The sequence below is a fragment of the Pogona vitticeps genome, chromosome 2 (assembly GCF_051106095.1).
Source record: "Pogona vitticeps strain Pit_001003342236 chromosome 2, PviZW2.1, whole genome shotgun sequence".
NCBI lineage: Eukaryota > Metazoa > Chordata > Lepidosauria > Squamata > Agamidae > Pogona > Pogona vitticeps.
The window spans coordinates 255135866-255207954 of NC_135784.1; the positions used below are offsets into that span (position 1 = coordinate 255135866).

The 72089-nt window shown below is 39.8% G+C and overlaps 1 long non-coding RNA gene across 1 annotated transcript; it reads left to right on the top strand.

Annotated features, from left to right (window-relative positions):
• Positions 1-24057: 24057 nt before the first annotated feature.
• LOC144587000 (uncharacterized) lies at positions 24058-46764 on the top strand. Its single transcript, XR_013542120.1, has 2 exons — positions 24058-30671; positions 35229-46764. It is a non-coding gene; the product is annotated as an uncharacterized LOC144587000 (long non-coding RNA).
• Positions 46765-72089: the final 25325 nt, after the last annotated feature.

A 72089-nucleotide genomic window follows, 5' to 3' on the forward strand; every position in this document is an offset into this window, starting at 1 on the left:
GTCATCCTCCTTTGGACACATCTCAGTTTTGCCAATATTCTTAAATGTGATACTCTGGTCAGCATGTACAGGGACCTTTTTCTCTCCCGCACTCTCGTAGAATTGAATAGCTCCATTAGCTGGTTTAAAACATAAACATGACTCTATACAGACAAAAATGGAAAGAAGGTTGTGCCGAGAAGAATCGAATCTGTTAATTTTGGGTTTTTTACAATGTTTCAGTCTGAGGATTGCACTTGTGTTGAACTCAGAGAATTTTTCCAAGCTTAAATTTGACTGAGGGTGCTTTTAAAGGAGTAGTGCAGGGGACAATTGGCCTCATGCGTTAAGGGGCGCTCACATTTGGAGGTGCCCACCTCAATATTGTCATTGTTGCATTATTGCCATCAGTTTTTGTTCAAATTCTGTAAACCTAATGGAAACAAGCAAAAAACAACTCTGCTGCAGGTTGTAATGTCCTTTTCTCATATCAAGATGAGCAAAATGGTTTCAAACACAAGCAGCCACAGCTCCACACAAGCATAGACAGACTTCTATTTATTATCATATTTATAGCCCACTTATTTTCTCCCAGAATGGTGGTGGTCTGTAAAAGGTATCTAAGTTGGTCCCAGGCATTTCAAAGCAGGGGTCACATGACTTTAAAAAAGACATCCGCAGTCACAATTGATATAATGTGAAAGGGGAAGAACAGCCAGTGACTAAATAAAATTTGGGGTGTATTTTGAAAATATATGCAGGGGGTTTTTTTGTTTGTTTTTTCTTTCTTTTATGGAAGCATGGAAAGCTACTGATTTCTGACTGAAAATTTCATCCCATTCTGTGTTCTGTCTAGAAGGTGCAGCATTGGGTAAATCTGTTTAAAAAAAGAGAGAGAGAGAGAGACAAAAAAAAAACAACAACACAAAACCCTTAATGGAGCATTTTCACACACATCCCACCCTGGGCTCATTTAGAGCAGAAATATGTTTTGAAAGTGCTTTGCTGTGTTCTTTTGTTTTAAGCAGCTTGGGGAAAAAAAGATAAAGCCAGAGGCATCTATGTATATACATTCATGTGCATGCAAATGACAACAAGTGCTTGTTGCAGGCTTTTAGGTAAAAGGTACCATTACGGGCTTGCTTAAATATTCACAGTTGACCAATTTACTTCAAATGTGTATTTAGGGGCTCTTTCAAACATGGGCTGTTGACACAGTGGACAGTAATAGCTGCAGAATTTATCATATGCTTACTATTCGCTTAGAGACTTTCCAACATAAAAAGTTGTGTTTTAAAACTTTATTACTGTATGTGGCTTATGAGCAGCAGCTGCTCTGCTGGTGTGGGGCAGTGCTCAAATAACTGAGTATGCAATAAACGTTCCCCTCTCTCCTCACTTCTGCATTGAACAGAACCTCATGCAAAATGTGTTTTAAGTTGCAGTCAATGTCCAATTAACATCAGTAATGGTTACCTCTAAGTAGATATATATAGGCTGGTATGGCATGTGCATATGTTGCATTTCAGCTACAAAGCTGACTCAGGTGTTTTTCCTATGTCATATCAAGTTGCTTCCAACTTTTAGCATTATGAATGGTTGGCTTCTAGAGATGGGCATAAAATGAACCACTCACGAACCAGGCTGGTTTGGGGTTTGTTTTGTAGGCAGTTCAGAGAACCACGCTTTCACAAAACAGAAGAAAACGTGAAGCTTTTTTATTGTTGGTGTTTCATTTCACTTCATTCTTCACCAGAAAGCCTCTCCCACCTACCTTACTCACTCCAGGCCCCCTCTTCCCTTCCACTGATGCTGCCCAGCTGAGTAAGACCGTAACCTCTCTGGGGCCAATTTCATGCCCCAGGAAAGCTTAAGGATATTGTGGGAATAGCAGTTTTGCTGCCCATTGGGCTATAAACAGGGAACCCTCTGTGATGTCCACCCTCGTGCCCCTTTTCTTGTCCTTCAAGCCTCAGAGCACACAAAGGCAAACACTCTCTTCTTTTACACTTGCTGCCACCAGGTGATCTCTAAATCACCATTACTTCAGAAAGATTCAGGTCCACACTTCAAGTTCTTTAAAATAAAACTTTGGTTTATTGATTACAGAGATTGATTCATTGATATCTTCAGTTGCTAATCACTCCTCAGAATTTCCCAAACTACACACTCTATTACTCTGTCTGGCTTTTCTCTCCTGCCTGACTCTTCCATTTCTCTAACTGACTTAAACTGCCTCTCTGACTCCGCCTCTTATAGCATCTCTCTTGACTCCGCCTCTCAGCAACATGAATATTCATAAACCATTACATAATATAACACAAACCATAGATCTAATAAATGGAGAACAGTACACCCTCAAATACCCTATGCCTCCCAGAATGCACTGGGACAGGAAGTTGGCCCCCGACAGCCTACTGTCCTACCCAGCTGGGCAGTATGCCAACAGCAGAGGCCTGAAGTACGTAAAGTAGGTGCTGGGGCCCATGAAGGGGGAGGCTGTGTGGGAAACAAATGAAAGGGGGGGGGGCTTTCTGTGTAGCTCAGCCACTTCCAAGTGTCAGTTAAGAGGAACTCTGGGGTAAAGTTTCCATGCTCTACTGGAGTTCTTGATTTCAAAGGAAATGAAGGCAGTGTATGTGTACACTGGATTTTAGGAAATACAGTTTCAATAAACTCAGAACAATGACAGGTAAGGTCCCATGGCAGGAGATCCTAAGAGGAAAAGGAGTCCAAGATGGGTTAGCCTTTCTTATAAAGGAAATTCTAAAGGAACAACTAAAAAATTATTCCAGCAAGTAAAAAAAGGTGGAAGACAGCAAAAAAAGAGAGATTCATGCATAGGATTTCCAGACATCAGGTAAAAGGAGGACGTGTCCTCCTTTTTAGCCTATTGTCCTCCATCCGGAAGGCAAAAATAAAAACCTTTAAAATATCACATTTTTGTATATTTTATGTTATAATTTTGGCGGGGAGGGGGGAGAGGTGGCAGGACCCCCCTCCACCTGTCTTTTCCTGCCCCCATTACCTGCCACCAGTGCTGGAGCGCAGCCCTCGCCCCCTCCGGGATGACCGCCCAGCCAACATGGGGCCCAGAAAGGCAGCGCAAGCAGAGCACTGCCTGATGAGCCAGGCAGAAGCAAGCAGCACCCGAGCACATCGATGGGAAGGAAAGTGCCCGGACTGGGGGTATTCAAAGTCCCTTTTGGGGACTCCAACTCCCACACTCTCCAGCCTTGAACTTATGACCCTCAGGGGAGGGGAGGCTGCCTCATTCGGTTTTGCCCGGTGCTGCTTTCCCCCTGCCTGCGCTGGAGCCTTGTTTGGGTGTCCAGATTAGCAAGGTTGCCTCTGAGCCTGTGCAGAGTGTGAGTGGCCAGGGGATCCCGCAGTTGGGCTGGGGTGGGTTCGGGTACAATTAGCTGTTTAAATAATGTTTTTTGGTATTTTGAAAAAAAGCCTCAATTGAATTTATTTTTATTTTTTAACATGACTGTTTCATGGTCAGTTCACTAAGAGACATATATTGGTAGCTACTGTAATAAAATTGTATTGATTGCGGATTTAATCCGGAACAATTCAAATTAAACATTCAATACGTCCTCCTCTGTCCTCTTTTTTGTCTTTCTATGTCCTCCTTTTGGTACCCATGTATCTGGCAACCCTACTCATGCAGCCACAGAGGAAGAGTACAGAAAAGTAGCAAAGAATTGCAGGGACAACATTAGGAAGGCAAAGGCTGAGAAAGAGCTGAGGTTAGCAGGAGATGCTAAAAGAGGTACATGTGTAGCAAAAGACATAGAAAAGAAATAATGGCTCAGCTACTCAATGGGGATGGGAAAATTATAACAGATGACAAAGAAAAAAGAATTTACTACTTTCAGATTCTACTTTACAGTATCTTGGTCTTTTCCCAAAAGATAGTCTATGATCCTCCACACACATGTGAACTGCTTGTGGAGGAGACAGGATTGCAGCATGAGATTGATAAACAAATAATCAAGGAATACCTTATTGCTTTGAATAAGTAAAAGAAAGATTTTGGATAGAGGAGCAGGATCTTTTCTCAATCATGCCAAAGTGCAGGACACATAATATTGGGCTCAAGTTACAGGAAGCCAGATTTTGGTTGAATATCAGGAAAATTTCCTAACTGTTAAAGCTGTATAACAACAGAACCAGTTACTTTAAAGGTGTTGAGTGCTCCAACACTTGAGGCATTCAAGAGAAAATCAGACAACCATCTGCCTGATATTCTTTGATTTGGACTCCTGTATTAAGCATAGATTAGTACTTGATGGCCTTTCCAAATATATTACTCTGTGATTCTATGAAATGGCATGAAGCTAAGGTCCTCCAGTCATCTCTTATCTGGGGCCCTTTCTGTTGCCTGGAGTGGCTGAAGCATGCAAGAGGAGGACTACCACATCCCTGGGATCCTAGGAACTTTGTATCTGGATCACTTGCCAGAGACGGTTGAAACCCAGCTAATCAGAAGAAGGCTGATGGACAAGCAAATTGCAGGCTATCAGGTTACATGAGTAAGCAGGACAAAGCCTGTTTAGTAGAAGCTCCCCAGTTCCTTTCCAGCCAGTCCTCTCTGAGATTTTGCCTAACCTTCCTCTCCTTATAAGTAATCTATCCTATTGTTAAATCAGTTTTAATTGTATAATGCTTTTTAGAAGTGGGAGTAAGAGGTGCTCATGTGTCACTATATATATTTGTGCACTTCTTATCACTACTACTTTGGTTGCAGTGGAAGGCAGTTTGGGCAAAAGAAATGGATCAATGGTGAGGGAGATAAGCATTCAGGCTTATTCCAGACAAGAGATACCCCCACCTTTCAGGGATGAAGGAGTGGGGACTGGTAGGATTATGCCCAGCTTGAGAGGGTTGCTACAGTCCCTATAGAAGGTAGGGGTTCCCCCAGTGGTCTTATGCAAGTATGGTGGTGGTATACTCAACACTGATTGGCAATTCTTGGAAAAGGCAGGCAGGTCACCCAATGCTGGTATCTGCTTCTTATGCTATACCAATACTATTCTGCTATAATCAATCAAAGCTTGGGGCTTCCATTATACCACAGATCTAACATTCATTCAATAACATTGTGGTGCCATTAACAATGGTGCAGTCTATTGGCAGGCAGGGATCGCAGAATGGTTTCCCTTGCCTAGGTCCACAACTAGATTCCATTGATCATGTTGTCTTGGTAGAGATGAATAAAATTGCTCTCTTGGACTTGTAGACATTTCTAGACTATTTGACATAGTGAAATTATGTAAAATACCAAATGTTAGATACAAACTCAGATGTTAAATATAAATCAAATATTACATTCGGTGTTATGATGCATATCAAAATACTATCAAATATTAAATTAATATGCCACCTATCAGATACTATTAAGCATTCACTGTGAAATGCAGAATAGCAAATATCAATCAAGTGTGAAATATAAAAATCAAAGGTCAGCCTCTACCAAATATAGAAATCAATTAATTTAAATACTTGCCATCAAACTTTGCTGCATATCATTTTTAAAGAGTTATGAGACGGAACTTCATTTTGCAACTTGCTATATAAGAGGCTCTAGCTGCATCTTAAAGCCTGCTAAGAATATGTACTGTACTATTTTTCAGCAAATTCATTAAAAAATCAGGACTATTTGTGTTCCCATGGTAACCACAAGACAAAGCAAGACCCCTCTGATCACCCACAAGGGGGCGTTTCACCATGCAGAGATCCCCCCTGTGGTCAATCCAGCATTTACGGGATTAAAGATGGAAAAAACATTTTTAAAAATTATCATGTATCATAGGATGAAAGGGAAATTGATACTAATATATAATATCAAGAAGACTGAACTAGCACCAAAAGAGGAGATTTATAACTTAAACTCCCAATAAAACCCAAGACCTCTTCTGAACAGTCCAACTACTGAGCTGCTCAGGAAGATCTCTGAAGAAGGCGAAAACACTGTTGTGTGAATTGAGGGACTTTTCTCAGCATAGCATATTGTGTGGGCTTTGCCTTTTTTCTTTCTTTTGGGGAAAAAAATTAATTACTGTGTTAGGAATGAGTAGGGGACATGGACATGGAACTGGGTCAACAGGCCAAGTTCATGTGTCCCTTCAAGATCTTTCCAACTCATCAAAGTAGAGAAATTCCCCATTGCACTGGTTGTGGATATTATACTATAGGAGGCTTGTGGCTCTTCACATGTTCATATTTGACAGCTACGGTTGCAAGAAGGTTCAACAAACACTAAAGGCCGTAAATGGTAGCATATACACCGTTTAGCTTTAGGGATGGAATGATTTATTTCCTATTTGGTTGGCATGAGGAGAAAATCTGGGGTTCTAGGACCCAATTCCTCCCTTAGCGCATCCTCAGAGAGCCCCTTTTTATTCCTATCCAAGATGCAGTAGTGGTGGAAGCCAAACAAAATGAATTTCTACAAGGGAAAATGTAAACTTCTACATTTAGACAGGAAAAATTAGATGAAGGTGAGGAAACAGGTCTCAAGACAAGCAGTGCTGTAAGAGGAAACAGTTGCATTTTTGTGTATGAGGCAGATTTAATGCACAGCTGAGAACTCTGGCAGGGCTGAGTTCCATTTTTTCATACTGCTTGAAGACAGTAGATTAAAAGTATGACCAAAAATGATAAATCAGCTAATTACCATTTCCCCCCTGTTGTTGATTTTTTAAATTTTTAAATAATAATATTAATGTTTATGGTGATAGAATACATAATATACCAATATTTAACTAGCATACGTACGACACCAATATTGAACTGATATAGTTTTTTGGTTAAAACTTGTATCTCTTAATTAATGCCAATCAAAGACCATGTTTTGAATTTAATAATGCTGATGCCAATGTTAATGCTAATAACAGGCTTTGTAATTCTAGGAGAGGCCAGAGTTAAGATAAAGAATTTGAAAAATTAACAAAATACAGAGACCTGACAATAGATATAACTCTCTTTTCTCATTTCAGTGGTCCCCATAGTCATTGGGAAAAATGCGGTGGGATTTTATAACATACAGTATTATGATCAGCTGCAAATCTCTGAAATAACTCCATCAGAGCTGGAGAAAAGGCAATATTAGGAATAGCATACAATATGGCACTGATTTGTAATTGAGGCATAGGGTTTTGGTTAAAAATTGTATCTGTTATATAATACCAGTCTTTTATTTCCAAATAACAATGACAACAGCAGCAGCAGCAACAACATGTTGTAAAGTCAATTCTGACCTATAGTGACTCTTTTCAGGGTTTCCTAGTTAAGATTACTCACAAGTTGCTTACCATTGGGGGGGCAGGGATTGTATAGCTTGCCCAAGGCTGCAAAGACTGGTTTTTCTTCCAGATGCCCAGTAGGGAATCAAACTTACAGCCTATTGCTCTGCAGCCATATCCCAAACTCAATGAGCTAGCCGTGTAGCCACTTTTTAATAGACTGCAGTATTAATATTTCAAGGATTTCCAAATTTGATCAGTAGAAGCAGATACCTTGCCAGTAAAAGATTTTCAAACTTTAAAACCTTTTCCCTATAAACTATTATAAATTATATGAAAATCAAATTTATTCCTCCAGGCAAATTCATTAACTAATAATTCATTAAATAGAATTCATTCAACAGCTAAACTCCAGCAGTGCAACTTATGCCATGTAAAGTTGAGGCAGTTTTTTTTTTAAATTACAAATTTCTAACACATCCCCCTCCATTGAAGGTTCCAAAGCTGTGTTGCACTTCTCTTCATCATGGCAAAGCCACGGGGTGGGGGGGACATGGAATGGGAAGAAGTCTTTAATTTCAGAAAATCGCTGATGTGGGAAAAGCCATACTGGAGGTGGCACTTTAAGGAAATGAAAGACTTTGCCCTCATCCTTTGGCTCCCAACAGCTTCCATGGAACGGAAGAGATTCCACAGGAGCTTATGTGGAGAAGTTAGAAATGTTCTATTTCTGAAAGAATGCCAAACCTAGTGACACCATCAGCATTATGCAGCATAATTTATGAAATAGGATTTCAGCCCAAAAATTCTGTTGTTATGTGCCATCAAGTCAGAACGGACTTATTGTGACCCTAATAGGGCTTTCAAGTTAAGTGAGGTATTTAAAGAGTGGTTTTCCCAGTTTCACCCCCTCAGTGAGTTTCCACGGCAGAGCTAGGGAACTGAACACAGGTCTCCTAGTCCGTTGCTCTGTCCACTACACCACACTGAGTTCCCCCTAATTTCTACCTTTCTTTAAATATTTATTGACACCTACTTTATTAAGACAGTAGCAACAGAGAATCTGTGATTCTCAGATGACTGTCTCCCAGACTCAAGTATCTTAACTAACAATGAACACTTAAACTCTTAAATGATAAGTTTTAATCCTCTACAATTAACAATCACTGTTTAAGAAAGAGAAATGCTGGGGAAATACCTGTAAAGAGAGTGGTCACTGAAGATTTTCTATATAAATTCACACTGTCAAAAAAGCAGCACTTGCTTCCTTGTTGAAGTTGTTCTGTAGATTTTGTAACGTTTCCACTGAATTTCAGTGGCAAACCAAGTCTTTTCAAAACCGTTTTTCTGGGGAGCACTGGGTGACATCGGGAGTCACTGTGGAGCCATAAAAAACCACACTTTGGCTACACTTTGCCCATCCCTACTTTAAATACTGGATATCCATCTCCATACCCACGCAGTACCAGGGCTCACTTATTCCATGAGCCCTGTCAGCAGCGGCACACAATCTGGAGGGAAAAAAGTCCATATGGACTGACTGGCTGTGAGCTTTCTGGATGGCTCCGCAGCAGCTTTGAGCCTAAGAAAAGGTCCCCATGTGTTATGTCTGCTATCAGTAAAACCATTTGGTGCACACCTGTGCTAGGGCATTTTGCCACCTGTTTGGCTTTACAAAACTGTTACGGTAATTTACAAAACCATCACCAGCTCTGGGTTGGTTGACCTGGTTTATACTTAAATTATGAAACCATTTCACCAGATACTCCTCCTATCTATTTCCATAATCAGCTTGCCCAGGGACAGTTCCAATTTCCCCCTCACTTCCCTGCCACACCTCTATTATTATTATTATTATTATTATTACTATTACTATTACTATTATTGTTGTTGTTGTTGTTGTTGTTGTTGTTGTTGTTGTTGTTGTTGTTGTTTTTGTTGTTTTTGTTTGTTTTTGTTTGTTTTTGTTTGTTTTTGTTTTTGTTTGTTTTTGTTTGTTTGTTTGTTTGTTTAATTTATATCCTGCCCATTTAGACTGAAGTCTACTCTGGGCGGCTAATAACAGTATTAAAATAAAATAAAACAACAATATTACTACACTAGACTAGAGGATGGCGAAATCAGTTAGGTACATCACAAAGGTCTGCCATGTGACATCATTCTATGATCTCAGGACTCAGCTTTGAAATCTTAGGGAATGGCATGCTGCTGACCTGGCAATCCTATTTGTAAGCAGGCAGTCTCTAACTATAACCTCCATTTAAGACCATAAGGGTTAGCACCAGTACCTTAAGCAGAGTCTGTGAAGGTGAAATATTATTAGCATTATTAACTCCAGTCTTTGGGTACCCAATAGCAAACTTTGCAGCTGCATTTTTAAACAAAGCATGAATTGTTTTTAAAGGCAGTCCAATACTGTGATCCAATCTGGAAGTAAGTGGGGCATGGATAACATCCATCTTCTTTCAGAAAAGTTGCATCTGGCAAAACAGCTGGAAAACATAGACTCTCAGCAGAGCACGGCAGGTAGTCAAATTATTACTTATCATCTACCCAACATTTGCTGGTACCAGCCCTCCCTGTGTCCTTTCTAGATTTTCATTTGTATAAAATAGTGTGGATGGGTGTGAGTGTGCTTGGTACAACAGAAAAGCTTCTAAGACACTCCCACTTCCCACTTTGTTCCAAATGGCAGACATGTCCAAAGTGCATGTACCTGCTGCTCTAACCCAAGACTCCCCCTGGCTTTTTGGCACACCAGAAATCATGTACAAGCACAATGCACATGCAGATACCTTCATATTGAGATAGTGAGTCTTACTGTCCTTGGGGAATTCGAAGTGACTTCACAAATAAAAATCAATGTATCCCTTTCTCCCTTCCTGGAGACCTGGGGAAGCAGAGTGATTACCAGATACTGCCTGAGACCCAGACAGCCTACTCGTACATATGCCAGACAGATTGAAGAAATTTTTCAAAATGTAAAGAAAAGAGAAAAGAAGCATATATCCTTTGTTTAAATGAAAACAATCAATTTGGATTTTTGTTTCAGAGCCTAGTTCTGAATCTAACTCAGGGGAATTTGTCTATATTTAACCTCCATATACAGAAATTTCATGAGTGTCTCACAGTACAGAGACATGCGCCCACCAGAACAATCCCTCCTGCCTCCTAAGGCAAGAACGGATGCAGCGTTGCCTCCACTCACCTCCAGGATGCCATGCTTGCACCAACCATGAGAAGGGTATTGGTGGCACCTAGAAGAAGCAGCTCGTAGTAGTGGCCTGCTCAGATAGCCACGAGTGGATAGCAGTGGCAGCTCCAGCACTGCTGCCAGTATTCTGCCACCTGACTGCCTCACCCTGGAAAGTGGCAGCCCAGCCCATGATGTGTGATAATCTAACTAGGATGGCTTTCTGAAACTTTATGTCAATGAGACTCATTCATTTAGCTCTGTGTTTTAATCATCATTGGGGAGCTAAATCCATCATCCCCCCTTTCCTAACCCATTCTCCACTGGAAAGAATTGACATTACCAACCATCTGCTTTGGAGGCAGGGATATCACCTACAGTAATTGCATCTCATGATGGATGCCAGATAACAATCTCATGTGCCTTAACTCTCCATTTATGACCTGCCGTTTAGTTAACATTGGACTCCCTAATTTTACAGGTTGAGCTGTCCCTATAGTGATCCATGAATACACATTTAAACCATAAACTTTAAATGCCGTGCTTCTGTATTCTAATCTGGAGCAGTCTTAGATACAGCAGCTGGCAACGGGCTATACTTCACACAGCTTGCCAAGTAATTCAGTCACTGGTGTATTCAAAGGGGTGGAATTATTGCTGTACTCACAACAGAGTGCATGTTGTTGCTTGACTGCAAACTGATTGGTTTACTTGGCCAAGCCTATGTTTATTTTATTCCTACCTTTTATTATATTTATTTGACAGGCTCTTTTACCCAGCAAGAGGAAGAGACAGTGAACATCTATCACTTCATAGGCTTCGTTCCTACAAAGGGAGGGAGGAAATTTGTGAAATGGTATAAATATTCTGCTATGCTATACAGAAGCCAGGAACAGCAAACCATGACCTTCACTCAGCCATACCCCTGCATGCCTGGCTCAAAGATCCTGTGTGTTAGCTATTATGGTCTCCTATCCCTACCTTCCACCCCATGCTTTGCTGAGTTTATGGTTAAGAGCTTTGACAGCACCCCTTCGTTATTGGTTCTTTTGAAGGTTATAGACTGGACATGTAAGTATCCTAGGATGATCTGACCCCAAACCAAGTCATGAGGCCCTGCCCAAAACAAAACAAAGTGAAACAACCCCTGTGTTGAACTCTAGGAAATCACCTTCCAACTTCCAAAGCCATTCTAAACAGTCTAAAGTTTATGTACATATATCTTTATATTTATTTATATTAAAGTAGATACCTAGCCAGCAGAACCTCCAGGATGACTTTTGCTACAACGTTCTTTTTGTAATCTTCTCTCTCCTGTACATAGATCCTAAACTATCCATTCCCATGACTTATTTTTTACTGTCCTTCTTCTTTTTTCTTTTTGGCTAGTTTTTGCCAGCTCCATTCACTGTGCCTGAAGAGGAGGTTTTAATGTAGGGTGTTGTCTGCTTGTGGAGGGATGTGTTTTCATGAGAAGGATAGTAGTGAGGGTAGTCCGGGAGCAGCCATAAGAACTGTGCAGAGCAAGGGGAGATACAGTATAGTGGGAGACAGCAGTTCTGGCATCATGAAAGAGGGAAGGGTGAGAAAATATTGGTTGCCCATAAGCTGTCCCCAAATTTAAATACCGGTAGTTTGGATAGCCTGGGTGTCAGACCCCGAGGTCAAACGTGATGCGGCTAAATGCCAGATCAGCTAATGGAAAAACAACAGCCATCCAAGACTTTAGAGTACTGTTTTGTCCTCCATGCTATTTAACATCTACATGAAACTGCTTGGAGAGATTGTCTTGGGTTATGGGGTTTGGCGTCACCAGTATGGAAATGACACCCAGTTCTATCCCTCCTTTCCATCTAAATCTGAGGATGCTGTTTTGATTCTGTATCAGTGCTTGGGGTTAGGAATGGACTGGATGAGAGTGCATAAACTGAAACTTAATGCAGACAAGACAGAGGTGCTCTTGGTCAGTCAAAAGGTAACTCCCACTGAAAACACATGTGCACAACTTGGATGTGCTCCTGGATTGATCCCTGAGCCTGGATGTCCAGGTTTCAGCAGTGACCAGGAGTGCGTTTGCCCAGTTATGACCAGTGCAGCAGCTGCACCTGTTCCTGGAAACGTCTGATCTGGCCATGGTGGCATATGCTTTATTTACATTTTGTTTGGATTACTATAATGAACTCTATCTGAGGCTGCCTTTGGTAAGTGTTTGGAAATTTCAGTGAGTCCTAAATGCTGCAACCAGATTGTTAACTGGGGCTGGTTACACGGATCACATAGCTCTCCTGTTATAGCAGCTCCACTGGCTGACAGTTTGTTTCAGGCACAATTCAAGTTGCTGATTTTAACCTACGGAGCCCTAAACATCTTGGGTCCAAACTAGACATGGGGATGAATTAAAAAAGGGATTGCAATATTTATCTAATATAGCTCATTCATTAAATATTCACCCCTTCATATTTGTGGGTTCCAGAGACCCCCATGAATATGAAGGGATGAATATTTCCCCATTTTTATTCATCCTCCATACAGAGAAAAAAAAAGCCATCTGATGGCTTTTCCATTCTGCCTACCAGCCTACCAATCAGCTCATCTGTGGGCTGATAGGCAGCCACCCACCCTCACAGCCTACCCTCCACTCCCTTCCTCTCCCTACCTTAGCCCCACTGCCAACACCCCCTTACTGTAATTGTTGCCGCTGGTGCCAAGGTCTCCATCAGGCCTCCACTGCCATGGCCTGTAGAAAGGAATCCAGGTTGCCCTTTGCAAGGATGGCAGCTGCAGCTTCCCTACCGCAAATGAAGCCACAGCTGCCATCTTTGCAAAGGGCAGCCAGTTTCCCTTTCTACAGGCCGTGGCTGCAGAGGCCTGATGGAGACCTCAGCAGTGGTGGCGACAATTACAGCAAGGGGGTGTTGGCAAGGGGGGTGGCAGTGGGGAGATGGCAGTGGTAGCTGGGGGGTGGGGTGTGTGGGGTTTTTTTAGTAAATTTGTTATTCCTTGGTTCATGGGGGCAATTTCATGCTTCGTGAGTTGTCAACTTTTGACGACTCACAAAGCAGGACGACTCACCAAAATGGTGAGTCATCCCCATCTCTAGTCCAAACTGTCCGAAGGACTGCGTCTCCCATTATGCACCTGCTGAACTAAACTAAACTAACTTATCAGCCTGCTTGGATGTTTTGATCATAAGAAGAGGTCTTTCTCTCGGTTCCAACACCTTTACAAGTGTGTTTGATAGGGACACGAGAGAGGGCCTTCTCTGTTGCTGCTCCCAGACTCTGGAACTCCCTTCCATGGGAGGCCAGACTGGCCCTGTCTTTGCTGTCCTTCTGCATGCAGGAAAAACCTTTGTCTTCCACCAGACTTTCTTTTAGTGACTGGTTGATAGGGCTTATTTTAAGAAATTATTGTATTTCCATTGTTTTTAATGTGTTTCAATACTGCATTTATTTGCAAGTTTCCATATAATATTTGCTTAATTCTTTTTTAATATTGTAATATTGGTTTAGCTTTTAAATCCTTTAGCTTTTGGTTCCTTTTAGGAGAAAGGTGGCATATAAATATTTTAGATAGATAGATAGATAGATAGATAGATAGATAGATAGATAGATAGATAGATAGATAGATAGATAGATAGATAGATAGATAGATGGATAGATGGATGGATGGATGGATGGATGGATGGATGGATAGATGGATGGATGGATGGATGGATGGATGGATGGATGGATGGATGGATGGATGGATGGATGGATGGATGGATGGATGGATAGATAGATAGATGGATAGATGGATAGATGGATAGATGGATAGATAGATAGATGGATAGATAGATAGATAGATAGATAGATAGATAGATAGATAGATAGATAGATAGATAGATAGATAGATAGATAGATAGATAGATAGATAGATAGATAGATAGATAGATAGATAGATAGATAGATAGATAGATAGATAGATAGATAGATAGATAGATAGATAGATAGATAGATAGATGAGTGGTCGTATAGACCAGATGGGTGGGATATAAATCAAATAAATAAATAAATAGACGGATGGACGGACGGACAGAGAGGGAGGGAGGGAGGGAGGGAGGGAGGGAAGGATGGATGTTATGTCTGGCCTTTCCTCTGTAACTTCCTGATAGTATACATGGTTCAACCTCTCCTCACTTTATCCTCAGAACAACGCTGTAAGGTAGGTCAAATTATGAATGGTCCTAGATCATCCTCTGAGCTTCATGGCTCTTGCCCCTCTTTCCACAGACAGAAGGTTAAATTCAGTATTAATGTCAGCCAGAGTAGTTTCATTGAATTGAACGGGACTAGCTTGTCTCCATTTGCATAGGTCTTATTTGCTGAAATTCAGAAGTAAATTTCAACTAAAGTAGGCCCCTTGAATCAGTGGAGATTTGGTGAGTCAGCTCCTCCATAGTTCCACTTATTCGCAGCCATCCCAGGATGAGGAGGATTCCTAGGGATTCCTGACACTCAAGGGGTGGGGCTCAGGGAGCATTTTATTGCTCTGAAACAGCCATGGCACAGCCACAAACAATGACATAATCCTTCTTGAACTGTCCAGCTCCACCACTAGGATTTCAACCATAGATTTCAAACAGTTAGGTCTTACATACTGGGTTTGGATTTAGCCCATAATTATTGTCAATATTAATAGTTACGTATTGAGTTAGGCAGAAAAGAAACAGGCTGTAGAAAGCCCAACACTGACCATGCCAAGGGGCAGGAGTATCATCTTTCAGCCATGCTTTTGGGCTTCCTTGAGGCAGCTGCTAAGTCACCACAGTAAGAAATGGAGTGCTGGATTACATGGATTTATGGCCTGCTCCAGCAGTGGTCTTATTGTGGTCTTACGAACGTTACTGTATGGTCTTTGGGAAAATAGATCTCATATTTTATAGTGTTCATCCTCTGATCCTACGATGCCTCTTGTGTGATGAGCAAACATTCAGCAGCTCTGCACTAAGCTTTCTGCTCTGCAGGAAGTGACCGGATTTTAGTCGGACTTGGCTTTGCCTGAGCTGTGAGCTGTCATGGTCCACTCCATTTGCAACCCCCTTTGAAACCGATGAATCAGAATGGCTACAGTAAAGTGGAGTGAACCTCTTCAGCCCTCCAGAGATAATAAAGCTCTGTTTACCCCCCCTCCCCAGTTGTTCCAGCAGCGAGTCAGCAGCATCTTATTTTAAACATATTGAGCAATCAATTTAAAGTTGTTATTGTCATTGGGGGGTTTGCAAATTTAATAAGCAATTACCAGGGTTCATTCTTTCCTGTTTTTGATTTTTTTTTACTGAGATGCTGTTCAATCTGGGGCCTAAAGCAATCATGCCCTCCAGAAGGCTTAATTGAATGAGTCCATAATTCAGAGCCACTCCTGCTAACTGTGTTTTTCCCCCTCTCTCTTGATTTATTGGACTGAATGATACAATATTCACACACGTACATACACAGACACACAGAGTGAAAGTGCACAGGGAAAATTCAAATCAGAGGTGTCAGCTATAAATATTCAGCACTGCTGTACTCATCAACTCAGTGGAATCCAGGCCATCTGATCCTTTCCCCTTCTACGTTTGATTAGGATATTGCTCTACTTTTGGATTATATATTGGAATGGGAAGCTGTCTCCTTCACAATCTATAAATTCACAGCATGATTTTCTATGCAGAGCATATAGCTTTCTGTGTCACTCATATATATTAGGAGAGAATGTCTGGAGAATCCAGGAATGGGTAACTGAATTATTTTGATTTCCTTTTCAATTTCCTTCCCTTGCTTCTTTCACAAACTGGTGTCTGTCTCCAGTATTTTTGTAATCTAGTTTCTGGAGGGAGAAGGCAATCTGTTATTAAATTTGTTACTATTTCTATTTTTTTCCCCAGCCATTAAGCTAGAAAACCTATCCTCTATCGAGATTAATTTTGCATTAAATAGCTGAGCCCAACGTGTCTCACAGACACATTAATGTCATTGCATAGTAGGATCCTATTTGCACAATGTTTTCAAACCAATTGCATTTTTCTTCTTTTAATGGGGTTGCATTTGCTTTTCACCTGCTATGGTAAAAATCAAGTATACTGTATCAAAGAGTGTTAGAAGAGATAAGCCTTAGTACAGATTATGGCACAGTTTCAGCTTGTCAGTGACTACTCTTCCACAGAAATCAGCTGGACTGCAAAATAGTAAGCGTTGACTTGATTTTCCCCAGGTTCCCCATCAGCCTTGATTGAGGGCCCTCTATTAAGATTTCAGATTGCTAGGTGCAAGAAATTGGACCTTTCTGATCACAGCCCCATCTCTTTTCTAGGATAACAGGAACAAATACATGACTTCTGTTCTTTTAGATCTTAAACAGAACGTGTACATTTTTATTTCAAATATCTTTTTAAAAATCTGTGGTGGCCTGAATTATTTTATCTGCCTCTTTTTTAATTTCCACAAGGCTACACCCGTTACCCATGAGTTTACTGGGCCCTCAGTGACATATTCAGAAGTTCAGCATGCTCCAGATCTGGGAGCTAAAAAAATTGTATCAAGAGCCCTGTCTGAGAAATCCTGCGAGAATGTTTAATGAAAATACTCAGAGTTGGAAAAACACAACTGCTCTGTCCTTTTGTAATGAAGAAATGCTTTGCTTTAGAGATGGGCACGAATCACTGGTTCGTTCGACTGTTCATGCTGGTTCGGCAGTCAAACATGTGTTCCACAGTTCTGCATCCAGCGTCCTCTAGCGGGCATTCATTCAAAGGCAGCGCCCAGAGGAGGCAAGGCAGGGAAGTTGGGGCACTGTTTCTGAGTGGGTACCCACTGGAGGCAGTGGGGTGCTGAACCACAGGACACCTCTTTGACCATCTGCCAAACTGGCATGAGCCGCTGACCTGCCCATTTCTACTTTGAATATGACTTACAAAATTGTATACTAATTCCCTCGAGATAAATAAATGGCAAAATGTCCCGTTCTGAAAGACTGCCACTTCAATACTTTTGAAAAGCAATCCTGTTTTTGCTATTTTTGATGGTTTGGTTTTTGAATCTTTAAAGAAAACTTGTCTTTTGACTGTCTCTGTAACTTTTCTTTGCCCTACAACTTTCTGGCATAAATCTGCAGTGATGTATCTACTTTGGAATGGTCTTGCTGGCAAACCCATTCCACACATGCTTAGATTATAACAAAATCACCATTTTCTTTTGAAGCCTGGATCCTTTCCAAATTAAAAAAACTAGGTGGGGCCAACCATTCTCTTTCAAGATAAGCAAGATTAGTCTTTTCAATTTATATGAGCTATTTTAAACCTGGGGATGTTTTAAGGTTGCTTGTTTCTGCAGAAGGGGAAGGGATAAAACAGTGTTACTTTTTTTAAAAAAAGACCATGCCACAAAAACCCTTTACTGGAACTTACCAAAATTTGACATAGAACCAGAGCAGGTTGACTGCTATACATGGTTCACATTTGTTGCTGATCTGAAATCCAATTTCAACTTTATAATTTTTTTTTTAGGTTGCCCCATGTTTACAATTGCCTTGTAGAATGGTGATTTCCTCTGCAAGCACAAGATCACTGCTGCAGTCCCATGCAGCAATAATATTGGACCTCTCAAAGGACATGGTCTCATCAAATGCTTTTTATTTTAGAGCACCTGTATCTATGTCTTTTGCTGTTCCTTCACAGAGTAAAAGCTGACAGTGAAAATCTGTTAAGCTATCACCCAGCTAATTTTCTAGTCTCTCCTGAGAACTCACTTCTGTGAGGCTTTACTGAAAACTACCAGCTGATAATAGCTAGACGGAGGGCAATTTGTGGTTACAGTTGCTGAGGGGCAGAAGGTTAAATATACTGCTGGTTTGTGCTAAATCAGTTTGCTGTTTTCCTGTTTGTTCCCTTCTCTCCTGCCTTTGTTATATCTGCTGTGTGTTATCAGGGGAAGGTTGAGCTTGTCACTTATTGCTTACTACCTAATGGCCTGAACTGACTGTAATACTAAATATCTCTAGTGAGTAAGACTCGAATCTAGAACCTGTGGCCATTCTGATCACTTCTCAGCCAGTTGCCTAAGATTAAGTGCAGTGTGGTTCTTGGACTGCAGCTTCCATCAGGTTTAGCCAGCATGGGCCATGGTAAAGGATGATGGGAACTGGAGTCCAATAATTTTTTTAATTTATTTTAAAGTGTTAATTTTAATTGTATTTGAATTGTATACATTAAATTAAATTGAAGTGAAGTGAATTCTATTTTAGTGTTTGTCATTTTACTAATTTTAATCTACTGTCTTGGGTTCCAGTTCTTGGAGAAAGGTGAAATAAATGAATAATCTCCTGTTCCTGGAATTGCAAGTCTCTGAGTGCAACTATGAATCAAGCAGTTGTTGGTTCCTCCCCCCTGCAACTTGATCTTGCAAGTAATTTATAAACTCCAATTTATTATATTAGATGCACATTTATAGTAATGTGCATTAGCATACTGGAGAATGGTGGTGACCTTGGAGATCCACAGGTCTGTTCAGTAAGGGCCCATTTTTATTTTTCTTCTGAGATCTCACATAATAAACACTCAGTTTTATAGCCATGAATTAGAACAGAGAGGAAGTGTGTGTAATAATTCCTTAGAAGTATTGCTCAAGGCTTTTAGCATGAGCCTATTCGAGGCAAAAACCTGGACTGTATCAGAGAACATCAGAATTTAGGCTTAAATCGGGGGGGGGGGAGCCCCTCTGGTTTGCAGCTTTATCGTACGAACTTTGAAGACCATTTGCAGGTAATCAATTAGATGAATTAGCTTCATTACCTATAGGTTAATAAACTGCTTAATATTTTAAAACACAGTAGAAAGAGAAGCTTGGAGTTAGAATTCCTCTGATGAAAAGACAACAGAAAAGATTTTTCCTACACAGCTGACCAATCAATTATTAGAAGAAGAAAAAACACTTTTATTGTAAGATCAAGGCAACATGAAACACATTATATCCTTTTGTTAAGAAAAAGTATTTTGTGAAAGAAAGCCCTATGTGTTAATAATCCTAACTAAGCAAGGCAGGGACGTGGTGGCGCTGTGGGCTAAACCGCAGAAGCCTGTGCTGCAGGGTCAAAAGATCCGGCAGTCGTAAGATTGAATCCACGCAACGGAATGAGCACCCGTCGCTTGTCCCAGCTCCCGCCAACCTAGCGGTTCAGAAGCATGCAAATGCAAGTAGATAAATAGGGACCACCTCGGTGGGAAGGTAAACAGCGTTCCGTGTCTAAATCACACTGGCCATGTGACCACGGAAAGATTGTCTTCGGACAAAACGCTGGCTCTATGGCTTGAAGAGCGGGATGAGCGCCGCCCCCTAGGGTCGGACACGACTGGACAAAAATTGTCAAGGGGAACCTTTACCTTTTTACCTTAAGCAAGGCAGACCTGGCCCAACTTTTTCAAAAAGTTCCCAGAGCGCTTCTAGACGAAGGAAATGATAAAGCACTTTTGAGAACTCTCCACTTAGAAAACTATGAAAAGGGTCCTCACAAGTCAGAAGTGACTTGATGGCACATAGTTATTATTAGTATTGAGGGGCAGTTCTTGAGGCACCATGAAAATTTACTTGGGGAGGGGGCTGCAGGCATTCTATGAGCCAGGCTATGTTTGACATCAGCAGAACTATCATACCTTCAATGACTGCCATCCAAAATCTCAGAGGTTCAACTACAGCAAAAGCATTCTGGAGGCTATTATATGTAGAAGAAAATGTATACACTTTCCTCTCATGAATATTAGGATGAGAGCCCTGAGCCATTTCCCTAGCAGTCCATAAATGAAGATGAAGCCCAAATATTGTTCTGAGCTCAGCAAGAGTTCTACACACTCTGCATGTATAGAGTTATCGAGAATGTACAGTCCATGCTGCCACCCCCTCCCCATCCACAGGCATTACATGAATACGGGACAAATTTTGATGAAGTGTGTTTTCAGCATATAACTAAGCACCCAACAAAGTAATATAATGTAGCATCACTTAATTGCTTAAAGGTAAGCAATTAAAAAAGAAGCATTGGGTTTTTAAATTCAACTTAGACTGTACACTTCACTTGTTGGTATAAAATAAAATCAGAAAGTGCAAAGAATAACAAATAATAAAGCCGGTTACTCTTTCTCCCCACCCCCAAACAAGTAATATGGGTGTGAAATAGATACTCTTTCTTTCGTAAAGGGATATTGGAAACTTGATGAACACATCATGACTAAGTGCTGTCAGATATACAAGATTAGAACACACTCTTCATTCAATTTATTTAATTGATTTTAAAAAATACACAACAACCACGCTCATGACTATGTTGACTGATTCAATGCATTTAAGAGGTCTAGCCCTATTTACTTCCAACCAGTCAGGATTTTTTAAAAAACCAATATATTGGTTCCTGCCACTACATCATGCTATTTTTATCATGAGTAGGTTTCCTTTTTGTTTCTACTTGGTAATGTTCTATGAAAAAATACAACTTTAGCAATAAATTTCTACCTTGGCTGAGATCCACCAACTCCATTTATGTTCAAGTGAGACATTGATTTCAATAAGTGGGGAGGTGTGTTCTCCTTTTTTCAGAACAATAATCCCCAGCAACACACCATGAATCATTTCTTGTCTTACTGAAATAACATGGGATGGTGTTCCATATGGAGAGAAAGGCTATAATCGTCTAGAACAGGAGCCACACTCCATGCCTTCTGTGTCAATTCTCAAATTAGTTTGCTTCGTTTTCCATAGAAACATGAACTATTTGCAAGTTCAGTCATAAAGGTCTGCTTGAATTGCGTCTCCAGAACACCAATATGCTCCAATATAGTTTGGCCTTCAGAAAGCAATTAGAAGAAGAACCACCACCAGAATATAGCATTCTGGATGGGGGAGACATAGAGGGAAGGGCTAGGAGAAGCAGTGGGGGAACCTGGGAAAAAGTGTTGGAGGGTTGGATAAAAAGCAGGAGTGGATGAGAGAGAGGAGGAGCAAAAGACAGGAGGGAACATGGCAGGAGTGGTGGCGCTGCGGGCTAAACCGCAGAAGCCTGTGCTGCAGGGTCAGAAGACCAGAAGTCGTAAGATCGAATCCACGCGACAGAGTGAGCTCCCGTCGCTTTGTCCCACCTCCTCACCAACCTAGCAGTTCGAAAGCATGTAAATGCGAGTAGATAAATAGGTACCACCTCGGTGGGAAGGTAAAATGGAATTCCCTAGTCACGTTGGCCACGTGACAACGGAAACTGTCTTCGGACAAGCGCTGCCTCTATGGTTTGAAAAACGGGATGAGCACCGCCCCCTAAAGTCGGACATGACTGGACTAAGAATGTCAAGGGGAACCTTTACCTTTACCAGGCAGTGTGCTGCTCTGTACTGCCTGTGTAATGTGGCCTGTTCAATGTAAGTTTTTAACAGTGCTGCTTTTATATTTGTGTTTATATGCATATATTTGCCCATTTTATAGTTTTCAAAAGTAAAAACACTAGTTTTTACAGCGAGTACTTCAAATTTTAGAGAAGGCTTGTAACTTTGAAGATTTGAACAAAGGCCCTCTACTTGCATACAGCACCAGGGGGACTGTTATCTTAAATCCAGGTGTTGACATTATGGCCATTTTAGTACCGGATGAAGCTTCCCCCCCTCCAATTTTCTCAGGCATTTTAAGAACTGTTTATATGCTTTTACACCTTTGAATTTTTATCCTGCTGCTGGTTTTCATTCTGTTTTATATGCCAAAATATTTTCTTTTTCCCCCCTTTCTGTTGCCGGTCTTAGTTTTCCATATTAGACTTCTTTGCTCATTGTGTTATTTCATATTTTTAACAGACTATACACTTCCCAAAAAGCATTTAGTGTGAGATTTAGCAATCCAGTAAGTGAATAAATAACAACAATTTATTGAAGAAACAACCATTTCTGAGCAGAGATTTCTGATCACTTGACTCCCAGAACTTAGAAATGTTGAAGCTTTCAGGAAGTTGAGGTTCCTTTTTCAGAATAAACCCCCTTTCAAGAAAGGCGGCTGCTTAAATTTATAAAGGATTGTGGATTCCCTGGTTCCCCACTTGTTCTTATATTATAGACACAACATTTATGTGGAAAAATAATGCAAATATCTGCAGAATATTTGTTTATAAAAAACACCAAGTGAATTGCACAGTAAACCCAGTGGCTGAAGTCCTGTTGTGTATTTACATGAAAGGCGTAATGTTCAGAAGGACATTGCCACAAGTTAAGAAATTTCCATAAATTTTATCTACCTCCTACCGAATTACACAATTCCTCGTGCAACAGATAGAGGCTGAAATCCAGCAGTAAATCAGAACTAGAGTAGGCCCATTAAATTAGTCAAACTTGTATAAGTGTTGACTCACCAGATTCCCCTGAGTCAATAGACCTACACTAATTATGACTTACTACTGGATTTTAGCCAATGTCTATGGAACTTTCTTAAACTGTAGCAATTGGCTCTAAAAGTGACAGGATTTCTGAAAATACTTTGTCAATAGGCTAAATACATTAAACAGTATGAACAACATACTTTACTCTCTCTTTTAAGTCCCACCAATTCAAGAACTTAAAGAGAACACAGAATAAGCCACAGTTCCATCCTCTCTCCAGCTTTTATTTCAGAAAGTCTCTTTTAAAACTATTTTTATAGTTTACAGAGGATGGCCTCGCACACAGTTCTCAAGCAAACAAACCTGTCTCTCTTGCTGTCAGAGAACATTTGTGTTATGACTAGACCTCTGTCTCCACTCTCAGTAGCGATCTGGCAACAAAACTTTACTACCTTTCTTTCCCAAAACATGTCACAAAAATAGAAGGCAAAGGTTTTTATCTATCAGTCACCATGGAGTCTGCATGTTCTGCCATGGGGCCCATTTTAAGCCATTGTTTTCTTAGCCTCTTCAAGTATATTAAATAAAACAGATGTAGAAGAATGCATTCTTCACCCAGCTTTGGGGGATGGGTGAGGTGTTACTGCAAAATTTTATGTTGACCCTTCCAGAATTATAATTTCTTTCTAGCATAAACATATCAGAAAATAATGTTGGGATCTATTGTAAAGATATAAACAATGTATACATACATTTATTTATTCATTAACAAACTTCTAAAACAAAGTTTAATGGTTACGTATAAATTAAAGAGGGTAAGAGTATAAGAAATGAAATTTGTTTGATATTAATGTAAATATGATTCTAAACAGTTTACTATATACTGTATTTTTTGCACCATAAGACTCACTTTTTTCCCACAAAACAGGGGGGTGGAAAGTCTGTGCATCTTATGGAGCGAAGAAAACAGATTATATTTTCCTGTTTTCTTCTCCTAAAAAATCGATGCGTCTTATGGAAAGGTGCGTCTTATAGAGCGAAAAATACGGTAGTTGATACATGGTTTTCTCTTTTTTAAAGAGCTAAAATACTAATACTATGGAAATAAAACAAATCAACTTCACTGTTTAAGGATGATATTATATGCTGTTTATCAAATGCATTTTCCAGAATTTTGTTTCATTTTATTAATAAAGATCTTATGATAATCTCACCACCACCCCGCTTAGCAATGAAATCCTGTGCATATCTGCTCAGAGGTAAGTGTGACTGGGTTCATTTGCACCTACTCCAAGGTAATGTATAGGGAGTTGCTGCTTCAAGCAATACTTCTCTTAACCTGTACATAGTGTGTGTATGCAGAAAAGAACTATGCCAAACCAAGATATTAAAAGCATAAGATATGTGATAGAAATGTGATAAGGGAATTAAAATACATAACCCTGTGATTACAAGGTACATTTTAAGTACTGAATTCAATCTTTTGAAATTCAGCTGTGTTTCTGTTCCCATCTTACATTCTCATTTTTAAAAATTATTAATTAAAGAAAAACAATAATGACAATATATTCTTTCAATCTCTGTTCACCCCATTCCATTCCAAAACTACATTGATTCTTCTGCTGACTTAAGACCTTTCCCCTTTACAGAAACATAATTCAAATATGGATTCTATACCTCTTTAAAATCGTTGTATTTTGTCACTCCCATTCTTACTTTTAAAAAGATACGTGGTGGCTCTACAGGTTAAACTGCAGAAGCCTCTGTGCTGCAAGGTCAGAAGGCCAGCAGTCCTAAGATCGAATCCACGTGATGGAGTGAGCCCCCATTGCTTGTCCCAGCTCCTGCCAACCTAGCAGTTCAAAAGCATGTAAAAATGCGAGTAGATAAATAGGTACCACCTTGGTGGGAAAATAATGGCGTCCCGTGTCTAGTTGCACTGGCCACATGACCACGGAAATTATCTTCGGACAAACGCTGGCTTGGAAATGGGGATGAGCACCACGCCCTAGAGTCAGACATGACTGGACTAAATGTCAAGGGAAACCGTTACCTTTTTTCTTACTTTTATTTCACATGTTAGCTTATCATTGATCGCTATACTCCACATTTCTTTATACCAATCTTCAAGATTAATTTGTTTCTCATTTTTCCAATTTTTTGCAAATATTAGTATTGTTACTGTGACCATTAACAATTAGTTCTTTCTGTTCTTTTTTAAGATGGTCATCCTTGATTATGTTTAAAAGAGCAACAGTTGGTGATATTTGAATATTATATCCAATAATTTCTCTAATTTCTTTGAAAACCAATGCCCATTCATTCTTTCTTATTTTGCAAGTCCACCACATATGTAAATAACTTCCTTTTTCCTTTTTACATCTCCAGCATTGAGATGATATATTTTTATTTATAATATTCAATCTTACTATAATATTCAATCTTACTGGGATAAGGTATCATCTCCATGTGACCTTAGAACAATTTTCTTTTACCCTGATAGACATAGTCTTCATTATTCTTTGTGACCATATTTTGTTTGAATCCTTACTTTTAAACTCTTCCTCCAAATCCTCTTGGAGGAAGCTTTTTCATGATAGCTTTTTCATATCCAACATTTATTAGAATCTTATAAATCACACTTACTGTGCCCTTTCTTTTATTTCCTTCCTCTTGAACTTGTCTTTGCTCTATGAGCTCCTCAAATTTAGTCAATTTTCTAGTTTCTCCTACTTTTTTAGACCACTCCCTTGTCCAACTTTCCATTTGGAGTATATTTAACCAAGATATCCCCTCTTCCTCTCCCAAAATTTCCTTTATAGTATTTTTATCTTTCATATTTTTCATCCAAGCCTTTATTGTATTTATCCTTTCTCTACTAATACTTCTTTAAGTTTAGTTTTAAGGTTTTGGGGGAAATTGCAAGCTTCCACTACTTCTTGTAATGGTGAAATAAGTGGACTATATATGTATGTATATTCTTTCCATCATTCTAACATATTCTTTTAAAAAAGGATTATTCTTTTTATTTCTTCTGCGATTTTTTCTTTAAAGAAAATATTCTCCAATCTATTAAAATGTTCTGACAATTCCATTTCCCTCCATATTAAGTTTCTACTATGTGCAATAATATCTGGAATATGTCTAAGTTGGTTTGCAATATAATATGCTTTAACGTTCAGTAGTCCAAGTCCTCCTTCTTTTTATGGAATATACCATAGTTTCTTATTTATCCTTATTCTTTTGTTTCCAGCACAATAGCTACAGTATATCACAGAAGTGAGTACATCCCCTCACATTTCATAAATATTTTAGTATATCATTTCATGTGACAACACTGAAGAAATGACACTTGGTTACAATGTAATGCAGTGAATATACAGCTTGTATAACAGTGTAAATGTGTTGTCCGTAAAAATAAGGCAACACACAGCCATTAATGTCTAAACTGCTGGCAACAAAAGTGAGTACACCCCTAAGTGACAATGTCTAAATTGGGCCCAAGTAGCTCTTTTCCCTCCCTGGTATCATGAGATCCATTAGTGTCAGAAATCTCAGGTGTGAAGGGGGAGCAGATGTTATCACTCTCTCTCTCTCTCTCAGACTAGTCACTGGAAGTTGCACATGGCACCTCATGGTAGTGAACTTGAGGATCTGAAAAAACGAATTGTTGCTCTACAGAAAGATGGTCTAGGCTATAAGAAGATGGCCAAAACCCTGAAACCGAGCTGCAGCACAATGGCCAAGACCATACAGCAATTTAACAGGACAGGTTTCACTCAAAAAAGGTCTTGCCATGGTCAACCAAAGAAGGTGAGTGCCCGTGCTCAGCGTCATATCCAGAGTTTGGCTTTGGGAAATAGACATATGAGTGCTGCCAGCATTGCTGGAGAGGTTGAAGGGGTGAGATGGAGGCTCAGCCTGTCAGTGCTCAGACCATATGCCACACACTGCATCAAACTGGTCTCCAGGGCTGTCATCCCAGAAGGAAGACTCTTCTAAAGATAACGCACAAGAAAGCCCATGTACGATTTGCTGCAATCAAGCAGACTAAGGACATGGATTTTTGGAAATATATCCTGTGGTCTGATGAGACCAAGATAAACAAGCATGTCTCCAGACCTAAACCCTATTGAGCATTTGTGGAGCATCCTGAAATGGGAGGTGGTGGTGCCCATGGTCTCTAACATCCACCAGCTCTGTGATGTCGTCATGGAGGAGTGGAAGAGGACTCCAGTGTCAACTTGTGAAGCTCTGGTGAACTTATGCCCAAGAGGGTTAAGGCAGTGCTGGAAAATAATGGTGGCCACACAAAATATTGACACTTTGTGCCCAATTTGGACATTGTCAATTAGGGTTGTACTTATTTTTGTTGCCAGCGGTTTAGACATTAACAGCTGTGTGTTGCCTTATTTTGAGGGGACAGCACATTTACACTGTTATACAAGCTGTATACTCATTGCTACATTCGGTACCCAATTTACCAAGTGTCATTTCTTCAGTGTTGTCACATGAAAAGATATAAAATATTTATGAAATGTGAGGGAGTGTATTCACTTCTGTGATATACTGTACAGTGGTGCCTCGCTAAACGATGATAATGCATTCCAGGAAAATCACTGTTAAGGGAAAACATCATAAAGCAAAAATAAAAAGCCCATTGAAATGCATTGAAACCCGTTCAATGCGTTCCAGTGGGGTAAAAACTCACCGTCCAGTGAAGATCCTCCATACGGCAGCCATTTTTGGTGCCTGTATAGCAAGGAATCCGTCCCTAAGCACAGCGGGGAGCCATTTTAAGCACCCGGTGGCCATTTTGAAAACCCAACGATCAGCTGTTTTTGATCATCATAAAGTGAAAATCAGTTCCCATAGCAGGGAACTGATCATTGCTAAGTGAAATTCCCCCATTTAGACCATTGTTTTGCGATCGCAATTGTGATAGCAAAAAGATTGTCGTAAAGCGGATTCGTCATAATGCGGGGCATTCGTTAAGTGAGGCACCACTGTATTTATCAAGTTCTGCCAATTTTTCAGATATATTTTTTCAATCTTTATTGGGAGCATCCAAAATAATAGGAATAATCTTCATTTTACTTAATGCTATTCTTCCAAACCATGACAATTGTAAATTTTTATATTGATTTATCTGTTCATTAATTTCTTTCTTCAACTTATCCACATTTACTTTAATTGTTTCTTGTAAATTCCATGTAATATAAACATCTGAATATTTAATTATACTTTATTCTCCCCTTAAATTCTTTTTTTCATTTCATTCTCATCTACTTCTAAATGATTTAATAAAATACATTCTGATTTCTCCCAATTTACTTTCAAACCCGTTATTTCTTCAAAACGATTCAATTGTTTTCTAATAATCTGCAATGTTTCTTTTGGGTTTTTAATTATTAATAGTGTGTCATCTGCAAAAAGATTTATTTTATCCTCCTCTCTGTTGTCTACACCTTTAATTAAACTATCATTTCTGATCACTGCCAGCACTTCTATTATCAATATAAAGTTGGAGATAAGGGGCAGCCTTGTCTCGTTCCTCAGCCTAAACTTATTGATTCTGTTATGCCATCATTTATTCTTATTTTTGCAGAGTTCTCTGAATATAATTGTTGAATAATTTGTCTAAATTGGGTACCGAATCCTATCTGTTTTAGCAATATTTTTAATGCATCCTATTCAACCGAATCAAAAGCTTTGAAAATATCTAGGGATATTACACCTGCCTTACATTTTTAATTCTTTTGCTAAATACATCAAGCTAAGCACCTTCCTCATTGTATCTGACATCTGTCTACCTTGTATAAAACCATTTTGATCTTTCTCAATATATTTCCCTATAAACTTGTTTAATCTTACTTTCCCATTTTACATTCTGCTTGTTTTTTTCTATGTCTGTTTATGGGCTTCCTTTTTATTGTGAGTTTTCAAGAGACACAGGAAGCTTAAACTGTTATTGTGCATGTGAGTGCCAAAGACATGACAAGATATTTAAAATTAATAAATTGTCAGCTGATTTGTATTACCTTTACTCTGGAGAGGAGGAACACCATTTGCTGCTTGGCCTCAGGCATCAGAATGCCTTTGGTTGGCACTGGCAATAGCTCTTTTCAGAGGTGCAGCCTTTAATTGCGCTGTACTCAAGACAGTGACATGCTCTCTTGGGACAGTTACCTTCTTTTCTCTACCATAAGGCAGGCTGTCTGTTACAGTGCTTGTTTCCAGTGGTGTACCCTTTCTCTCCTCCCATCTGATAGTTGACCTCAGAGCAACCCTGCTCATGCTGACAGTGGCAGTTCTCATATTCAGAGATGGAAAAATTTACTTTTTGGAATTCAGCTCCCAAAATACTTAATCCATCATGGCCAGTCATCCAAAATAAGGTAATTTCCCCCCACTTTCAGCCATTCTAGAAGATTCAGTCTTCAGCAGAAGAGGGTTTCCACACCCCTAATTTCTATTGCACAAAATTCTAAAGTAAATGAAGATTCATAAATATTAACAGGCAAGTGTTAAAATGTAAGAGAATCAGACAAAGGTGACAGGCAGTTTTCAAATGCACTTTATTTATTCCCTGTTAATCTGATGCATATGTTGTATTCCAAGGCACTAAACTTGCTGCATCCAAAAATAAATTTATATGTGTTTTGTAAATGATTAAAGAACTAAAATAGTCCAGTAAAGATAGACAAGGACCGTGTGGTAAACCTCCATAATACAGACTCATTAGAGATTCTGTCAAGGCCATAAAGATTTGCTTTATTGGGTCATTAGGTTTGCTGTTTTCCCAGTGTTCTCCTTGAGCTATATATGTCTGCTGTGATTTCACTAGGTTGCTGTTTTCTTTTATCTCTAAAATATGGGTTTAGTTAAAATTCAGTATATTAAAAACTACTACCTGTGGATTATCCAAAAGACACAGAAAGGTAGCTTTCATTAAACATGGCTAAAGGCTTTGGCTGTTGCAGTAATTCTCGAAAGTCTCTAGGGCAGAATAGACAACACTTCCAGTAGCACAAAAGTATAATGACAAGAAAAGGCTGACAAGTGGAATGAAAAATCGAAAACTTGCACTGAATTTGAATAAACATAGGTTGCTTGTATGCAATAAATACACTGAAATGACTGTGTTGTTGTTTTAGTGATAATATCACTTCTGATACTAAAATGCCACCAAAGTGGCTATTTTTTTAGTTCTTCAGAACTCTTCATCAGGCTGGATGAAGTGGCTGTGGAGGGCTGCAGCTCTCCCCAAAATATGACCAAAAAAATTGAACTACAAAAATAAAAACCAGTTATGTTCAGATATTCACTTACAGTTTTCATTGGGGGACACAGTATGGAGACCATATTCTCCTGAACGTGTTTCATGTAAATAAAAATAAAAAACCTGCTTCTGGAATGTTGCTCAAAAGTGTTACTGGGGGCTCTGGACCTACCATCACACACCACATAGGCCTCACTTTGCTCAACTCCATGTGAGCCTGTCATCCAGAAACAGGAGAAGGTGAATTTAAGGAAGAATTAATTGTCTCTGTCCAATCCTCTATCTAATTCAAAAACAATTCAGATAAACTGGTACAATTATTTTTCCGATGTATTAATCTACATGCAAAACTAGTACCTGTAATTCAATGGACAGAGCTGGTGTTTAATCCAAAACACCACATGTACCTCAGTGCTTAGAGATTCCTATATTGTGATATGAAGGCATTATCTACATTTATTTATTTCACAGAATCATAGAAAAGTCAAGTTTGAAGGGACCTATAAGGCCATCAAGTCCAACCCTCTGCTCAATGCAGGAGTGCAATCAAAGCATATCTGCCTGGTGATTATCTAAGTTTTCCTTGGAGCACTCACCAACTCCCGAGGTAACTGGTTCCATTTTAATACTGTTCTAACAGGAAATGTTTCCTGATATTCAACTGAAATCTGACATCCTTTAACTTGAGCCCATTGTTGTGTGTCCTGCACTCTGGGATGATCAAGAATGGATCTTGTCCCTCCTCTGTATGACAGCCTTTCAAATATTTGAAAATTGCTATCATATCACCCCTCAGTCTTCTTTACTTAAGGCTAAACATGCCCAGTTCTTTCAGCCTTTCCTCATAAGGCTTGATTTCCAGCCCCCTTTTCACTGTCCTCTGAACTTGTTCCAATTTGTTAGCATCCTTCTTGAAGAATTATTTATTGGTTTGTTTTTTGTTTGTTTATCACTATTACCATGAGGCCCACCCAAAGCACTATACAGACACAAAAACAATCCTTTAAAAGAGACAAAAACAATTTAAGAAGTAGTGATAAATGTTGGCATTCTTATAAGCCACTCTAAAGAGCAACTGTAGAACTACTTGTACACAGGACCATACAAGATAAAATAATACAGTTTTGGCTGCTCATCTGATAGTATGAAATTTACAACTTTAGCCCTGGGGCTCTCCTATGTCTACATTACTATTTTCCTCTCCCTGACTGTGCAGGGTAAGATTTCTGCTTTTGCCTTCCTCACCCACAAAATCATATTTTTAATCATAATCGCAATATACTACTGATGGTCAAATTTAACTATATTGTTGACCTTGTTATCCATTGTTTTTCCCTGTACAATATAGTACATTTAACAAGTAATGAGAGTGCAGAACAGCATCTCACCTTGGTTAAAAATGCAACACTTGGTTATGCACTCATACGAAAGGTCACTAAACTTTACTGTTTTGTCTGGTATTTTGGAGAAGTGTTTCAGCAAAACCCAAGATTCTCTCTCTTCTCTCCCACCACCCCACCCCAACAGTCACCCTGTCCATTCATGCACTCATTCTCTCACATGACTGCATGTGGACACACCCTCAAGGCGACATGAAGGGGTCCCCTCCCCTCGCTTTATCCTCACAACAGCTCTGTGAGGCAAATCAGGTTGAGAGGCTCAAGACCATCTAGTCAGTTTCCTGTTTCAGTAAAGACAAAAATCTCACGGGACAGAATAGAAAGGTGCTTATCTTTTATAATTTCTGTGAATTTTCATTTTTGAATAAATGGCTGTAAAGAAAGGTGAACATTTGGGGGAATTTGGAAACATGTGAAAGGCTTGAAAAATCTGAAAACTTCTAGTCTTCATGTAGCATTTAAATACATGTTAGCATATTCTGTGAAACTCCCCACCCCTCCATGCTGCTCTTTTCCCTGTTGTAAGCAAACCAGTGGGATGTTAAAACAGCCATTCTGACCTTTCTCCATAAAAGGATCCAAGGTGGCTCACATCATTAAAAGACAATATCTGAAGCTAAAAGTAGTAAGTATGCAAATACTAAAAGGAATCAAACAAATGCCACACTAAAAACTAGTAAACAAAAGCAACACCAAAACACACTCAAAGCAGTAAAGTACAACCATCCATTTGAAAACCCACTCAAGCATAGAAGATGTGGTCTTTTAGATAGTTGCGCTGATTATGGCTTTATAAGTTAGAACCATCACTTCTGCATTCTTCCCAGAACAGACTGGCAGCCAGTGGAGCTGCTATAACATGAGAGCTATGTGATCCCTGTAACCAGCGCCAGTTAACAAGCTGACTGCAACGTTTAGGACTCACTAAAGTTTCCAATGCTTTCCAACGGCAGCTCCGTGTAGAGCCTTTTGCAGTGATCCATCGAAGATGTAACTTCTAAACTGAAGTATGTGTCACCTTGACCAGATCAGACATTTCCAGGGACAGGTGCAGCTGCTGCACTGGCTATAACTGGGCAAACACACTCCTGGTCACTGCTGAAACCTGGGCATCCAGGCTCAGGGATGAATCCAGGAGCACACCCAAGTTGTGCACAGGTGTTTTCAGTGGGAGTGCAACCTCAGCCAATACCCTATTCCCCAAACTATATTTTGACTGACCAAGAGCACCTCTGTCTTGTCTGGATTAAATTTCAGTTTATTCACTTTCATCTAGTCCAGTGGTTCTTAACCTGGGTGATTTCACCCCCAGGGGGCGATTTCATTTTTCAGGGGGGCGATAGAATAAAAAGGGGTGATGTGGGGGAGAAGGAACAGAAGGGGTGATGGGGCGATGGAGCCCACCACGCTGCCTCCGCCATAGAGGAAGTTATCATCGCCCCCCTCTCTGCGGCGGTGGTGCCGGATCCAGAGCAGCTGGTGCTGACAGCAGATGTGGTGTCACTGCCACCACACCGCCACTGCCATTGAGGAAGTTATCATTGCCCCCCTCCCCGCAGCGGCAGCGCCATGCTGCCGTCGCAGGGAGGAGGCGATGATAACTTCCTCAGTGGCTCAAGGGGGCAGTTCTTTCAAAAAAGTTAAGAACCACCAATGTAGTCCATTCCTAACACCAAGTACTGATATAGAAGCAAAACAGCTTCCTCAGATTTAGATGGAAAGGAGAGTTGGGTGTCATTTGCATACTGGTGACACCGGACCCCCAAACCACACTCAATCTCTCCAAGCAGTTTCATGTATATGTTAAATAACATAGGAGATAAAACAGAACCCTGTGGGACCTCACAGGCACCATCTTCTAGGTTCTCTCCTCCAAGAAGGACTAGCCACCATAAAACTAGTCCCATCCCAGAGAGATGGGGCAGAAGAATACCGTATGATGGCCAATGGTACTGAAAGCTGTTGAGAGCTCCATCAGAACTGACAGGGACACAGTCCTTCTATCCAGGTCCTGGTGTAGGTCATCCACAAAGGCAACCAAAGCAGTCTCTGTCCCAGAACCAGTCCTGAAGCTAGATTGAAATGAAGTTGGATAATCAGTCTCATCCAGAGATTAGACATTCAATAAAAGCGAAACTGGTACTCATTCCCAGGGGAATCTTTATTGCAGAGTAGTCTCATGGAAAGGCTGCCGTCACAGTTGAATGAGATGGAGTTCTCAGGGCTGTGTAGTCTCAAGGAAGGGCTTCTTCTCCCCATGTAGCTTATTCATTGTACTTCCAACAAAGGGGAAATGTAGCCATGTGACCCATCTCTAAAAACAAAGTTATGGCTTGGGTAGCACTTTAGTAGGGTCAATAAAAAGTTGCAAACAAGGTGAACTTCCGAGTTCTTACGGATCTCTTCATCAGACTGAGAGGGTATAAAACTAAAGAGTAAACAAAGCAAAAAAGCAAAGTGTGCAGCTTATATACTGCCCCATAGTGCTTAAAACTCTCTTGAGATGGTTTACAATTTAATTATGCAGGCTCCACCTCCCCCACCCCTGGAGAATCTTTGACTGCAGTACTGCAGTTTAGCCACTGCACCAGGAGGACTTACTCCCAGTTACATAGCTGTGTCTTTTAATCACTGCCTCCCTCCCTCCTCATAAAGTATATCCAGAAAAATACATATGTTTACAGGAAAACAAATACAATATTTTGAGAAAAGACAGGCTATACAGTGGTGCCTTCCAAGACGATGTTAATTCGTTCCGCGAAAAATGTCATCTTGTGAAAACATCATCTTGCGAAACGTGGTTCCCCACTGGAATGCATTGAAATCCATTTAATGCATTCCAATGGAAAAATCGTCTTGCGAAAATCATCCATAGAAAACATCGTCTTGTGAAACGCGGTTCCCCATTGGAATGCACTGAAATCTATTTAATGTGTTCCAATGGGGAAAAGTAGTTGTCTTCCAAAAACTGTCCATAGGAAACCATCGTCTTGCAAAGCGCAACAGCGATCGCAAAAACTAATCATCTTGTGGATTAATCGTTCCTCAAGGTAATCGTCTTGCGAGGCACCACTATATATGTAATTAACTTCTGCACTAGAGTAAGTGGGATTTATTTCTCAGTAAGTGTGCAACAGTTTCCACTGTTAAGCAGCTGCAATTCTATGAACACTTTTCCACAGAGTAAGCTTCATGGAACATTGACAGGGATACCATGATATATCTGTAGACATTATACTGAATGAATGAGAACCTGAGTGCTTTCATTTGACTAGCCTTACAGTGCAAAGTGAAGAGATTTTAAATTAATAGACACTAATCTTGGGGAGAGGTGGTCTTTGCCTCAGGATGGTAGTACTTCCATGTTCTATATCAGACACTATATATAGGTTGCTCATGTAGATTCCATGCATTTTGACTCTCTGGGAATATTGTTGGGGTCATATAATAAAGCTTATTTTCTTTGTTTTTCTTAAACTAGTATTAGCTCCTTAAGACCATATTGTGTATCTCAGTCACTCTGTTAGAAGCAAGTCCCACCAAGTTCACTGGGTCTGACTTCTAGGTAAATGTCCTTAGGATTGCAAGCAGCGTAATTCTTCTGTGGGTCACTTGGGTAGCACCCATTTTGATATTTCTGCATTGAAGACACTGTCTGTCAATTTGTTCCACTTTATTAATTCTGATATCACAGTGTTATTTAGCTGCCTCCAAACAGAATTGGAGTTCAAGTCTGACTCAACTTCTAAATATTTCACATACAGATGAGGAATTGGAAGGCCAGAGGAGAAGAACACGCCACAGGACACAAGAGCAAAGAAGGGGGGGAGACTTGTCCAGAGTGCCTCAAAGGTCTTTTGTCCAAAGTGCCTGAAAGCTGGAACACTCAAGGGGAATCTAAAGCTCCAACATGAGAAGAATCCTAAAGGACAAAAGGAGATAGCTTGTGTTGACAAAAATAGACTCCAACTCAGTGCACTTACTTGGATACAAGTCCTGCTGGAAGCCTGCAAAGAAAATGCCTTGATGTCTGATCAGACTTGAATTATTTTGAAAGGGAGACTGAAAAGGACAGAGGTGTCTGTGCTTACTTTTATGATGCTAACAGGAACGGAAACTTTTCATATATGATAACAGTTATTTCTGTTCTTTCCTCCTCGTGAAAACTCATTCAGATATATGCACCTTATTTCAACCCCAATATTATTAATCCTTTACTCTGCACTCATAAGGTAGCCAAATTGGTTACAAATATTTGACCCATTTTTTTGTGAACTATTTGCCTCGTGGTGCAGTGGATAAATTGCACTACTGCAATCAAGACTCGACTCACAACATGAATTCGTTTCCGGACTCAACTGGGTCAAGGTTGATTAAACCAGTGGCTCAACCTGGTCGATATTGCCCCCCCAGAGGACGATTTCATTTTTCAGAGGGGCGATGGAACGAAAAGGGGTGATGTGGGGGTGAAGGAACAGAAGGGGGTGATATGGGGTAATGGAGCCACCGTGCCACCTCCGCCATTTAGGAATTCATCATCGCCCCCTCCCCACTGCGCCACCAGATCCAGAGCATCTGGTGCTGCCAGTGGATATGGTGCCGCTGCTGCCACGCCGCCACGGGGAGGGGGCGATGATAACTTCCTCAATGGCTCAAGGGGGCGTTTCTTTCAAAAAGGTTAAGAACCACTGGACTAAACCATCCATCCTTCTGCAATCAGTAAATTGAGTAACCAACACATTGGGAAGAGAGGTGGAGCCTGCATATTTAAATTATAAACTGCCCTGAGAGTGCTTTAAGTGCTGTGGAGAAGAATATAAGCAGCAGACTTTGCTTAGACTTTTTTTAACTATATGAACTGAGGTTGCGGTCACACTGGCAATTTGAATTGATTTGTACTCAGACTTTTAAAAACATCAGGTTCAATTCACATGGTGTATAAACTAGCTGGCCATGTTCACATGCACTGGATGGAAATCAATTTAATTTTGGTGATTTAGACCAGTTTTGGCATCTACACTGCTAAAATTGACCAATTTCATTTCTGTTTTAGGAACACACTGTTCTTAAAGGTTTTGATTATTTTTTTTTTCAGAATAAAAATAAGTGATGGAGCAATAAATTCAGTGTCAAGGAAGTACCACCTAGTGTCATAATAGTCACTAGAAACCATGGGGGAGACACCAGAGAGGTGACTGATAAATGAGGAGAAAGAGGAGAATGGGGAAGGCCTCCTTTGCAGGGCAAGTGCTCCTGGTGTGCACGCTGTCCTTTGGATCCAAGCGCACCCGCTTGGCACCCGCTGGTTTTCTGTTGCTCTGCCAGCTCCTTCACTGTCCGAATGGAGAGAATGGGGTAGGTGGTTGGAATGCCAAATATACTGATGAAGTGATGCAGTGATAAACATTTTGAGAAAGAATTTTTAAAAAATTTAAAAGAAAAAACAGTGGTCCCTCTGCCCCCCCCCCCCATCCACATAGGAACAAATTAAAAAGACAGCAGCATTCACACCCACAAAACTGCACTGAATTGAATTGGTTTTGGAAGCAAGGTATTTCTAAAAGCCTCTGTTTGCCAGATGAAAAACAATTTACTTTGCAGCCCATATGCTCTACATAATTTCACCCTTATACTGTACTGCATGAATGATAAAATCTAAATCGATTTAAATGATGCTTAAATGTGGTTCTTATTGCCAGTATGAACGCAGCCTCTGTTTGTTATATAAATTGCAATGTTAGTTTGCATTATGATGACCTCCTCCCTCATTAAATACTCATGATTAGGTTTCAGTTTTATCCACTTACTTGAAAGTAAGACTCATTGAACTCAGTAGAACTTACTCTGAGTAGGCAAGTAAAGGGTTATATTCTAATTCTTCACTCCCAATTCAACCATAAGAATGCAATTTAAAAACATCCACACTAACTTTTAATCTACTGGGCATGAGCACAAGAATTGCTCCACGTGTATCTGTGAATATCTTACTCTCAAACAGGAGAACAGCACAAATTCTTGCAAAAACTGGTAGAGATCTCCCAGATCCTGCATCCTTAGTTTGTCCATAAACTGAAGTATTCTCTGTATTTCATTGTTATAGGAGAATACCTCTTCATATTAACAGTCTTGTAATTAGTTTTGATTTATGGCCACTACTTACTGAAACCATTATGCTAGCTTCCCATTCTGCGAATACCCTCGTATTCGCAGAATCAGTATCTGTGGTTCCACTTACACAAAGGTGCACTCTTATGGCCTTTGTCCAGCTCTCTTGTGTGTTGTATATAGGGTTACCTCATATCCATAGTTTCAGGCATCCACAATAGATTGTGGAACTGATCCCTCACAAATATGGAGGTCCTACTGTACTACCAAGAATTCCTCATTCTTTCTTCAGTATTTGAGTAGACAATTATATGTTTTCTGATGGCTTGTCAAAGTTAGCCTATTCTAAATGTTCTTCTGTCCATATTTCTTCCACACCATCTCAAAAATTCCAAATACAAAGGAAGTGTGCATGTGTTGAAAAGCCTTCATCTTGCTCACTAGTTTAAAAATAATTGCTTGAGGTCTGTCATCATCATCATTGTTGTCACTGATGTTGTTGTCATAGTTCTTGTTCCAATTCTACAGAAGAAATTCCTTTTCAAAAGACCTTTCCAGCACTTTTATACATCATTCAGTCCCTTGGTCATTTTATGGCAAACTTCTTTAGTTGTGAAGGGATTCGTGACCCCTGAGTCAGACAAAAATCTAATATATTCTAGACAATGCTGCAACAAGCTAGGAATTGATTTAGTAGTAAAATGTTCCTTACTGAGTGTGTGTCATTGATTTTCTTCATAATGGCTGAACGTAATTTCTTCAAGAAAAGACAGAGTTGTAGAAGTCCCTTTCTTTACACGGGTCTGTACTTTTGACACTTGGTGTTGATTGTACTAACTTTTGTGTACATCTTTATCAACTGGCAAAGTGAATAGCACTTTATGGAGGCTGGAAAGAACAGGAATTGAGTTGGAAGGCAAAGAGGATGGTGTGCAAAGCTAGCTGTTCAGAGAATGGGCCATAAAGGCTGGCTGACAGCAGCTATTCTTAGCTATCTGTGCAGAGAGGAACGAGGAGGAAGCTGAAATAAGAAGAACAGCAAGACATTTTTGGAATAACAGACAAGGGACGTAAAGGAGACCAAAGCAGAGGTGGAGAAGACCAGGTGACAGACAGAGCAGCAGATCAAAGGACCCAAATGGGTTACATAATTAAAAAGACAATATTTAAAAGCTAAAAACAGTACATATTCAAAAAGAATTAAACATGTATATTAAAAAACAGTAAATAAAATCAATACTAAAAAGACATTAAAAAGCAATAGGGCACAATAATCCATTTTAAAACCCCTCTTGGATGGCCAGTCACTAAGGAAAAGCCTCCCTGAAGATAAAGGTCTTCACCTGCTTGCAGAAGGACAGCAAAGATGGGGCCAACCTAGTTTCCCGTGGGAGGGAGTTCCAGAGTCTGGAAGCAGCAACAGAGAAGGCCCTCTCCTGTGTCTCCACCAAGTGCGCCTGTGAGGGTGGTGGAACCAAGAGAAAGGCCTCCCCTGGTGATCTTCCATCAGGGCAAGCTCATAGATGGAGATGCAGCCTTTCAGATAGCTTGTACCCATGCCATTTAGGGCTTTATAGGTTAAAACCAGCACTTTGAATTGTGCCTGGAAATGGATTAGAAGTCAGTGGAGCTGCTGTAATAGGGGAGTTATATGATCCCCGTAATCAGCTCCAGTTAGCATTCCGGCTGTAGTATTTCGGACTATCTGGAGTTCCAAATGCTTTCCAAAGGTAGTTCCACATACTGGAGGTTATAGTAATCCAGCTGAGATGCAACTAGGGCATGTGGATTGCTTTCAATTTGCAGTGCACCTGATCAGAATGCATCACAGGAAGTGGACAGTAATCCATGGAAGTTTGTGGTAAAATAAATCTGTCAGTCCTAAGAGTTGACAAGACTCTCTTTTAAAACCACCTCACTATACTTTGGTTTCTTCCTCTTTTTAAAATGAGACTTACCCAACTACCTCTGAAGAAGGTGAAAAAGCTGAAAATGAAAGACATTGAAAACAATGTCTGTGTGGGGCACCGAACAAAATACCATTATCACTGTCTTCTTTTCTTCACCTGGTTGGTTTTGTACAGCCAGCATGTCTGAGGTTTCTTCACAAGACTTCTCAAAGATATCACAACACAAAGACAATCTGGAAACCATTCCGGGCTGCCCTTTACTTCTCTAGAAAATCTCTGGGGTTCAGAAAAAGATATAAGTGTGGAAAAGGAAACTAAGTCTTCTTGTCCATGAGCCTCCCAGAACAAATCCATTTTGATGGGTACTTGCCAGAGCTTGAAAGTTACTTCTGGAGTTCAGTTTCCCAATCTGTGGTCCATATAATTTACTTTTCCAAACTCTGCTTGTTGCCCTTCTATTGTACTCACCCGACACTAAATCTTTACTCTCCACTGGCTCATTTACTACCTCCAGTCACCAGCACCTTGAATAGCACAAAATGATTGCATTGGTAAGTAGGTATGGAACTTTTGGGTTAACGTTAATGGGGGGGGGGGAAGGGATACCCTTACTTTTATTATTGGATGCTTTCAATAGTTTCCAATAGGCCACATAGCATCTTTTCTTCTAATAGAGAATCTCTGAAATCTGATTCAGTTAGTTTAACTAAAGAGAGGATCACAAACATACCAGATTTCTTTTGTGCGATTGCCTCTTCTTCCCTTCTGTCTCCTTGCCTGAGTGCACCAGGCACCTCCTTAGCATGCCCATCTGCCCCATTCTTTCCCGTTCCTCTCGTTGCTTCACAGCCATTGCCATCAGGATTAAATTTTAATGCTTTGTTAGACTGAAAAACTATGGGTGTGGGTGCAAAATGACCCAAAAGTGGCATTCAGTATACTGATAAACAAAGGGTGCAGTGTTCTCCTCCCAAAATGAAAACAAAACAGGTACCCTTGGAAAGAAACTGAACCTAAACAAGAACAAAAGCTTCCTTCATGCACTTCCCTAGCAGTAACATTTTGTTGCAGCACCAACATTTTGTTGAAGAACCCACTCACTTGTCAACACTCATGTGAATGAGACTTCAAAATATTACTGTACAAGAAGCCTTTTCTTGTTTAAGCCTAAGGTGTCATCGCTCCTTCTTCTTTTCATCTACAATACCATGTTCTAGTCTCTAAAAGCATGCACACTTACAAACTGAAGAAAAAAAATACAGATTTGAGTATGAGTCATACATTGTATTTTCTGATGTATCTATCCATCATAATTAATCTGTGTGAGCACTGCATCCTAACTTCAATGCTATAAATCATAATATGTGAAGTTATTTCTATGTACTCTAAACTATTAACAACCCAAGAATTCTATCTGTTTCAAGCATCTCAGTTTTCATGAATAATGGGATGAGCGGCGTTAAATAAGTGCTTGTTGGACACTGGGAAGCACAAAAAGAAATGCAAGAATACTCAATGAATCACTCAGTTATTTAAAAAGACTCGAGTTTGGGTTGTAGGATATTTTGCATCTGTATCCAAGATGCAAAACACAAGGAAATGGACCAATATTGGGTCTCAATATCATGCCCACATTATTTTCAGGAAGAAAGATGCTAGGTTTTACATAGAAATGGCCAGCCTGAATGTTAACAATACCCATTCAACAGTCAGGATGGTCTAGGACACCCTCTTGTGCTCACTACTATTTACAAAGTGACATCAAAGAAGGGAAAATTCAAAGGCCGACTCATTTTTTCATCAGTTAACCACATCATACCTCTGCCATGGAAAGACATCTTAGAACTGTGGTGAATAGCTTAATAGAAACATCATCCTAATGTGATAAAAGCAAATTCTACATAGAGGATCATTTAGGAATTAACTAAAAATAAAACTGTTGAAATCATAATGCCTATACATGAGAGTAAGGCAACTTGTGGCCCTTCAGTTGTTGTTGGGTCCCATCAGCTTTTGTCAGAAGAATCAATGGGTGAGGGATGATGGATTAAAATGTGCAAATTACCACCATAGAATGTAGTATTGGCCACCTACTTGGAAGGCTTTAAAATACAATTGTAACCAAATCCATGAATGGTGACTGCAAGTCATAGTCACTCTGAGTTGCCTCAGTGTTACTAAAAATTTCAGTGTCAGAGGTGACATCCTTCTGAATGCCAGTCAGTAGAGGTCATAAGCTGTTGGCTCACATCTTGGTGGTGGACTTCCAATGAGCATCTGATTGGCCACTGTGCAAAAATGCTGCTGTTATTCCTTTTTGTGCTTATGCTGCTGTTGCTACTGCTGAAACTGGCTTTCTCCAAGGTGCCAAAACTCTAAAGAAAGTAAATATATTTTCTAATAATGTGATACATTTTTTCAGTCAAAGTTTGACAGCATTGCAGAATCTTAATACCTTTTGAGATTCTTTGTGCATGGCCAGAAAAGAAGAAAGGAAAATACTGCGCATTCCCTTTTGGCCTCAACATACCCAAGGGATGAATGTGTTGATTATGTAGCACATTAGGTGTGTCCAAAATTAATTCCCAAGCACTCATCAGAATTCATGAACCATTATTAACATGAGTTTTAAGTGTAAGCTAATCAGACCATACAGTTTTTATTTAATGAGGCTTACCCTAGCTAAGATTGTAACTAATTAGAGTTTAAATAGGCTGTGTAGTGACTTCACATATTGTTACCCTAGTAGCACCCACACTGATCTTACCAAAAACTGAGGGTTGATTTGAATCTTTGAACTGTCAGAAAGGTGACAAGACAGAACAACAATGATTTAACAGTTGTCACATCTGCTCAATATCAGTAATTAATCCCTGTTTAATGTGAATTTAAAAAGCATTTTTCTTGCAGCATTTCTAGCAGCACAACAAGAAACTGAGGTGTGAAGTTAAATTCATAACTTGAATATAATAACCCATTTACCCACTCTTTTGGATAAAGAAAGGTAGGGTACAAACACAGATAAAACCACAATTCTGAATCTCCTTACCCTTTAGTAAACCCCAACTAATCCTGCATAAACATGTATATTATTACATTGTTAAAGTATTTTCAATCTGAGTTGTGCCTTTTGAATTTGTACTCCAACCAGCTATGATAACAAGAATGTTGCTTTATAACCAAGTATAAATGTAAATTTACATAATTAACAAGGTATTTTTTAAAAATAAAACTTGATTTCACCCCGGATAAGAAAACTACACCCAATTTATTCCAAAAGACAGTTTTCTTATTTTTGACTAATTCCACAAATGCCATTATAACCAGAAGTTAAATATACATGACACATGACACTTAGGAATGAGCAGGTAATAGTTGGTGGGGGAGGCGTTACAGATGTCAGAGGTCAATGTTCTGGACACGCTAGCCTGGGGATTCTGGGACCACTGCTAAACAAAGTAAGTTTTTCAAGCCCTGTTTAACTCTTGGAGGTCCACAAATCAAAGCTTAAGCAATGCTAAAACTTTCATGTAGCAGAGAAAAGTCATAGTATAAGCATTACGTATATGAAACACTCTGGGTATTAAATGCATCCAAAAATCTGAAACCTGTCTCTCTCTCTGTGTGTGATTGTAATCTAGTATAAACGACTCTTCGAGTCAAATATTTTGTGGTATTATACAATTCTAAAATACTGTGCAGTGGTGCCTTGCTTAACGGGTGCCCCGTTTAACGATGAATCCGCATAGCGACAGATTTTTTGTGATCATTTCTGCGATTGTATTGCGATGATTTAGATAGGAAAAAATTGCTTTGTGACGATCGGTAAGCTGTTTCGCTTACCGATTTTTGCATAGCGATGTTTTCCTAACAGCTGATCAGCAGTTGCAAAATGGCCACCGGCTTAAAAAAAATGACTGCCCACTGTGTTTTCGTGCTGATTCCTTGCTTACAGGCAGCGAAAATGGCAGCCCTATGGAGGATTTTCGCATAACGGTGAATTTTTTGCCCATAGGAACACATTAAACGGGTTTTAATGCATTCCTATGAGCTTTTTTATTTCGCATAGCAACGAATCCACATAGCGACGATTTTTCCAGAACGGATTATCGTCGCTATGCGGGGCATCACTGTACTTCCATTTCAGCACATAAGTAGTACAGACAATAGCAAGTACTGTACTGGGATTACTGCTAGGCCCAAAGAACAGAAGGTTCTTCTATAGAACCAGAATGCAACAGTGAGGATGTGGAAGTTATTATTGTGAGTGCTTCATCTACAGATGAACCTGAATGTGTATCTGTGAAATAATAAAATATTTCTCTAGATAGCCGTAATCTTTAGATTCCCTTTATGTAAAAATTACAAAGGGGTACATGCACATATAATTCCACAGAAAAGGGGGGGACATCTGTTTTGGCTCAGTCTGTTGTCATTTGAAATTATGGATACATGGATGTTCAAGAGCATGTGGATATACATGAAAAAGGAAAGAGAAGAAATACAGTACTGACATATCAGGCCTCATTTTCTATTTAACATCTGGAGGAGGAGGAGAAGAGATGGCTAATGAGAAGCAACAATCCATTAACGGAGTCTTTGAAATGATAATTGGTCTGGTAGAGAACAACCCTGTCCTTCCAAAACAGAATAGGCTTAATGTATTTCAGCAAAATACTTCTTCACTTGCCACAGTGCTGTACATTTTAGGACAGATTAGATAGCTAAGAAACCATATTCAAAATTATATTTACTACTGAAAACCAGCATGCCATTTTAAGGAAAGGAGTAAATACTTCAGCTGGTTCAAGTTTATGATGTCATAGCTCACTAGCAATTCCTTATATAGAAAAACATCTTTAATAAATATTTCCAATTGGATGTATGTTCTATATATGCTACTACCATTTCCAAAGGCTGATATTTTTCTGGTTAACCAAAATGAAGAAAAATTGAAAGCTGTTTGCTGAAACATCAATTGATAAAAAAAGATAATTATTTATATAAGCAATTGAATGAAAAGCTTGCTTCTCAATATACATCTATAGTATTTAAGGATATAATGAAATGTAATATATTTCATCCAAATAAAACCCACTTGAAACCTGCATCAGTTTACATACAAAATACCAAAAGCAACTGCTCATTGGGAAGATGGTTATTTGTTTAAACATAGCCTTTTTCTTTTGGGTGGGGGAAAACCCTAACAAAACCAGGAGAAACCTATCTTAGTTTGATGCCAAACAGATGGGCCACACATTGATACACAGATATTAGTGGTGAAGAATGGATTACTCCCATTTTCTCAGAATTCATGCTTTCATCTGCTGGTATTCTCTGAAACCCACAATGCCCTGCAACCATCTAGTTAATGTTGGTGCTATTGGAGACCAGTTTTAGAGGAAACATTCTACTTAATGTTAGGAAATCTTTGATGAAATGTGGTTGGCAAACATGATGAAGCAATATATTTTCAAGAATGTTGCGATGGCTGGCTTTCTTTTATTAGTAAAGAAAGTTTACATATTTTGCAACCCAATACGATTTGGGGTGTACTTGAAAGTAAGTCCCACATACATTTGCCTATGATTGTGGTCTTGAAATAGAACACAATTTAGTCTTCTTTGATTTGGAAAGTATGTTCTGATACCTCTTTGGATATGAATCCGGGAGGTGGGGGGGAGGCAGTTGAAGGGAGATGCTGGTTATTTGATGCTGCTGAGGGTCCACACCTTGATATGGTCCATTTTTGTGACCTAGCTACTTTTTTATTGTACAACTGTTATCAAAATAATTTCAAGGTCACTGGAAAATAGAAAAAGAAAAAAGAAAAAATCCTGCAAGTTGAGGATTGGATTGGCAGCCACTGTTTCACAGAAATGTACATAAAAACTGAAAACAAATGAGAATACTGGTAAGAGAGATAAATTTCTTTCCACTAATCACTTTTGCAAACATGTCATCAGACTTTTGTAAACCAGCATTAATCCCATTTTTGTTATAAATCATAAATTGATTGATTGGTTGATTGATGGATGAGGAGCATATTAAAAAAATAAATATTCTTGGTGCCTATTGCCTTTGTTTTGTTTTGTTTCATTTGTAGGTGTTTATATCATCCTTTGTATTTTCCCCCTCAATCTCATATTTAAAGTATTACTGCTGGACAGAATTCTGTTCACTCCATCTGCTCATGCAACAATCTATTGTGTAAGCAACTGAACCACTTCCAAGTTCATGCAGCAAGATATCTCTGAGTAGCTCCCTGCTGATATTCGTAACCTGTCCAGCTACTCACACAACAAACTGCCATGAGTGGAAGAAATGAACAGGATTCTTTCCACTATTACAATAATACCCAAGTTGTTATGAAATAAAGGAATTTAAACTCTGTTGTGCTTAACTCAAATATACACTGGGGGAGATAATTGTAAAATTATCACTGATGTTTCCACACAAAGCTCTTTCCAACTAAGCAAATATACACAGTACACTTGTCATAAACATTATGACGACTTCACATGCATTGACAGGCTGGAAAATTAAGTCTGATGTCAAAACAAAAACATATTTTATTGCTTCCTCTGGCAGCCATCTATCCATCCTAGTTATGCAATTTGAGTCCCATTGATTTCAATAGGCCTGAAATATGTGTACCTTGTGGGCTGGATTATAGCCACTGTGGTATATGATACTCATTCAAGGAACATATCTTGTGATTAATCCTCCTTTTTTTTTTTGTTCTATATATGGAACAACAAGAGCTAAAGAGAGGAGAGAGATTATTTGTTAACCAATACAATCCTCTTTGGACAGTCCTCTATACATACCTTAAATTTCTATTTTTTCCCCCAAAGAATCAGTAAGCTTAAGGCCTTAACCCAAGATCAAGACCTTACGTGTATCAAATTTCAAGTGAGCCATCCCTTTATCCCGCTTATCAGGAAAAACCCTTCTGCAGCTTTAAACATACCCGGGTAATAATTATTTTTAAAAGGATGAATCTTCTGGCAGCAGAGTTATAGACATGCATCAGTTCTTGTGTATGAGTATTTCAGGAGATGAATCAAACATAAGCATCAATCTGCTGTTCAGTACATTCTAAAAATTAAGAATGCATTTTGTTCTGCTAATGCAAGTCCAATATTCCAAGACCTCCAATAAGCTGAGTGAACATGCTTGTGAAGTTATCAAACTGAACTTAAATTAGTTGTATTTGATAACTAGAACAACATAAATTCAATAAAACTTTGAGCAACTTTTATCAAAATGCACTAATTCCCCAAAGTGCCATAGCATGGAGCTATTGATTTGTCTTGTGGACTGATAAAAGTTATTACTATAGCTTTGGCAGCTTGGGAAAACCTGACTAGCTACTTTAATTAAAGTCAGAGTAGAATTTAAAGGTGAAGAAAATACGAAGACAGCAATATATACATTAGCATGATATAAAAAATAATCAATCAGTCTTCTTGGCAACAAGTCTAGCGTAGCAGCCTTGGGAAGCTGACAACATTCTGCTCTACAGCTTCCTTATGCAGTCAATAAGTATCTTGTATATTTGGGGTAATGATGAAGAACAAATGCTGACTTGAGGGGAAAAGTCAGAGATCTTTCCCATGGGACATGGTCCATATAAACATTTGCAGAAATGGGACTCTGATTTTCTTATATTCATATGAAATAGATTTCTTGGGAGACTTGGCCCCCTGCTTGGCTTCTTCACTATTTACAAGACACAGATTTTCTTATTTTCATTCCCCATCTTCAGGCAGAGAGAGACAGAGGTGGCTATGATGCATCTTCAAGATATAACTGGGGAAATTAGCTTCTGGTTTTGGTAAGAATCAAGTAAAATGTTGGGATCTTATTTCACACCATTGCCTATGCAATTCACACCAAAATTATATATGCAACACAATTTTTTTCATCTGACCCCAAAATTATAGAATTCCGTTTTGCAATACATTTGCGTGGAACAAGAGTTGGACAATTTCAAATGAGACCTAAAAACCTAACTGTTTAACCTGGAACCATAGAGGCTGACCATGGAAATAGTCAATTATTGGGATAGAACTTCTGTACTTTAATTATTATATTGTTATATATTGTTAAGGGACATGGTGGTGCTGCGGGTAAAACCACAGAAGCCCCTGTGCTGCAAGGTCCATGTTCCACATTAAAGTGTCTTACTAGCAAACGTAAAGTACAATAATCTGTCTAAAGCTCTTTTTCACCCCTGGTTTATATGCTCTGAGGAGAAACCAGAAAGGTGCAGCTATTTCTAAAATAATACTTTGGGGGACATATGTAAGTGGAATTCCCATGAATGAAAAGGTGTAAGGATTCTGTGTTTCAGCTCCCAGAAACAGAGCACCTTAAAATTAAGCGAAAGATTAGAAATGCAACAAAATGAAGTTTATTTGTAGATCCAAGAAGGAAACAAAAGGGGGAGGGAGAAACCAAACTGTTTGGGGATATAAAACTTTATATATGCTCCCCCTTCCCCCACCCACACCTATAATAACTATCTTCCACACAATGCCAGAACTAGAAAATGTTCTGCAGGGAAAAATAAATGTAGAAAACAAAACAACACATATAGAAAACTTTGATTTGTAGAAAACATCACATTCCTGGCCAAGGGAGTATGGGACATAAGGGAATTTTTCAATCGTCTGTGTAAATATGAAATAAATCAGGTTTGTTCTTTTCTTTCTGAATGGCATCCTGCAGTTCCAAAATTTAAATTTCACTATAGACTTGTTCTTCTGCCATTTTTTTGAAAGAACTTATTATCTTCTACAGTGGGCCCAGAGGCTGCAAATCTTCTCCTGGTATTTCTTCTTTGGATTGACTATTATGAGTGCAATGGACATCGAGTTATTTAAAACATTAATGGACTGGTCACTTCAGCGGCAACGGAGAGGGAGTGAGTCATTCAGACAAAAGAATCAGAACTATTATTTGATGGAGAAAAGGATGAAGGTGCAAGGGAGGCTTCTGAATGTGCTTGCATAATGTGGGCGGGACATCTATAAGTTAAGGCTAAGCACAGGTAATGGGGAAGGGGCAGAAGAGAAGAAATTGTAAGATGTTCACTTCCAATAAGGTGCATTGTTATCCATCCATAAAATGTTTAGCGACTTCTTTTCATAACATATGGATGCAAACATGTGACTTTCCAGATGCTGAGCAGCAATTCAATTCACACCATCCCTCAAGACTGACCATGGCTAGGACTGATCAGAGGTACAGTCCAGCAACATCTTGGGAGCCACAAATCCTCCCCCTGCCAATGTCACTCATTTCACCCTGACCATTCCCATACAGCCCCAAGGATCCCTAAAGAAGCAAAGGCAGCATTCAGCACAAACACGAGCAGCACAATCACAATCGTATAAGACATGGGTGTAAACTGGCTTGGGTGAGAAATGTCCAATGGTTTGGGGGCGGGGGCAAATTTGGAACCTGCCAAGGACTACAGAGACACCTCTACTGTACTGTCTTCCCTTGTACCTTTTTCTGAAATAGTGGATGTAGAAACAAGGACGCCAAAAGATGCAACAGATATCCAGCGTGATGTAGTGGCCAGAGAAAAGGACTAAAACTCAAAAGACTAGGGTTTGGATCCCTCTTGGCCATGGGAACTCACCAGGGGTGTTGGCACTGGTAAAGCCATTCCTTAAATATCTCATTTACCTTGCCGACTCTATTAACATCACTATAAGTAAGTTCCTACTTGATGGCACATAACAGACAGGGGATACAAGACCAGGTGGAATGTTTATATGTAGTCCATGGGCCCGGTGTTGCCCACTTTGGATGCAAACAACAGCTGTGCTGCTGCCATATGTAAGGTGAGCCACTGTTTAGAAGGATCTCGCTAGGGCTTATGAATGTCATACCTGGCATTTGAGTTAAATCCAACTCCAAATGAAAATGAAATGATTCTTTCTTTGACTTTATGTATTCTTTTTGGTACTTACCCACTCTGGGGCTGATAAAGACTGTAAATATCCTTGTCTAATATAAGTTTATTGGGATTAGGTGACTTTTAAAAAGAAGATATCTTTGTTTTCCTTCCAATCCCTGTGCCATATTACTATTCACTATATGATGCACAGACACATTTAGACCCCAGATGCAATGAGGAAAGACATGCATTTTAAAGAGCAATAAAAAGAAACTGCTTAGGAAACAAATTTGGCCATAGCCATGCATATTGATTAGTTTATTGATTTATCAGTTTTGTCATAGACTTTCTTTCCTTATTTTTGTCTTGTTACATTTCAATTGGGCTATGTAGGACCAAACAGCAATGCAAATAAAAATGTGGCTTCAAATCATCACAAGCCTAGGGGAGAATTGTCTCCCATGGAACTAAAGTGATCTTTTCCAACTCAGAGCTGATGCAAGTACTGTATTACTTTTTTGGAAGTCTAGATCAAGACGTGACCATCACTTTTCTTTCTGAACCAAAAGATATAAGGCAGAACCTTGTTAGTTAATTATGCCAGCCTAAGTCCAACAGCCGAAACGGCAGCAGCAAATCTTCACTGATTTACAAGTCCCCGTTTGTATCCTTCATCAAGTGGGCTCATCATGATGAAGGCTATAAGTGGCAACTCATCAGATAGGAACTATTTTGCCATTGCATTTACACTAGTGTAACTAACTAATAAAACTCTGCCCATAATAAAATGTCCACATAGGTACAAAGATATACTGTGCTGATCAGTGTGACGATTCTGTGTATCCACAATTCAGGCAAGAACACCCAAAAGCTGAAGTGATTCTTGCTACCATAAAACAACCCCACCCCCCTTTCTTCATAATGTTCAGACAGACACACTTCACAGATGTCTCTACCATGACTCTGTTTTCCATCCTGAAAAATACAGAAATGTTCCTGGATCTTTCATGACTGCTGCCTAGGCTTGTGCAACAAGAAGACTTATGCACAGTGATACTGATGCATCATTCTCCATTGTGCATCAAACTGCACACAGTGAGCTTAGTGTTGGCATGCTGAACAGCCAGGAGTGAGGAGAGGAGACTGAAGAGAGAGATGGTGGGTGCATGTGCCCACATGAGCCTGGGCCTTCTGTGTCTTTGCAGTTTAGAGCAGCACTGATACAAACACCCTTATATTGCCCTAGTGCAATCTGGGCAGTGTGACATCGACAGCACAAGTGCTGTCACCTGCAGATGCAGAGAAACACAACGATTACCTGGACTATAACCAGTGCCCTGAAATCCAGCCTGAAGGTATGTGATCACCAAAACTCTTTCACAGATTTTACCAAACACTTGTTTTCAAAGTAGGGTAGAATCCTTCTCAGGAGGTTAACAAAGGCAACAAAGCTTCACTGGGGAAACAGGTAACATATAAAGAAATCCAGTGTACAGTGGGGCCTCGCAAGACAATTTTAATTCATTCCGTGAAAATCGTCGTCTTGTGAAAAAATAATCTTACAAGGTTCCCTATGCATCGGTCTCAAAACAAAAAGTCTTGCAAAGCATCGGTCTAAAAAAATAATCTTGCGAAGCACAGTCATAGAAAAAAAATCTTATGAGGCACCATAGTGATCGCAAAAAATAATCGTCTTGTGGGTTTTTCGTTGCATGAGGCAATCGTCTAGCGAGGCACCACTGTACACAGAAGGTACTATATAAATCAATCATCATTTCCACAAACACTAACACCATCACCCCATGAGCTTGTTAAGAATTTCCCATGAATAGACTTTAGACTTTGTCTCCTGAATCTGGACACAGGACAATGTTTCTACAACTTTTTGAACTTGCCTCCCTTCCTTAACATAGTTTACTCTGTAATCCCAACCTTTGCCCCAGGCATTTGGGCCAACCTCTACCATTTGGCCAGGTAAGGTACCTGCCAGATGATGTGGGATGAGGGCTAGAGGTGTGCTGTCAGAGCATTGATTGCAAATGTTTTAGACTCGTAGCTACCTTGACTTACTGGCCACTGGCCATGGCTCCCCAGTATGGGGGGGAGAAGGGAGGGGTAAAACCAGTCTGAGTAGGATTCCAAGGATTTCAGGGTACCCCTGGCTGGGTCTGCTGGCACCCTGGGGCACACAGTTTGGGAACCACTGCAATTATAGGATACAATTGTGCTAGTGAATCCCCACAGCTTGCCCTGCACTCCTTAAGCTTGACCTTGGGTTTGGTGGAGAATTCTGTTCCATCACCAGTGCCAAAGAATATTTCAATTGCCAGTACAGTGGTGCCTCACTTAGTGACGTTAATCTGTACAGGAAAAAACGTCGCTAAGCGATTTCATTGCTAAGTGATTTTTAAAAGCCCATAGAACCGCATTAAAACACGTTTAATGTGTTCCTATGGGCTTCAAAACTGACCTTATGCAAAGATTCTCCATGGGGCGGCCATTTTCGGTGCCTCTAAAGTGAGGACAAAAAGCGGGCTACCATTTTGTTTTTTTCCGGCAGCCATTTTGAAACCGCCAATCAGCTGTTTAGAAAGGGTAGCTTTGCCATGATCGCTTCCCCGCGATCATCGCAAAGCGATTTTTACCCATAGGGACCATCGCTAAGCGATCGCTCTGGCGATGGCCAAAACCCCATCGCTAAGTGATTTCATCGCTCAACAGAGTGATCGCTAAGCAAGGCACCACTATATAGTAATCATTTTTATGTGGAGTGGAAACTGGCACCATCTTATCTTTTTCCTCAAAGAGTAACATGCCTTCATTACTGTGAAAAACTAATTGCAAATGCCTCATTATCTGTAACAATGTACTTCCATGTTTGATTCCACAGCCACAAACTAAGAGTAAGAGTATATGTCTGATTGTGGTGCTACTAATCTGCCCATGACTCTATTGGCTTTGTCCTTCTTGTCCTCTAGTTTGCGCTATTCTGCTACAAAATGGGAGAGCACCACTAACCCTTACATTCCTCTCTTATCTCATCAGACTTTCTATACGTTCCTCACACACTAGTGTCCCAGAGCAGCAGGGACAAGTTCATGAAGATGATACGGAGCCTTGTGATGCAGTGCTTAAATTGCAGTACTGCAGCCAAAACTCTGCTCATGACACAGGTTCAATCCCAGGAAGCTGGCTCAAGGTTCACTCAAGCCTGGCATCCTTCTGAAGTCAGTAAATTGAGTACCCAGCTCACTGGGGCATGGAAGCAATTTTTAGCCTGCATAATTAAATTGTAAACCATCCAGAGAGCGCTTTAAATGCTATGGGGCAGTAGATAAGCATTGCGCTTTGCCATACTAAGAGGGCAGGCGGCCTTTGCTCTCCAATACTGCAACAAATGTAATTCTGCAGATGGTCACCGGTGATCATGTGGGGAAGGATCAGCATTTAACTAACGTAAGGAAGAAACCAAAAACAAACAAGTAGCTTTAGGACAAATCTGCATCCTTTTATCATTTGGTAAGAGTTAGCAATTTATTTCTTTTATGCAAGTGATCAGAACAACAGATGTGAGTGCAAGATAAATGTACTTAGCATAAGACTGGCAATATGGCCTTTGATGTTGTACAGTTTAGGAATCCGCTAATGGAATAGACTGGTTTTTTATTTGTCCAAGACATAATTAAAATGAAATAGCAGTATTTAAAATAAATGAAAAGTTTTTATTTAATTTTGGGGGAAATACAGTAACACCCTCTGGTTTAGAGACCACTGAAATAAATATGAAAAAAAACTTCAAGAGTTGCTAGGCTGTATGGGTTGCTTTCTTCCCAGATGGATGGATTTATTTGTAATTATTTCCTCTCCTTTGAAATGAATTATTTTTTAATTAAATAGGGAGAAGCAAATGCAGTATAGTACTATGGGCTGAGGAAAGTAAGAGTACAAGAGTGAAGGCAGTAAGGGAATGCTACTGGACAAGAGGAGAGAATTCCAGGATCAGATCTCGTACCCTTTTAAATTTCCACGCATCCGAGTCAGAACTGTGAGCTGAGTGGTGTCCTGGTAAACTGGAAAGTCTGCAAGCTCATCACGAGAGCCTCTTAGCCCCTCACACTCCACAAGCTCGAAAGAGAAGCTTGTAGCAGAGTAAACTACAGCTGAGTCAACTAGTAGATTCAGTCCTCGGGGGGGGGGGGGCACGAAAATCACATCCAGACTTCTTAGTCAAGAAAATAAGACCTTATTTATTGTAGAAATCTGTTATACTAGGATAGGAGTCCTAGTTCTAGATATTTCTCCTGGAGATGTAGAGGGAACAAAGGCAAAGTGTCTTCTCTCCAACAGAGGGTTGGCAGAAAAGTGGGAGGAGGAAGAGAAAGTGCCACAACCCAAAGAAATATCAGTGTAGGTCAGCATGTCAAAACATGTCAAGGAGAGCCTAGGAAACCTAAGATGATGCCTTGCTCTTTCACTCACACACTTTCCCTCCTCCTCCTGCTCCTCACCTTGAAAACACAATACATCCTCACTGAAAGACTAATTGTATTATCATTCCCAACAGAACTCGTGTGCCCCTCTTCATTTTGTGTCCTCACGTATAGAGACAGCACACATTCTAACATCAGTGCCAGACTACAACAGGCAGCAGGGTACAAATATTCACCACAAAATTGGTTCAAGCTTTATTTCAGTGTGAATGTTTATATTACGGATTCAGTGCGTAGTCTTGGCAACATTGTGTACATTTGTGTATGTTCTCTCTCTTCACACATGTGACACATGAAGGGGAAAACAGATCTCAAAGGTGTTTTGAAGGACCCAAATGACTTTTCTGAGCAGTGAGGCAGCTCAGAATTGTAAACCCTGGACTTAGCATATTTTAAATAGCCATGTGTATTATGTCAGTTTTGAATTATGCAATGGACATTTTTCTCCTCACTCTTCTCCTATTATCATCCTATACTTTACGATGCCTTCTACATGCTTGGAGTGTGAGAACATAAAGACAAAGCAAAAAGCTTTTTCCCAGCTTTGTTTTTTTTTCTTTCCCAAAGAGAAAGACAAGAAGGTAAGTGCTCAGAGCGCCTGCAGTTCCTCATTTTAAACTCACTGACATCAAAGCACCATAATGACTGCAGGAATACCATGGAGTTTCCTTCTGCTGCCTTGAGGTAAGAACACTGACTTGGGAATACATACCCTCTCCTTATAGGCAAGGATAATATATTCTTCAAATTCAAACTAATAAAGTGGGAATCTGTAACTATGTATCAATGCTATACACATCATCATCATCATCACCATCACCACCAACACCAACATCAACACCGCCACCACCAACATCATCAAAAAATATCAGGCACAGGCAATCAAAATTGTAAAAATATTGACTGGTATTACATAACAGATACAAGTTGTAACCAAAAACCTAGGTACAGTGGTGCCTCACTTGATGACGTTAATTCGTTCCAGCGAAATCACTGTAGAGCGAAAACGTCATAAAGTGAAATTAAAAAGCCCATTGAAATGCATTAAAACCGTTCAACACATTCCAATGAGCTGAATAACTCACCGTCCAGAGAAGATCCTCCATAGGGGTGGCCATTTTCGGTGCCTGTAAAGCAAGGAATTCGTCCAAAAACACAGCGGGGAGCCATTTTGAGCACCCAACGGCCATTTTGAAAACCTGAAAATCAGCTGTTTTGATTGTCGTAATGCGAAGAATCGGTTCCTGAAGCAGGGAACCGATCATCGCAAAGTGAAAAAAACCCATTAAAACATTGTTTTGCGATCGCAATTGCGATTGAAAAAACATCGTCGTGAAGCGGATTCGTCATTATACAGGGTAATCATTAAGCGGGGCACGACTGTATCTGTTAAATATTGTTCTATTACTACTATATCTGGTGTTTATGTTCAAAGTGTCTATCAGTTTCCATCTGGCTATCGCACAAGATCTTGATTTCCTAATTTTCTAACACCTTCTCTACCTGATGTTTCCATGGATTTTTGGAGACATAATGACCAGTGAGCTAATTTTGCCATGTCTAATTTTGTACAGTGGTACCTCAGCTTACTAACGCCTCAGTTAACATAATTTTCAGTTTACGAAGCAAAATCCATTGAATGCCTCGGTTTAGAATGATGAGCCATATCATCCTCAGAAGAAGATTCTGCAAGGTAGGACATAGCAACCTTAGCTTTGATAGTTAGAGATGATGTACGTTGTAGTCTAACAATGTGAAAAGAAGCCACTAGTTTGCCGCTGCCATCAAACTCCTTTGCCAGAATGGTTCTGCCTCAGAAATCACTTCTCCATTGGTTTGAGTGTGTGGCCATTTTGCACCTTTAGTGTAGTTACTGACACTGGAGAGCCAGTGTGATATAGTGCATAGAGGGACAGACTAAGGAAACCTGAGATCAAATCCCCATTCAGCCATGAAAACTCATTATGGGTGGCAGCGGTAAAACCACTCCTTAAATATCTCACTTTTCTTCAAAATCCTATTAGGGTAAGTGAGATAGAACTTGATGGCACATAACGTAACACAACATAACATAATGAAATACAACATAGTGTAGCATAGCATAACGTGGTGTAATGTAACAATATAACATGACATGTCATTGATGGATTACTATGCTGGATTTGACTGCTAGGTTTTTGGTTTAAGCTTCTGATTTGATGATATGAGTAATAAAACATAACAGAGATAATGGGAAAACTATGAAGTGGAAGCCCTGTTTACTTCATGGAAATTCTGGAGTGAACAGAGTGTTTCAGACACTGCTTGTGTATTATATTTACTACTTCAAAACATCAGAAAAAAAAGTCATGAAAGCTTCTATGTTAAGTCCAACAGGGACCCACCATACAACCTGGGAAAGTGTATTTTCAATTGCTGCAACCCATGATTCAATTTCTTCTAACGGAAATAAATTTATGTGTTTCCTTGTATATCGCCAGCCTCCCATCTGCTGAAGTTCTGCTGAAAAACTAATGGGAGTTCCACGTACTACAGAGCATTGAAAACTGAATCTTGCCCTTCTCTGTGATACAGTGGCATAAAAATGAAATAAACTAACAAACAACAACATAAATGTTGGAATTCAGTGGGGTTTACATCTAGGTAAGTGGATATGTCATTTATTTTCTTCAGCTATCTAGCAGAAGCAAGTCTGAATAGTAAAAAGATATGTTCTACATCCACAATGTTAATAAAATAAATAAATATTTCTTAAATATAGCCATTTCTGTCACTCCAAGGTCCTTTTAAAAACATTAATTATATGTTAATATAATTCACACAGGAAAATCTGTCCCCTTTCTTTAGAATCCTCAAAAATTCATCTTCATTTCACTTTTGGACCAATGGATTAATCCACTGAACGGCAATTACAATTTTGATCCTAAAGACTGTCCAAGAACTTAATAGCGGTATGAAAATTTATTTAACTAGAGTGCATTCATCATTAACCAATTAGACGCCACCTGGGGAAAAATAACCCTTTCATTTGTTGATTACCCATCTTCATTGACACTATACAGTATATAGGATAGACTTATGTTGGCAAAATCCAACTAAACTCACTGGGAAGATATCATAGTATTTGAAATGATCACAGAATTACTCCTTTAGTACCAATTTAGGATGCACTTTAGATGTTCTCTTGCACCTAACTTAAGAATGTGCACTGAACCAAGTCTGTTGATTGCCTAGATGCTGCAGCATTTAGGTGTCAGAGCTGAGCTCTGAACTGTTAATGAGACGTTGCCTAACGAGTCAATACAGAGTGAGCTGCCGAGCTTCCAAACTGAAGACAGCCAATTTATTTCTGGTTGCTTTGGCTAGAACTCTCAGTAAGCGTACTTTAATGACAGCTTGACAGCTTTAGTAGTATTTTTAAATTGCTAAAAACAGGCTAAGCCTGTCTAAACATAGTTTATTCACAAGCTCTCGTCAAAACAATGCAGTGTCTTTTCCCTTCTCTCTCTCTCTCTTTATGTATGATGATCCAGCAGACCACGGAAGCTTGTTACACAGATGCTATTTATTCAGTTCCAATGCTAAGGCCTCAGGCTAGCAGCATCACCATAAATGGTGGTCACATTAAATACAGTTACACTGTGTGACATTAAAACAGGGCTTTCCTTTGGAGTGAGAAATGGTGGACTGCCGTGTCAGCACTGGCAATTCAGCAAGACCTCTAGCATGTAACCAATTATAAAATACCAACAGGGTGGACTGTCATTGGACAAGGTCTTTTATGTGCATGGCGCACAAAGGATCAAACAGTACAGTTACCGTCAGATTCTGCTTGTTATCTTTGCTTCCCCAAGCCCCGAAATGAAGACGCAAGACAACAATTCTTTGGAATTTAAATATGAGCCACACTTTATTAATACCAATTCAAATTCAACCAAATAAACCAATTCCAAACTGAGGGGGCCTGCAGTAGTGCAGGGAAATAACGCCAAATACTGTAATTCCTTATCAGTCAATGGGTGAGTCCCAGGCCCCAGGTTCCAGCTGTCTAACGACCGGAGAAACCTGTCAGGCCTCAATTAAATACCCCGTACCTCTAGCCATCGTATTTGATGACTTTTGGTCCAAAAGTGGTCCAGCGCATCAGCCGCCTTCGGCCTTTTAATTGCACGATTCGCAGAGCCGTCAGGACCGACACACTGTTGGTTTTATGATAATTACAAAAGGGACACACCGTGACAACCAGTTATTCCCGCATTACCCACTGGTGTGACCGATTAGAAAAAACACCCTTAACTACCAACAAACCCGTTTCCAGTGTGGGATAGGCGAAAAATCCCCCCATCCACCGGCCAATCAGGATAGAGGTCAAAAATTCCTATCTGGCCCCAAAACAGGCGACCCCAAGGACACACTAGAAAGAGGATGGGCGGGTGGGTGCCAGAAGCAAAAGTGAGCCAGCAAACGGGCCGGCGCTCCCTTATATTAGCGCCGGCCCGCGAAAACATCACATGGCCAGTTGCTTACCCCTTCCAGGCCTGGGGAAGCAAAGATGCCGCGGAGCTTGATGGCGCGAACCGCGCCCCTCTTGCGCGCGCACATTTCTTCAAATGGCAACGCAATTGAAGTCTAAACTAAGAATGAGTTAGTGGTAGTTTTGGTGGTAGTTTTCAGATAGTTAATTTATAATAATAATAATGAAAATATGCAGTCAGATCAATTCTAACTTATGGTGACCCTTTTAAGGGTTTCCCAGGTATAGAATACTCAGAAGTGGTTTACCATTCCCTTCTTCTGGGAGCGCCCTGGGACTGTGCAGCTTGTCCAAGATCACGTGGTCTGGCTCTATTCACAGGACGCAGAGTGGGGAATGGAACTCCCAACCTCTGGCTCTGCATCAAGATACCTAAACTACTGAGCTATTCAGCCAGTGTTTAATTTGTATCTTCATAATATTATGGGAACAAGGAAGAGAAATATTATGGTATCATGTTATGTGCATCCCATATAAAATATTTTAGGATAACCATATCTTAGTCTATCATACAGTGTCTCATGACTAGCTCAAGCAATTATCTGTCCCCTGGATAAACAAAATATTGTCCTAGACCTGCTTTTACTATGTCCAAAACAGTTTATATGTTTTGCTTTACTATGTAAACCATCCCGAGTAGTATTTCACTAAGTCTGGCAGTCTAGAAGCTCAAGAAATTAAATAAATAAATTAAAAAAATTAAATTGCACAAATGGGGGAACATGAGAGAGGAGAAAGAAAGTGTATTTTCTCCAAAATCTAAATAGCACACTTTGTAGATTATTTTCATGTCCAAACAGATACAGTAAATTCTTCAGTTTATCTTTGGCTCTTACATACTAGTATTTTTTTAAAAAAAAATATTTCTGGTATAAGCTATAGGGTATATTCTTACCCCAATGAGGACTGCTTTATATTCTGGGGAATGAAGATGCCCCATCTCTAAAGGAGTGTTGTGTGTACATAGTCTGCTCAAATGCCCACAGCCAGAAAACTCACTGTGGATTGTGACTAAAATAAAGCAAGAGAAAATGGAATAAAATTAGAAGTATATTTCTTGTATGGTGGGATATTTCTGACTGTGTTGGATTTCAGTATGTTCCCCAAATGGGAAAAAATTTCCATTCCCTCTAAAATGTGAGCAAGCCTGTGACAAACTGAAACAGATTACTTCTGCTTTGTTGCATCACATTTTGCTGAAAAAAAGGTTGTTGGTTTTTGTGGTCACAATCTATTACAAAAATATTCCCCACTGACAAAAATAAATTGATTTGTTGTCCTTTCACCTTATCTCCCCAAGAAAAAACTATCCATGGAAATTAGCTGAAATTGCTTAACTGTACAGGTGACAGTGTTCCAGAGTGCTTACATTGTAGGTGTAGTTCTGTGTGCATGGAGATTAAAGCTGGTTTAGCTAGGCAGAGAAACCACAGTTAACACTAACCATTGCTCTTGCTCTTTATTTTTCTGTATGCCTGCAACTCACTCCTGTAACATTAAGAGCCCGATTCATGTGTTGTGCCTGAAAGCATGGAAAGGACTATATAATATGGAGATATGAGGGTGCACATAAGCAGTGCTTTCTTGAATATCCTCACCACCTGGAAGTTGGCCAGACCTTTTGAACCAATAAGTTCATAAATGCACTTAAACAAATGCAAGTGATATGAATTCACTGCAGGGAGGTTTGTGTGGTTCATTGAACTGAACATTCACTGTGAAGGGGCACCAATCTCTAAACTGACATTTTATATAAATTATGTCCTCTCTCTATTTCTTTTAAAAACTCTTTGTGTCTCTCATACACAGAGTAAAAGAAGGGTGCATCAATGATCATATCTCAGCTATGGAAACATATCTTGCAGATAACTCATTAAAAAGAATTTTAGAAGAAGTAGCCATGTTAATCTGTGCTAGCTGTCTGAGGAAGTGGACTTGTCCAGGAAGGCACACATTAAAATACAGCAGTTAGTTTTTAAGGTGTCAAAATGCTCTTGTCTTCTTTGTTTTAGACACGGATAGAATATGTTTCGTTACTTATCATGTCACCTTCATTTAAAAGAGCTTGGACAAATAAGACTTCATACAACTTGCCACAATCTGAAATAACTTAAAGAAAGGAATCCATAGATAAGGAGTGCTGCATTACTTGACGACTATTGCAAGATTCAGAATATAAAATTGGACATTTCAACAAAGAAAATCTCTGGGAGGGGCATCATCATTACTGTTAGGGAAACCATATAAAACAGAAGGTCATTAGTCCGTCAGTCAGTTTCTTCACCTAACATCTGGTCCCAGTCATTTTTACAGGACAAGAAGTAAAGGTGAAATCAGATGCCTGCAAAGGCATATGGCTAGTAAAGAGTTACTTTAACAGGAGTCATCTCCCATAAAATGACCGTTCCATCTGCTAAGGAATCACTCCAGTCTGCCCCCCAAAAGTAGAACCTCTATAGCTTTTGGTCAAATTAGGGCATGAATCAAGGTTAGGCTGTGTGATCACTAAGAAATAAATTGCACTAGACAAGCAGACTGAATGATGATCTATTTCCCCTTGTGATTAAACCCTACGTGTACATCCAATTGCCTCCAAGATCTCTAGAAAGAAGTGGATTAATTTAAGCTCCAATAGGCAATACTTGCCATGCCTGCCAAACAAGCTGCATGGACCAAAACTCTGTTTATGGTTTCCTGCATTACACTTGCAGGAGCTCAGTTTTGCACAAATTCAGGGTAAGCCATTGCCATTCTCTAGTCATTTACCTCTGGGAAAAAAAACCCATAAAGTTTATCCTGTTCTCTACATCTAAATCCTCCTGTTCAAAATATTGCACCAGCAAAAAGTAACTGTCATTTAAAAAACAAAGTATGATAAGAAATCATGGTCTCTGCTACTTTAAAAATGGTTAAGGGTAGCTAAACAGATTCAAGTATTTATCAAGAAAATGTGAATATTGCTATGGCAAATCAGGATGAACATCTGTAGTGCAATGAATTATCCATGTAGCTGCCATTGCAAATATTTCTTTGTATGTTTTTATGAGATGCTACAGTGATATTTTTATGAGATATTTTTATCAAGCAGGGTCAATGCTGCCTTGGAGAGCATATGGAACAACTATGAAACTGATGAGCTATTATTCTATCATCGTAACATTAAATGCAGGTTTTCATCACCCTTGGATGTGATAAGCAGAGACTGACTTGCAAGCCTGGTGGAACTTTGAATATTCATCTCTACGCTTGCTTTGAAATACATCTCGCACTTTCTTCAATATAGATAATCATAGTAAAATATGGAGAAATGGCAAACAGGAGTTCCACTTGGCCAATCTTATTCCATTTTTGATGTGGTAGTTTAGATGTTCATTTGAGTGAGATTTTGTTTTGCCCCAGAACTGACACAACAATGTCAAACACACAGACAAAAGGACAAAATGTTATAATATTAAAACAGAAATAAGCAAGGCATTAACATTAAAGCACTATTATATTAAAACACAATTTAAAACACATCAGTAAAGGATCTCAGCACCCAGACAACTGTTGAAAGTTGCCTTCTGGGTGAAAATGTTTTTATCTGCTAGTGGAAGGACAATATTCCCATTGTAAACAGCTAAAAAGACGAGAGAACTTCATAAGGCAACGTGTAGTTGATAATGATTTACATACAGAAATAGTCTGGCATTTGCTTTTCAGATTAAAGGAAGAATACTACCCTCTTCATGCACCAGAATGACCCATACACACATGGAGTTATTTAGAGTTCACACATGCACAGAACAACACCAAAATAATTTGCAGCTAAGCACCTCTGGCTATTGTGACAAGTTGCTCTGACTAATGTTGGTGTCTGGTAACATTTTCTGCAAAGAGATGGATTTATATGAGTTCCTGGGGAGCTCCCATCTGCTGTGCCAAGCATGCTGTAACTACCAAGCAGATCAGTCATGAGTGAGTGCTCCAGCTTACTTCCTAGTGGCCCTGTAAGAAATGTATTGAGCGCATTGTTAGTAATGTGTTGCTTGAAGGTACGGGTGGGTGCTTGCTTGAAATAGATGAAAATGATAGGAATGTTCACTGGTTTGCTACCAGAAACAGTGGGCTGAAATATCTTACAGATATCAATCTGCTGAAGGAAAAACAATCTGCTATTAAGGTCAAAAGTATGACACTCAAGCAAAACCATCAGAGCACAGCAGAACTTTATAAAGATCTCTTGATAGTTTGAGTCTATGGTGGTCCATCACAGCTAACATTTATCCCTGAAAGTGTTAAGTACCAGTGTGAACCAGATAATTATGGCATTCATGTCAAAATTTATCTGGGTATCAAGGTATAAGGTGCAGTGATTAACTGACATGGTATCTTGCCTGGATCACCAGAAACGTAGCCTCTAAACATGTTCCATCCCTCTTCAGAAGATGCGAATATATAATTGTTTCTACTCCTAGTGAAGTAAACAGAGAAAAATGAGTCCAGGCAGTATTAGCTTGTCTAATTCTACAAGCTTTGTTTATCTACATTGCTCCTGTGTTCCATAAACATAAAGATATTTTAGAGTTGTTGGAAACATATACCATATTTTTCCATGTATAAGATGCTACTTTTTCCTAAAATCATTACACTAAAAATTGAGTGGCGTCTTTTACACAGAAGTAAGCTGAGATAGCTGAGGAGAGAACAAAACAGCACATACCTTGCCTCTGTAAACAGACTTCCTTCGGTCATGAGGCTTAGCTTCCTATAGTCAGGAGACTTAGCTTTGTCCAATCACGAGCCTTATGGAATTGATGTCAGATGATGCTATACAAACCAATTGGAATGCACCTTGTTGGAGGTGGAGCCGGTTGGGACTCAACAGGGACTCAAAATGTCTGACCGTTCTGAGCCCAGAGGCTGAATCTTCAAAGCCAAGTTTTTTTTTAAATTTGGGGGTTTGAAAAGTGGAGGGGGGTCTTATAAATGGGGGCATGTTATAAACGGAAAAATATGGCAACTTTCTGAAAAAGTAAAAGTCAATAAAAGAAAACATAAGTTAGCCTTTTAGCATACAGTGGTGCCCCGCTTGACGATATCCTCGTACAACGAATCTACTGTACAATGAGGTTTTTGTGATCACTATTGCGATCGCAAAACAATGTGTCTATGGGGAAGATCCGCTTTACAATGATTGCTTCCCTGCTTTGGGAACCGATTTTTCACTTAACGACAATCAAAACAGCTGATGGTTGGGTTTCCAAAATGGCCGCCCGCTGTGCAAAGTGGCTCCCTGTTGTGTTAGGGATGGATTCTTCACTCTACAGGGAGCAGAAAATGGCCACCCTATGGAGGATCTTTGCTTTACAATGAAGTATTTCGCCCATTAGAACACATTGACCAGTTTCTAATGCATTCTAATGGGCTTTTTACTTTCGCTTGACGACGATTTCGCTGAAACTGATTAACATCATCAAGCGAGGCACCACTGTATTTGAAATCGCATGTGAAAATCATCAGCCATATACCAACTAAAATCTATGGAGAAAAACCCATGATTTACGTGAGTTGCATCTGTGCTGCTGTATCTCTGAAGCTGCTATTATCTTTTTCCTCCACCACCTCAACTGAGCTTGGCATAGCTTTGTTGTGGCTCAGCTCACTTAGCTGACTCTGTGGTGGCTGACTGACATCTTGCTTACATTTCATCAAGCCTTGTATAAGCACGGGTGTTTATATATTCTCTTCTATTGTTCATTCATTTTCAGATTGCAGATTCTACTAGTAGAATGTTAATGCAAAATCTCATAAACTTTGCTACCCAAGCAAACTTTCTCTAAGAAGAAACAATCACATTCTCTCTTATCTTTTTCTGCCTGAAGCTACAGACTCGATGCATTATCTCATTTAGTCTGCTTCAGAAGCAAACATGATGCTGCTACATCACATGGGAGCTGCTACAACTGCAGACATAATGGATTTTTCCATAGCCTCTGCTATTGATACAGATAACATGGGATTAAATACAATTTCAGTTTTTATTCTGCAATGGCCTCTAATTGGCATAAGTATATTGCTACTTTCTTTCTTTCTTTCTTTCTTTCTTTCTTTCTTTCTTTCTTTCTTTCTTTCTTTCTTTCTTTCTTTCTTTCTTTCTTTCTTTCTTTCTTTCTTTCTTTCTTCATTTTCAAGGTTTGTCCTGAAGTAAATGATAAGGAAGTAACTGGTAAGGAAGTAATGTCCTGCACCAGGCAGTTCATTATTGTTCTATGGCATAATCACATTTTACATTTCCTGGGTTACATTTCTTATGTCCTTAATTATATAATATTTCATTTATAAAAGGTAAAGGTAAAGGTTCCCCTTGACATTTTCAGACCAGTCATGTCTGACTTTAGGGGGCGGCGCTCATCCTGCTTTTCAAGCCATAGAGCCAGCGCCTGTCTGAAGACAGTTTTCGGTGGTTACGTGGCCAGCATGACTAGGGAATGCCGTTTTACCTTCCCACCGAGATGGTACCTATTTATCTATTCGCATTTACATGCTTTCAAACTGGTGGTGAGGAGCTGGGACAAAGTGACAGGAGCTCACTCCATTGCATGGATTCTATCTTATGACTGCTGGTCATGCCCTTTGGATACAGTTATCACATTATTCTGGCTTTATCTCTAGTTATTTTACTTCGTGCATCTATACACTTTTAGTTGGCTTACCTTTATTCTTCAAGAGGCAAATATCTGGCCTCTGCAGAACCAGAAATAAGAGGCAGAATCTGCTTCTTGCCAAAAATTCTTGCCAATGTTGAGAGATTATGGGAGTTGAAGTCCAAAACATCTGGGCATCTACTTTCTGCCCACTCCTCTCTTATTAAGTGCATCTCATGCCAGGTCAGTTTAATTCAGATAACCTCTCAGACCTCCTCCTAGCCCAATTCCTATATTCAGTTCCTTGCTGAAGCCTCATGTTCCATTTATATTGCATACACATATATAGTTCCTCACACATCATATTTTTGCCTTAGAAAAGTGTTATTTGACTATGCCATCACGATATGGTACTAACAATACTTTAAACTGAGTGCTGTCATTTTTGTTTAAATCTAGGGATGTAACAGGTTAAATTGTAGATGCTGCAATAGAATTAAAGTCCATGTCTGACCATCCATGGGCCACAACTTGTATTTCTATCTTCTTCATGAAATGGGCCAGATGCAAAAGAAGACAGGCCTTTCCCCATATTTTCCCCAATTCAACAGTCTCTTTGTGTTTATTATGTGTGCGCGTTGCTTCTCAATGGGAAAGAGCACACCATTTGCACATATATTGTACTAATTATGTAGACCTGAATGGGATGGGGGGGGGAGAGGCCTCCTACCCTTTGTCTTGTTTTTGGCTCAAAGGAAAGAATCTTGCATGTCTTCCAAAATCCTCCTTCCTTGATAAATTGAGATGAATAATCAACAACAGGGAGAAAATCAGTGAGTACTCTTCACACCCCTAATGTACACTAATGCTTGCCAAATGTAGAGGGAAATTATTCAAATTAATATTTTGTACAGAAGTGGAAGAAGAAGAACAATAGATGTCCCTTAAATACAATAATTCTAATATTGGATGCAATCCCTCGATAGCATAGGGGACAGAGGGTATCTGTAGTTCTCTTGTGTGGGGAAAAAACAGTGCACACATTGGTACCACTTTAAACCATAAAGCCATTCTTCGCACTTAATTTTTTTGAAAATATTAACATGGTGTGGGATCCTCATTATGCAAACTACTTATTACAGAATCTCCCTGGCACAGCATCATGAGGAGAGAATGAAGGAAGGCTCTGTGTCATATTGCTTTTGTGCAAGCCAATACAATGTGACAGAAAGAAGGTTAAGACAGGGTAAAGATATTAAAATATGAATACTCCACATTGATATGCAGAGTATGAGAGTGCTAATCTTGCACATTTTCACTCCGTACATATTGTGGAAGATTGCCTTGGTAGTAGTTACAGAATTGTACATTTCTGATTAATTCAAAACTCAGTCTATAGGAGCACATGTGCAGAGCTCTGATAAGGGGAGACAATATTCTAATAGATAAACATGTTCAGGGGCCTAAACAATTTTGAGCTACTAAAACCTTATATACACACAAATACCCACTTATTGGCTATACTAACTGCAGTAAGAATACATTGTCACTGTATGGACTCATAGCAATTCCTGAAACTCTTTCTAAAGTCAGCAAATTGTTGTTTTCAATTATATTAATATACATAATTACAGTTAACAGAAAATCACATGAACATGAAGATCTAGCAATCCTTTTTGCATATGATTTATACAAAAAAAAGAATGTTTCAAGCACCCCCAAAATCAGTTTAATCCCATGCTTCCCATCTGTGCTTCATGTACACTGGAGGAAAGTGAAGCTGTAATTGCAAATTATAAAAAAAATAATACATGAGTTGTATGCAAAATGAATTGATATATCTGCTCATATCTGGTGCAGCTCAGACCTAATTTCTGATTCTCTCATTGTGTGATGGCCTTAGCATTTCTGGGCAGAAACTCTCAGCCAGATGTGTTTTTAAAAAATGTCATGGCTTCCCAATTGGTGTGTTAGTGCTTTATAAACCAACTGTTTTCAAAGGTTTTCCTTGATTGGGCAATGGGAAGACAAAGCAGCGAAGGAGGAGTAGAGCAGGAGGAGGAACACTTAGGAGGAAATTAACAAATACTTCCTAAACTACAGTGGTGCCTCGCAAGATGAATTCAATTTGTTCTGTGGTTAATGTCTTGTGAAAAATTCGTCTTGCGAAACACGTTTTCCCATAGGAATGTATTGAAATCTAATTAATGTGTTCCTATGGGCAAAAAAAGTCAGAACAAAGTCAGATTTGGTTTACAAAGGGTTTATTAAATGCTCTTTGAAGCCATACATATTGTGCAGATGATTTCAAAAATTTCAGTCAAAAAACTTTCACTTTTTAAACATCATAGAAAAACATTTAAAAATCAGCAAACATGAGGCAGGAACAAAAAATGGAAAACATTTTTCTTGCGAAGCATGGCCATAGGAACATTCGTCTTGTGAGTCATCAACCCCATCACCAAAACCATTTGTCTTGTGAGGCATTTGTCTTCCGAGGCACCGCTGTATTGATTTGCTCTGTGCTCTGTCTGAAATTCATACTCTGGAGGGGGGCTGTCTGTTTGTTTTGGGGTGGATTCTAAAGCTAAATACTTAATCCAGCATCAAAGTCAAATTCAGGAGCTCCCTGTCATTACTAAGGTAGTTTGCTTTATGAAGAAACAGAACACACAAGCAGATCACAGGTGAAGGAGGCTGTAGCTCACAATCTAGCTTCTGAGGATGATATTCCTGGGAATCTTAACATTGTGTGAAATAACTGAACAAATTAAACTTTATTCATAGTCAAATAATAGTGAGAGCTATAATTCCTGATCAGAACAGTTCTAATAATGTGAACTGTTAGAGGATTCCCCGCCAATTAATGCAGCTTTTTGCTATACTTGTTGTCATTTTTAACTAGATGTTCCCAAGTAAGATGTGATTTCAAAGACTGGAAGGAAGAAAACCACAGGAGTTTTAAAGGGGGGAGGGAGAAATTTAATAATTATAATCTTAGAACTGCAGAGCAGGAAGGGACTTTGTGACTCATCAAGTCCAGCAACTGTCAAGGAGACATACTCTCAAAAATACGGGGGGAAATGAGAGAAAATTATGAATACAGTAGTGCCATGCTTAATGGTGATAATCTCTTCCAGGAAAATTGCTGTTAGGTGAAAACATCGTAAAGCGAAAATAAAAAGCCCATTGAAATGCATTGAAAACCGTTCAATGCATTCCAATGGGCTAAAAACTCACAGTCCAGTGAAGATCCTCCATACGGCGGCCATTTTAGGTGCCTGTATAGCGAGGAATCCATCCCTAAACACAGCGGGGAGCCATTTTAATTACCCAGCAGCCATTTTGAAGCCACTGATCAGCTGTTAAAAATCATTTTGCAAAGAATCAGTTCCCGAAGCAGGGAACCGATCATCACAAAGTGAAAAAAAAACTATTTAGACCATCATTTTGCGATTGCAAAAGCAATCACAAAAATGTTATCGTGAAGCAGATTTGTCATAATATGGGGTAATCGTAAAGCAGGGCACCACTGTACAATCCAGAAAGTAGAAGTGTCCACCTCCAGAAATGAAGAAAGAAAGATAACATCGGTTGCTCAGAAATATTCACCAAGGATCTGAAATATTAGTGAAAAAACTCAATACCCATTATAATGGTAACTTTTATTTCCCATTACAGCTGTGTTCCTCTCAGATTTATGCATCTTGTTTGTGGTCAAAGATATATGATTTCTAGAAATTTCTTTGAGAGGAGAAAACGTTCTTCCACTTCTTCCACCATCTTTCACAGGAGGAACTTACCATCAGTAATGGCAGTGGCACTGGCACAGGTTCCCTTCTCTATTTTTTTTTTGTGCCGCAGCAACAACTGCATTAGATACTCTGCTGGAAGCCTGCCCACCATTTTGCATCTTCCACAATACACCCAACATAAGATCATTTATCATGTCCACAAAAAAATTTACAGAAAATAAATTCTGCAAAATATCCTTTTCCTAGGGAGGTAGAGAAGAAAAATGTCTTGGATTCCAACCCCCACCAAAAATATGTTCCACATGGAGTTCTCTTCTTTGGCAGAGGATTCCTCTTTCCTGTGTGCTCATCCACGGATGTATCTGTGCTAACAAGCTAATTTCAAAAGATCAAATTGTTCATTTATTAGATTTCAACAACAACAACAACAACACAAGAGAGATTAGGCATCCTTCAGTCTCAAGAGACTATGGTAACGTGCTCTGAATAGAGGTCTTGGAACAGTGTCTAGTGTGGCTGGGAAGGCCAATTCAAGGGTGACAATCCCTTCCACACTGAAGACAAATACAATCTGTCCCCTGTCCAGCTCCCTGATTTTGCTGTGTTTGGGACTGCCTCTTTGCCTCGGTCTGCTGGACAAGTGTCTCTTCAAATTGGGAGAGGCCACGCTGCACCACCTGCCTCCAGGCTGAACACTCAGATGTCAAAGTTTCCCATCTGTTGAGGTCCATTCCTAAGGCCTTCAGATTCTGCTTGCAGATATCCTTGTATCTCAGCTGTGGTCTCCCTCTGAAGTGACTTCCCTATACTAATTTGCCATACAGGAGATCTTTTGGAATCCGACTGTCAGCTATTCTCATGACATGCCCAAGCCAATGTAGACATCACTGTTTCAGTAATGTATATATCAGACATGGACAAAGTGCGGCCCAAGGGCCACATATGGCCCGCGAGCCACTCCTGTCTGGCCTGCCAGTCGTCACTCCAGTCCGGTGTTGAAGCACTTGTTCAAGCCCAAGACAGACTGGATTTCTCTCACTGAACAAGTTGAAAATCAAAACCATTTTTAGCTTTTTGTCTAAAGTTGATAAGTTGCTTATCTTTAACATACTGCAAAAAACCTCCTTAGTATTTGTGAAGATTAACAAGTTTAAAATAAAAACAATCATAACATCACTGTTTCATTTTATTTTTAAGTAAAGTTGGTTCAGCCCCCGAACGCAATTCAGATTTTTCATGTGGCCCCCTATAGAAATTGATTGCACACCCCTGGTATAAATGGTAACAATTCTAGCTTGTTCTAGGACTATTCTATTTGAAACTTTGTCCTGCCAGGTGATACCAAAAATGCATCTCAGACAACACATATGGAATGTGTTCAGCTTCCTCTCCTGCTGTGCACAAAGGGTCCAGGACTCACTGCAGTACAGGAGAGTACTCGGGACACAGGCTCTATAGACCTGGATCTTGGTATATGCCATCAACTTCTTATTAATCCATACTCTCTTTCTGAGTCTCGAGAACATGGTAGCTGCTTTGCCAATGCATTTATCCAGCTCTACTTCTAGGGAGAGGGTGTCAGAGATTGTTGAGCCAAGGTACACGAAGTCATGAACAACCTCCAATTCTTGTGTGGAGATGGTAACAGAGGGAGGTGAGTCCATGCCCTGGACCATGATTTGTGTTTTCTTCAGGCTGATTATTAATCCAAACTCTTGGCAGGCCTTATTAAAATGATTCATGAGTTGTTGGAGGTCTTCAGCAGAGTGGGCAACAACAGCTGCGTCATCAGCGAAGAGGAAGTCCCACATGCATTTCAGGTGGACTTTGGTTTTCACTCTCAATCTAGAGAGATTAAGGAGCTTTCTGTCTGATCTAGTCCGGAGATAGACACCTTCTGTTGCAGTTCCAAAGGCATGCTTCAGCATGACAGCAAAAAAGATCCCAAACAGAGTCAGCGCGAGGAAACAGCGTTGATTCACTCTGCTTCGGATGTCAAAGGGATCTGAAGTTGAACCATCAAAAGTTACAGTGCCCTTCATTTCCTCATGAAAGGACCTGATGATGTTAAGGAGTCAAGGTGGACATCCAATCTTGGGAAGTATTTTAAAAAGGCTGTCCCTGCTAACCAAATCAAAGGCTTTTGTGAGATCTATGAGGGCCACAAACAGTGGCTGTCGTCATTCCCTACATTTCTCCTGCAACTGTCTGAGGGAAAATACCATGTCAGTGGTGGATCTATTAGCTCAAAATCCACACTGTGATTCTGGATAGACTCTGTCTCCGTGTTCAGCAAAACACGGGCAAGCAGCTTCCCTACAATGCTGAGAAGAGAGATGCCACCGTAGTTTTTGCAGTCGCCCCTGTCTCCTTTGTTCTTATACAATGTGCTGATGTTTGCATCATTTATGTCCTGTTGTACTCCACCTTTCCTCCAGCAAAGACAAAAGATTTCATACAGCTCAGTGGTGATGATCTCTTTACAGCACTTCAGCAGGAATGTTGTCCTTCCCAGGTGCCTTACCAGAGGCAAGGGAATCCAATGCTGCTTTTATTTCTGCTAACGTTGGTTTGCTCTTCCAAGACAGGCAGGCATTCCATGTTATTAACTGCCTCTTTGGTTACTACATTCTCTCTGGAATATAGCTCAGAGTAGTGCTGCACCCAGTGTTGCATCTGCTGTGCTTGGTCCTTGATGATCATGCCTGTAGCAGATGTCAAAGGATCAGTTTTCTTCTGTATTGGACCTAAAACCCGCTTCAGTTCTCCTCTTATTCTCAATGGCTGGCATCAACTCCTCCGAATGGACTTTGAACCCGTCTGCCGTCTTTTTGGTCTTCTTGCAAAATGTGGACAGGACGGTGTTATAAACAGCGTTCTTCAAATGTTCCCATCATTCAGGTGCATTTGCATCAGCTGGGCCTGAAAGAGTTTCCTCAAGCGCTCGGGTAAATTCCTCCACTTTTCTTTGATCACAATGTCAATATGTGGTCTTCCTTTTTTGTATGATACAATCTCTTTGTTTGCAGTTTTACTCTACTACACACCAGGGAGTGACCAGTATTGCAATCAGCACTCTGGTAACTGTGTGTGATTGTAATACTAGGGAGGTTGGAACATCTAGTGAGGATCAAATCGAGCTGATGCCAATGCTTGGCTCTTGGATGTGTCCAGGAAACTTTGTGTTGAAGCTTCATATTAAAGAACATGTTGCTGATACAGAAACCATAAAAAGAGCAAAACTCCAGCAACTGTTTGCCATTTTCATTCATCTTCCCAATGCCAAAAC